The sequence below is a fragment of the Lampetra fluviatilis genome, chromosome 31 (assembly GCF_964198595.1).
Source record: "Lampetra fluviatilis chromosome 31, kcLamFluv1.1, whole genome shotgun sequence".
Taxonomy (NCBI): Eukaryota; Metazoa; Chordata; class Hyperoartia; order Petromyzontiformes; family Petromyzontidae; genus Lampetra; species Lampetra fluviatilis.
In genome coordinates this window covers 3,494,469-3,566,557 of record NC_136305.1, presented here as the reverse complement: position 1 = coordinate 3,566,557, position 72,089 = coordinate 3,494,469, and the positions used below count along the sequence as shown (strand labels likewise).

Below are 72,089 nucleotides of genomic sequence, written 5' to 3'. Positions count from 1 at the left end.
GCCAAAACATTGATTCCCGGAGATACGAAGACATTCACTGTCTCCACAATTACTGTCACATCTCCGTCCATGATAAACGAGTTTGACACTTTTCCTAAGTACGGAATGGGGGGAGGGGGGGAGAGGTCAATCCCTCCCCCCAATCTCTATCTTTTGACCTCCCTGAGGCTGATTGTGTACCTAATTATTTTTCTCTCAAAAGTCTTTCTCGATGGACGACAGCCTCTATTCCCCCCTATGCGTAGAGTCTACGTCCCACTGCACACTGATATCTCGATCCCACTTTGGTGTTTTTTTCTTTTCCTTTATGGCAGAGACATTCCGTGTCGTCAGTTGACTCTCACCTGGTTTAAGTAATGGCGTTCATATCGATCGTCTGCCCGACTAACCTGCTTTACGGCCACGGATGCCTCCCACTGAGCATAATAAAGCCGCGTGGTATTTCCCGGAATCGCAGGCTGCGAAGGCTTCGTTTTGACCCCCCCCCCCCCCTCCGAAGATCTGTTCGTTGGAGCTGATATTTCAACATTCGCGAGACTTGTCCACGGTTCACAACCCACTGTGCGCGTTTTATTTGAAGCAGCGGCGGGAGGGAGGGGGGTGGAATTTTGCACTGGCGCCGTTGCCAATGTCTCACGGCACTTAAAATGCTCGCTCGCTCGCTCGGAAGCCATCTGTAAGCACCGTGATGGAGATAATTGGTCGCTGTGTAATGGCGGCCCGTGGGACTTGAGTGCAACCGGACGCGATTATTTTCCAGGTAAAACTCGGAAAGATCGAGGTGCAGCTCTCCTAGCATGCTGCGGGCTAGGGGGGGGGGGGGCGTGGGTGGTGCTGTAGAGGGCTAAGCCCTCCCTCCCCCCAACTCTGCTAACTGCTTATCCCCTAGATTTGAAGCTTTCGTGATTGCAAGGATTCATATTCTTAGTTCTTTCGGTAAAGTCACGTAGGTAAAAAATGTAATTAAAATTTATAAAAATATAAAATAAATTTTTTGTATTTTTTATAAATTTTTTACCTACGTGACTTTACCGAAAGAATATGCTTATCCCCTGCTTCTAAATTATTATAATCACATCATGTCGTAGCCTCCACCCCAACCCCCCGATGTGATAGGATAGCTCTGGAGTCAGGGCGCTGAGCGGGCTCCACTTGAACCCCAAGTTTCGAATCCACGTTTTAGCCGCTCGTGATTTAACTCGATTCGCTGGTGCAGTGGTGTCTGAATGCTCTCAGCTCAGTCTCTCCAACACTCAATTTGGCAAAATCCCAGCACTGAAAATGTTTTTTTACTCATCCTGTCGTGGAGTGCAGTGACAATGGGTGACCTCTATGGTGTTGTGGACATAATGGCTACTTGGGATAAGCGCCCTTAAACATCTCTTCCACCAGCCATCGTCTTGTCAGACAGAGCACATCTCTCTCCGCGACGTTGATAATCTCGTGGCACGATGCTTTGAGCACGATTGGAATACATCGGTGGTTAAAAAGAAAACTAAACCCAAAGTATAACGTGAAAAGAAAGACCAACGAACACGGCCAGCTCACAATAAATGTTTCTCTGAACTTTAAGTCAGCATTAAGGAGTCATTCGCGCTGCGACCTGACATCACGGGTCACTAATGGGTTCTTTTTTTTTGTTTTGGCCGAGCATCTGTCACAAAAAAAAACACAAAGAAAAAAAAAACCTCCACCTCAGTTTAACCTCTCGGCAAAAAAAATCAATTCATCCTGGGCTGAAGAACGGCTTCTGCCTGTGCTTTACGGCGCAGGAGGGATCGGTAAACTTCAGAACTCCATCCTGGGACACGAGCGCTGGTCCGGTGGCCTCGCAACAGAATGCGTGTGCGTGTGTGCGCGTGCGTGCGTGCGTGTGTGCGTGTGTGCGCGTGCGTGTGCGCGTGCGTGCGTGTGTGCGCGTGCGTGTGTGTGTGCGTGTGTGCGCGTGCGTGCGTGTGCGTGTGTGCGCGTGCGTGCGTGTGTGCGTGTGTGCGCGTGCGTGTGTGCGTGTGTGCCTGGCATCAGCTGGAACGTCAAGCAGGTCGTCCCTGACGGCTGTTTCCCACCGGTAGTGCGGTCTCCTCGTGAGGCGGAGCAAGTTGTCTGCACGCTGAAAATCATTGTTTTACACACATATATATATAAAACAAAGTCGATGAAATTAGCTGGTGTGTAGGTGTCAGGGGGATTATTCAATCGCAGGATCACAAGATGATGAGACCTTCATGTGAGCGGTGAATTGATTGGTGCTAATGACCAAAATAATGATGATGAAAACTAAATCCCATTGGAAATGTACCTGTGTGTGAGTCTAAACGCAGCTACAACATTTAAAGAGGAATTTGGGAATGCAGGACCGCGATGCATTCTTGTGTAAATGTGGCAATAATAGCCCTGTATGGCTGTGTAAGACGTAGGCGTTTTTTTTAATTCAAAACAATGTTTGTATATTAAGCGTTCAACAATAGCGGTAGTATTTTCTACTCATCTCCGTTTTTTTCGCGGTTTGTTTGGATCATTTAGTGACAAGGGAAAGCTTTCCCAACTAATTAAACTCACTAATTGCTGCCGATTACAGAACGCCATTGTCTTAAGGCGCCCGGGTTGGCGTTGGCTTGGCGTGAACACACATTTATCGAGATAACGTCCACCGTGTTCATTCCTTACGCCTACACTTATCTGGCGTGGGAAATTCTCTCTAATATCCTCATTGCAATGGTGACAAAGCGACTGGGTGGTAGAGACAACAGGCCAGACCTCTTGGGTGTGTACATCTTCAGGTCTATGGCTCTGGAAGTCGGTCAACAGGACAGAAAGTGGATGGCAGGGAATGTCCATAACATGGCCCACAGTCCCACCATTGCCAACGGACTCATTCACAGCTCCGATAGCTTTCATATCTCCTTCATATTTGTTACAGCTCTCTTCTGAATACGTATATCTTCTATCTCCCATGTATCATATCTATTGCAGTTCTCTCCTCAATACAAACGTGTTCTGTCCGTTTTATACTGGTAGGAACAACCTGGTTCCACCAGCCCACAGGGGATTATTGTGTCCGTCCGTCCGTCGTGGATCCAAAAGTGGGAGGGGTCGGGATGGGTGGAGAGGGGAGGGTGGGCAGGGGCTGGGTGGGGAGGGTGGGGCTGGGTGGGGGGTGGGAGGGGTGGGGCTGGGTGAGGAGGGGCTGGTCACCCCGTGGTGCCCTTATAAAACTCAACGTTTAACCTACTCACGCCGGCTTGTGCCCGCCCTCACAGTCGGGCATATTTGCGGAATACACCACGCCGCCGTTGACCCTGGCCATTGACCGAGCAACCCAACGTTTTCCTACCAGCTCCCTCCGCAGGAATGTTAATCTATCTCGTACTTTTTTTCAAAGGTCCTCGTTAAAACGGCACTTACCCACACCAGTGTCTGCAGGCCACATGGGGGGGGATCTTTCTCTCTTGGGTATCACACCAGCCTGGGGTTCACCAGCGGAGAGGATTTTGATTCAGAAGCACGAATGAGCGCCTTTACTGATCAGCAACATCGTCTCCGGCTGCGACGTCCGTCAGGGCGTGCCGAGCTAGCGGACTGGTTGTTCTTCTTGGTTCTTTCGGTAAAGTCACGTAGAAGGGAAATAATAAAATAAAAAAAATAAAACATAATAAAATAATTCTCACGACGTTTCGGCCACAACGCAAGCAGCCGTCCTCAGGATGACGGCTGCTTGCGTTGCTTGCGTTGCGGCCGAAAAGTCGTGAGAATGATTTATTATGTTTCATTTATTTTATTTTATTATTTCCCTTCTACGTGACTTTACCGAAAGAACCAAGAAGATGAATCCCTGCAGTCACGAAAGCTTTAAATCGGGACTGGTTGTTGTTGTTGTTGCTGCTCTGCACGTGCTGGAGAATGAGGATGAGGAGGAGGCTGTATCCAGTGGTTCTGTGGCTCCGAGGGGCTGACTTCCACTCACAATATAACATCGGCACACACATGCATTCAGTAACAAAAAAAACATTCGCGATTATAAATGAAAACTGATCAGCAAAGAGAAACTTTGTATCGCGGCACGATCTTAGCTTCGCTTGAGTGCGGCAATCAAGGACTTCTTTGATTTGTGGGACATGACGACATCTCGCTCCAGGGTTGTTAGGTGGAGAGGTGTGGAATTGAAGATGGAGAGACAAGGCTCCCTCGATTGCAGGGCACTAATTACATTTGAATAAACGCGCAGATGCTCTGGGGAGATTTTGGCCGTGCAAGTCGGAAGGAATGAGAATAACTAATGACCAATCGTGACGCTGCCGACCGTCAACCTTCCAAACTCAGTGGTGACCAACTGGTGCCCGTTAATCATTCGCCTTCTGTGGCCATGAACTCCAAATCGTTGATTTCCTCCACCCATGTTGAGGACTCGGCACGCCGGATTGGCCGCTTCGTCTCCCACCCACGCTGTGAATCGGCCACAACCACTACCGCCACCATCATCACCACCACCACCACCACTACCGCCACCATCATCACCACCACCACCACCACTACCGCCACCACCATCACCACGACCGCCACCACCACCACCACGCTGAAGGAAGGCTGCAACGCCTCTCTTTCTGCCTCTTCCCTAAGCACGGCTCCACTTTGGAATTCCCTGCCGTAATCTCTTTTCCCAAAGAAAAATGTTAAATATACTCTTTGGTTCTTTCGGTAAATCCACGTAGGTAGAAAAAAATAATAGATCACGATGTTTCGATCGCAACACAAGCAACCCGCATCAGGTGGGACAACCACAGCAAAAAAAAACTGCTGAAGTAGGATTTTCTTTCATCCTTGATCAATGAAAGAGACATATTCGTTCTCATCCAGTGGCAACTGTAACCGCGTCATACGTTGCTAGCCGCTTGCCATTTCGGGCTTTAGGACCTGTGCCCATGGGCCATTATTTTTTAAAATGTTGATGGGATACCCTCAACCGCAGGCCTCGTGACACCAATCCTGTGGTCCAAGCCTTCAACTTCGGCCAAATTGTCCCCATTTCAAGCGGAATTCGAATGTCCACCGGGCCCCCGTATGATCGTCAGTTATATTTTCTGGCAGGAATTGATTTGGACCGAGATTTGGCACCGGTACCGTGTGGCGGTCTCTTCCTGTACGCTGCAGGGTTGTGGCAGACCTATGCAGTAGCCTGGAAAGAGAAATGTTCACGGGGTTTGATCTGTGGTAAAGGTGGCAAGCCTATGCGGAAACAATTTTTTGTGCTTCAGGCGGGATGATAGACATGTCCAGCGAGTTGTGTCAAGTTTAAGCTGTGAAATGGAAAGGGTAAATTTTCTCTTAATTCCTTACTACGTAAGCGGGCGTGTGTTTACGGGTCTCCTGTATTCACCGCTAAAAGCACTGATGAACGGCTGTCTTGAGTGCAGGGGAGCGATTAATCCACTCGAGGATTCACAAATCACCCACGACGGGTGTGTGCTGTGAATTTAATCTGATCCACAACACGATTCGTTGTCTCTACAAATGGCTCCATTCCGCGTGTGTGTGTGCGCGTGTGTGTGCGTGTGTGTGTGCGCGTGTGTGCGCGTGTGTGCGTGTGTGTGTGCGTGTGTGTGTGCAGTGGGGAGCGGTAGTCTAGCGGTCATCGCGCTGCGCTATGAACCTGGCGACCCGGGTTCGATTCCTGCTCACGGCCAACACCGGTGATGATTATCTGAACCGGTACTGGGCCTCCCCTAGGTCGACTCAGCCTGAAATGAGTACCTGGTGCGGTGTGTAAACATCGCCACTGGGGAGACAAAGTCAGTCGGGCGTGGTGCTGGCCACCCACCCCCTCGTGTACCGTTCCGGCCTTCATAGGTGCTCGCTAACAGCACTTGCCCCTACAGTCTGTTAAGGCTATACGGGGGATCTTTGTCTTGTGTGCATGCAGTGCAGGGAAAATTTGTAACTGTGTGGGCCAGTTTAACACGTAGTAGGGTTTCGCGACCAATGTCATCCATAATAAAGTTTTTTTTAGTTTTGGGTTTGATCGCGTAAATATATGAATGTGTCATTAAATCCGCCACCACCCGTAAGGGTTGTCACGTAAACAGAACATGCCAATTCGTCACGAGTACAGCACACCGCTGTGTTGGAGAGCCAAGCCACAACATTTACAATCCGAGTACGACGTTTCGCCAGGAATTACAACTAGCTTCATCAGGCGACAGCCAGATTTGTGGAGAAGTCCACCGGTTTTGTTCCTTACATAGAGTCGTAGATGTGGTGACCACATCTGGGCAAGTGAACGAATCCATCCGCCCCCATCCACCAACTCTCCTGCACTCTCTCTCTCTTTCTCCCACCCGGATCTCAAGATCCCCACCAGAACCCATCATGACGACAGCAGCCAAAAGGCGCGCGTGCTGCTTTGGTCACGACTCACGGAAATGTTCGCACGTGAATGCGCTGACCTCTGTCTTTGCGAGGAGAGACTCTATTCCCTTCTCTCTCTCTCTCCGTCACATTTTTTTTATCGCGAGCACAAAAGGACATTGTCCACAGTGAGATCGACTCGGCTCGTTGCGATGGGTTTTGGCGTTCGGTGATGCCGAGGATTCTTGGGATAGCGAGGGGAATATTTCTGGCTGGAGGGAATTTCTGTTTGTTGTTATTGAAGCTATAGGTATTTGATTTTTGAAATGTCTAAGGTGTGAGGATATTGCCAAAAAAAGAGCAACCGGTCAACCCTGTCATCTCTGGGTTATCTGAGCGCACGCCACCACGAAAGGTGGCGGAGTTGTTCCCTAGCACATCGCCAAACGTAATGCAGAGTTATGAATTGAGGGAATGCCATTACAGTTTATTGTCGCAGGCGAGAAGCCCGTCGGACTGCAATATATTTTGCGAGGAACACCTCTGTTTCTCGGCGTGTGTATAATTATCGAATATGTCAAGACCAAATGTAAAGTGTAAACCTGGCCTCTATGAGCAGAATCAAGTGTAATGTAACAACACATCTTTCGCCTGTAGAGAAGATAACATCTCTATTTAAACCGTGGGTGCTACAGAGAGGATGTGTGTACATCGTGATTATTGTGAAATGCGGTCTACAGAGGTCATACCTTCAATGATGTTATATTTTAAATGAAAAAAAATTGTATTCCACATCCCTCCTTCACATCGTACATTGCAACATCCTGACGTTCTGGACGGAATCACCAGGGGCTTCGAATGTATCAGGCACAACGGACTCATCAGAGCAAGCGGGGGGGGGGGGGGGGTTTCTTTGGTCATTGCCATTCTGGGCTCAGGTATTTAAGACTGGTCTAAGGTTTAAGGATGGAACCCATGTCTGTGGTGGTGCAGCCTTCACCCTTGTCTCTGCGCTTATAGCTCAGATGCTCCATTGCTGAGATTGGGCCTCACTTGAATGATGTTGTTAAAGAATAACTAAAAATAGATCTTCTCGACAAACTTCTCTCTTCCCTACCCTCTCTCTCTCTCTCGCATGCACACCACACACCCATGAAACACTCACGAAAGAGATGAAAATCAATGTATTTTGCCAAACTATAACAGTTCCTGGAAAAATATATTGCTTTTTTGGTATGGCATTATTATTATTGTTGTTGTGTGTGAGCATGACCACTATTTTGTCATAAATGTTCCCAAAATCAATAGCAGGTCCACGTATAGATACAGTATGTGACCACTGCTATGTTTGTATTGTAGATTGTCTCCATGAGCATTATTATTATTATTTCATAAAAAAAACGATTCGGCAGGACCCAGTATTTTGTATTTTAAACAAGTGCGGTGGCCCATTTCCTGTTGGAACAGGGAGAACATCCGACTGACTTATTCCGCTGAGTCTCAAAACTCATTATCACGAGGGTCCTGCCAAATATGTCTCCGTCAACTCCTCGGCGATGACTTTTACCGGCGTGGAGAAAGCTGGATTGCCAAGAAATAACCCACCCACACAATTCAATGAATTCTATATTTGAAGCTTTCGTGGCTGCAAGGATTCATACTCTTAGGTTTTTCGGTAAAGTCACGTAGGTAAAAAATAAATAATAATAAAGTAATAAAAATAATAATATAAATAGAATAATTATATAATAATAGAAATAAAATAATTATTTTATTTCTATTATTCTTTCTATAATTTTTTTATTTTTTACCTACGTGACTTTACCGAAAAACCTAAGACTATGGTATTCAATTCATTGTGTGTGACCATCTATGAGGAAATTATACAAATTATTATTATTATAAAAAATCAGATTGTAAAAGTAAGTCTCGCGCGAAGCTAGGATGTGGGTTAATCTTAAAACATGAAGTTCATAAAGACAACCCTCAATTGTACCGTTGCATCGCAGCCATGAGCGTGGTTGAGTTTAGCTGGCTGTTCAGCAATGCCTCCCATTATATTTCGTCAAATATGCTTGAATTTTAACCCAAGTTAGTTGATAGGGAGGTTTGGTGTGGTGGGGTAGAGCGCGGGCACTGCAACTTCTTTCCAAGACGACTAGTTAGCGTGGAAGAGTAGACCAAAATACCCTCCCCAGTGGAGCTCTCTGTGGCTCCCGTTAGTGGCGGTCGTCTCCGCTAGCAGCGTCGTGAGCGCGAGCACGAATGTACCACCATCACCACCTCTTTGTACCACATCTCATTGTTTTTTTTATTCCATATATTTGTTCGTTCGGAAACAAATTTAACATTGTATTTATTAATTCATAAAATGTAAAGTAAAATAAACGGACACGTATTTATGATAACGTTTTTGTTCATCGAACGTTCGGAACAATATTCATGATTTCATTTATATATATTTTTAAACAGATAAATATTTATGACAACACGTGGCTTTTTGTTGTTGTTTTTCATCCGACGTTTTCGAGAAGAAATGCCTCGAGGGCATCGTCCTCGTGCACTGCGACCTCTTCGAGAGAGAGAGGGAGGTAAAAAAAAACCCTCTCGAAGCGAAGCAGATGAAAGCGGCTTGGGAATGACGTCGTGTCTGCGCGCAACGGGGCAGCCGCGACGAAGCGCCGAGAGGACGTCAGCGGGCAGCGCCGAGATTCGCGAGGTTTGGCTACGTTACAAAGCGGAAGCTGCAGGAAATAATTAGTCAATCAGTCCTTATCTCACCCAGAGGGCATTGAGTCGTTTGGAGCGTGCGCGAGGTTTGTGATTTGTTATGCAAATGTGCCCTTTGTTTGTCTCTTAATCTTGAACCCATTTAGCATGTACGTGGACTTCTTTCGCACCGTACGTAGCCAACCGTGGAAGTGCCATACCCGTTGGAATTCCTACCTCTTCACCAAATGTAGAGACATTCAATCTGCTGGTTTGCTATACTTATTTAAATCCAGGCCTCCCTTGCGGAACAAACTACTGCCTTCAATTAGCTCTTACAAAGGTACAAGCTTAACCCTGCAATTACTTGCTCATACCAGAGGGAGCGCTACAGAGCCCCTTTCGAGAAAACTTGGCCTACTCTTCCATGCTAGCCATACATCTATTTGTTCCGCTAGTGTATCTGGTTACAAATAGATAATGAACAGAAGTAAAGTCCGTATCGAAAATATGAAGAGTCAAGAAGTTAAATTATTCATCTAAAATAACCTTTGTCTCATATCCTATCAGCACACGTTCCTAATGGACCAGCAATATTTGTTTTACAGCAGTCAAATGCTGGACCGGCTTCTACTCTATTGGTTATCATCGGCAGAGTCTGGCCTTTTGAAACAACTGCTGCTGGGTTGCTAGACGTTAAAGCGAAGTGCACGCCCCAAAGACAATGGAGCCCCGATGTGCCGTTAATTTGAATGCGCAATCATTGACCTCAAACACGAGATGCTGATTTTACATGAATGTATGTTGAACTTCTGTTCGCACCGTGCATAGCCAACCGTGCTAATCGGAGGGGCGAGAAACGCTAGCCACGTTTAATTGAATATCGTTACTATCGTCGTCGTCGTCATCATCGTTAACCTTCACTTCTGAGATCAGTAAAATCAGCACCATCTGGTGGGACAGCAGTGGCAGCAGTGGCTGCGCTATGACCGCTTCCCGCCACTGGAACCAGTCTTAGGTTTGCCAATGGATGTATAAGAGGTGTCACTCCATTCATTAATTGAGCAAAGACTCACTGAGTTTCGAGTCTCTTTTCAGGAGGATCCTGAATCGGGATGTTTGACAAATTCATTTTTCAGTCAGCACTTTGCGAGACGGGCACTGCCCAACATGTCCGTGAGCATGACACGCTCTTCGACTCGATTTTCACCATCGCTAATGTCGCCGTTTCTGATTCCATGTGTCGTAGCAGGCAGCACGCATTGATTTACAACTGCATTACTTAGGCACCACTGGTACGTTGCGTTTCTTTATTAAGTTCAAGCACGGCTTAAAACAAAAGAAAAAACAAACTTCAATCTTGGAAAATCTACCATAGATCACGTTAGCCGTTGACCCTCGAGGGTGCATCAGTGCGCGTCTGATTGCTAGGTGAAGTCACCCCCCCCCCGCAGTACGCCGTCAGTTTAATGCGGCCATTCGCCGGGGCAGCCTCGCCCCGCAGGGCCTGTCGGAGAAAGCCACGGGTCACAGAGGCATATCTTCCGTCAATTACATTGTTTCTTAACGAGCGCATTTAATTATTTACAGGGCTTTTCGGAGGGTTTCCATTAATGAGAAGCTTTCGCGACGCCCCCGTCGTATGAATTGAGAAGCGAGAGCCCCCGCGACTGCGCCCGCGTCAAAAACGTGCTTCTCATATTTTGGCAATTACAGAGCAGCGGTGCCACCCGTAGGGAATGTGCTCACAATAATAATAAAGCAACAACAAGAATTGTATGGGGGTGGGAGGGGGGCGGTAAATGAGATATAATAATGCGTTTAACTCTCCTGGGGATAGATATTCCGGTAAGTGAGCCACCCTTTTTGTGGCCGTTGTTGATGTGCCTTGGACAATCTCACGTTTGTTTATCAATGTATTTCTCAGTGTGCAGTCCTTCAAGGGCGTTTCACGTAACATTAATTGTGGATGCACGAGATGTCCTACGTGAGATGTCCTCAACGAGATGTCCTACACGAGATGTCCTACACGAGATGTCCTACACAAGATGTTCTACGCGAGATGTCCTACACGAGATGTCCTACACGAGATGTCCTACACGAGATGTCCTACGCGAGATGTCCTACGCGAGATGTCCTACACGATATGTCCTACACGTGATGTCCTACGCGAGATGTCCTACGTGAGATGTCCTACACGAGATGTTCTACACAACATGTCCTACGTGAGATGTCCTACACGATATGTCCTACACGAGATGTCCTACGCGAGATGTCCTACACGAGATGTTCTATGCGAGATGTTCTACACGAGATGTTCTACGCGAGATGTCCTACACGAGATGCTCTATGCGAGATGTCCTACACGAGATGTCCTACACGAGATGTCCTACGCGAGATGTCCTACGTGAGATGTCCTACGCGAGATGTTCTACGCGAGATGTTCTACGCGAGATGTCCTACACGAGATGTCCTACACGAGATGTCCTACGTGAGATGTTCTATGCGAGATGTCCTACACAATGTCCTACATGAGATGTCTTACGCGAGATGTCCTACGCGAGATGTCCTACGTGAGATGTCCTACACGAGATGTTCTACACGAGATGTCCTACACGAGATGTCCTACGAGCCTTGAAGTGAATAATTTGACCCTGTGCAACTACAATTACCCACGAACCCCAGGCAAGGGCTAAAATAAATAATTGATCTCAACGGGCTCTCACCTCTTTAATTAATCGATATCAGTGTCAGTGTCTATATTGGTCTCACAACGTATATTATTGATAAACGTTCATTATGAAAACAATGTACATGTTATGCGTACAGCAATGCATATATTCCGAGATAGACGTTCATTCTACACTGTCAAATTTCGTGCTCCGAATCCCGTGTGAGTATTCGTTACTTGTGGATCATGCGAATTACTTGATAATGTTGCATTATGGTTTATGGGATGCGACGAAAAAACTACCAACTGAGCCAGACGAAAATTAGAAACAATACAACGGAGGCAGTGGAAGAGAAACGATAATCGATTCTGGATTTTAAGCATGACCCTCAACGCTAAGCTTATTTCATTAATTCTATATTTGAAGCTTTCGTGACTGCAAGGATTCATATTCTTAGGTTTTTTCGGTAAAGTCACGTAGAAGGAAAATAATAAAAAATAAAAATAAAACATAATAAAATAATATAATATATTAATATATTATGGTTTTTTTCCCTTCTACGTGACTTTACCGAAAGAACCAAGAAGATGAAACAAAATATATTAAAGTTTAGAAAAAAATAAGTTCTAACTTAGCATAGGGGTTGCACAGGTGCGGTGAGGCCCTTGTATGCTGCGCACAGCCCAGCGAGACAGCCACAGCAGCCCGTGGGTAAACCTCGCCGTGCCTGCCGCCTGCCTTGCTATAGAGGGAAAAATCATGAACTGTGCAACGACTCGGTGATTCTGGATGGGGGGTGGGAAAGCCCCGTTACCTGACTGGTACCTGTGTGTGTGAAGAACCGCACGTGTGTGTGTGGGTGTTTGTGAAATTGTCGCGTGTGTATGTGCAGTGTTCGCGCGTGTGTGTGTGCAGTGCTCGTGTGGATGCAGTGTTCGTGTGTGTGTGCAGTGCTCGTGTGTGTGTGTGTGTGCACTGACCATCGACTTGTCATCTGTAAGATGTGCCTGCCATTCTTCCACTCCGGTGGTGGGTGTACACCCAGGACCCCATTCAAACCCATAGTGGCCTGGTCTCAGCTAGCTGATGAAAGTTGCAAGCGCGAATTTCATCATCGCTTGCGGCTGGGGTTGGCATCGTCCCCCACTCCTCCTGACGTCGAGGGGAAATGGGCGAGGTTTAGGATTGTGGCTCATGCAGCTGCAATGGCTGCTTTGGGTACATGGTTCAGACCTCACCAGAGACCATGGCTGACAGAGGTGTTCAGGTTGGCTGAGAAAAAGCGACAGGCCCACTCTCATCGGCTACAGCATCCCACGTCAGATAATGAGGAGGCTTACCGCAGCCTTCGCTCGGAGGTTCGGAGAACCGTGAGGCGCTGCAAGGATGGGTGGTGATTGCGGGTTGCTGATGAGATGGAGTCTGCCTCAATGGCCCGCGATCATAAATCTCTTTTTAACTCCATTAAAAAAGTAACCTGCAGCGCCACACCTATTGGCATCATTAAGGGAAAGAATAGTGATCCATTCTCCGACCCCAAGGAACAGGTTTGCAGATTTGCTGAGCATTTATGTGAGGTCCGGGGGGAGGGGAAATCCCTCAGCCTGGAAAACATCGTGGGACAAAGTGGGGGTTACTCTGCTGAGGCTGCGGTGCCTCAAATAATAGAAGAAGTCACCCCCTGTGAGTGGCTGGCTGAGGTGCCATCTGTTGAGGAAGTACTGAAGGCGATCCAGAGTCTGAGACCAGGAAAGGCACCGGGCAGAGATGATCTCCAAAGCGAAATGCTGAGGGAGGGTGGCGTTTGTGTACAGACTGCCCTACATGACATTATAACAACAGTCTGGACCACTGGACGGGTTCCGCAGAATTGGAAGGATGCCCTGGTCGCCCCCCTCTTTAAGTAGGGGGATTGCACAGACTGTAACAACTACAGGGGCATCTCACTCCTCGCTGAGGAGTGGTTTGCGGAGCCCCAATGCGGTTTCAGGAAAGGGCGGTCCTGCACACATGCCATATTTTCTGTCTGTCTGCTACAGCAGAGGTGTAGGGAATGACCAGGTCAAGGCCTATGATACCATCAGTAGGCCTGGGATCTGGGTTGTTCTTCTGCTTTCGGAGCCCCTGACCTTCTGCTCACGATCATTAAGGACCTTCATGATGGTGACCCAAAGAATATTAATTCCTGCAGTCACGAAAGCTTTAAGTCAAGATCCATGAGTAGCTATTGTGCTATTAAGATACTTTCAGCAATTCTATGGAAATTACCAATGGGAAGTGGTAATGTGTATAATAATCATAATAAGATTGTCTCTAACCTGCTATAACACTTAACACACACATACACCCTGTTATTTCCCATCACACCACGAAGTGTTGTTTTTTTTTGTTCTCCGCACTTTAATGCCCCGTGCTGTTTTGCAGCAAGTGCCTTGATACGTTGCTGTCGATTACTGCCCCGCATACCGCAAACAGCCCACAGCTTCCATTCATATTGGCTAGGGTTGCCACCTCTGAGGTGCAATAAGACGGGACATCTTCTTGGTTCTTTCGGTAAAGTCACGTAAAAGGGAAGTAATAAAATAATAAAAATAAAACATAATAAAATAATTCTCACGACGTTTCGGCCACAACGCAAGAAGATGAATCCCTGCAATCACGAAAGCTTTAAATCGAAATTTAAGACGGGACATGTGCTACGAAGGAAAAGATCTCACAATATCAGGTGGTGGGGTGAGGGGGGGGGCGCATAAAAGTAAATGCATTGTCATAAGTGTTGTATTATTACGAAAATTACGAGAGTCTGAGAAGATTTGATTTGCTACATGGAGTGTCCCCATTTCGCCAGTCTCCTGGCTATTTGACGAGGGCGGTCCGTGAGGCGGGATCGCGGCCACAGCGACGAATGTGATGCAGGTGTGTTCTTTGTGGGTTTGCGGGGCAGCACTCGACAGCAAAGTGTCGAGACACTTGCTGCAAAACAGCACGGGGCATACAAAGTCTGCAGAGAGGTTAGAAAATGTAGAGAACGAAATAAAAACACTTCATGGTGTGATGGGAAATAACAGGGCGCATGTGTGCATTATGTGTTATAGCAGGTTAGAGACAACTTTGTTATGATTATATGTATTACCACTTCCCATTGGTAATTTCCATAGCATTGCTGAAAGTACCTTAATAACACGAAAGCTATTCGTGGGTCATGTAAATATTGATGAGCTTGTAAATATTGCATTGCATTACTACGGCGTAATTACAATATTTAGTTTTTTTTTTTAATACAAAAAAGCAACATACACAAAAGGCAAAAAAAGTCATCAACATTGCGGAGAAAGCAAATACAGGGTCCTCAAGGATATTGAACCGGGACTTGTAATGCCCCAAGAAGATTTCCAGCTTTCCCAGGATGGCTACCTCAACAACAGGGTGCAATCCGGAGGAAAGCAGGACAGTTGGCAATCCTACATATGGCCTGAAGGCTACACGAATCCTACAATTTTAAAATAGCCTGCAAACAATAATGAGTTATCATGGGACCTCCCTTGCCAGTATCAAAATATAAGAATACGTTTTACGCTTTTTGGCAATAAAATAGGCGTTGAGATGTGAAAACACCAAATAGAACCTTTTTCAAGGAATCCTGTCTGCATTAACCAAACGTTCACGTTCAAGTTCATTTATTAGGTATAGCCCTGTGAGCCATTCGGCTCTTGAATCGGGTGCAACCGCAATATGTGACTGAGTGCAAACAGAAAATCCAAGAAACGATAGCAAAATATTTCAGAAAAAACACCGTACACCAACGCTGTGTGCAAAAATCCCGTAATTTTGGTAAATGTGCAAACAAAAAAGATCCTCCGATAATATAGCGCATTGTCTTTGAAACTGATTGGTCCACACCAGAGACAGCTTGCTTTAGAGCCTCGTCTCAAACAGTGTCAAACCAGAGAACGCCAAAAGGTGAACAGCACAAAGACAATGCCACCATCAGGGCATTTATATGTCGGGCTGAGCAGCGACATCATGGGACCTTCCTTGCCAGTATCACAATATAAGAATAGTCTTCTTGGTTCTTTCGGTAAAGTCACGTAGAAGGGAAGTAATAAAATAATAATAAAAAAACATAATAAAATAATTCTCACGACGTTTCGGCCACAACGCAAGCAGCGTTGTGGCCGAAACGTCGTGAGAATTATTTTATTATGTTTTATTTTTATTTATTATTTTATTACTTCCCTTCTACGTGACTTTACCGAAAGAACCAAGAAGATGAATCCCTGCAGTCACGAAAGCTTTAAATCGAAATATAAGAATAGGTTTGACCATTTCTGGCAATAAAACAGGCGTCAAGATGTTAAAACTCCAAACTGAAACCTTTTGCAAAGAATCATGTATGCATTAACCACATATACTCATGGTGAACATGCTAAAAAAACATGCTCTGGTAGTATATGATGCTTCGTCTTTGAAACTGATTGGTCAACACCAGAGACAGCTTTCTTTGGTGCCTGTTTAATTGCCAAAAAAGGTAAAACCTATTCTTAAATAATGATGCAATACATCGTGGCTGCACTAATCAGGTCTTATGGGGGGAATATGTTTGACCTGGCAATGCTGTGTTTTCAGATTTAGGATGCTGAAGCACCTGTTGTATTTAAAGTCGTTCTGAGAACGTAGTCCATCTGTACACTCGATTCATTTTCGGCCCACCAAATGTAAACTCTTAATTAGCCCTTGGTAAATAAAATGTTCCCCCCGTTTGTGATTTAGCAGAGTTAGTGTTGCCAACTGCTCTAGCTTTCCTGGAATCGTCCTCATTTGGGTTCGTTGTCTTGGGAAATCTATCATTCTTCCAAGGACATTTAAAGTCCCAGTGTTTAATAATACACCACTCAAGACAACGTATTTACGCGAAGTTCTCCCTTCCTCCAGTACTGTGAGATATTCTTACTCCCATGATATTTCCCAGTTCGTTTTTGACCTCAGGCAACCCGAAGGGAGCCCTAAGCAAAAGCACACGCCTCTTCCTTCGCCACGTTTATCGCCGACATTTAATGTTCCAAAACCCTCTGCGCGCACTCATACGCTCTTTCATTAAAGCTGGCTTTTATCGCTGCGACCGTGCCTTTTGGTGGCGGTCACACCAAGCTTGAAATAGGCTGCATTCGCGAGTCCGCGTGCGTTATGCGCACGCCGCGTGATCGCATTCGAGAATTTACAACGCACGCTCCCAAATGGCATTCAGCGGCAGCGTTTCGTTACCGCTGTCGCCTTTCAATCCGACGCTTAACGGGGAGCCGAACATTCTGTGGACACGTAACTCAACGGACGTGGGCCCGACCTCTGTTCTCTGCTCGCAAGGTAATTTACGCGACATCATCATCATCATACGTTCAAATTGTTGGTCGGTAGGCATGAAAAGCCGGGCCAAGAATTCAGCTCCTGCAGCCAACCCCGCCGGTGATCTGCACCGACTTATTCGGAGGCGATGGAGGCTTTTAGTGCGCAAGCCGGCGGTCCTTTGGGAAAGCGACGGAAAAAAAAGAGGATTGGCGCCGCAAGGAGGAAAGAAATCAGCCAAACCACGCACGCGCACATTGGCTGCGTCTTAGCCGAGCTTCCATCGACTTTCATGAACTAATAACAGCGAAAATCACGATGTCCTTTTCCTATTTTAATCCCACCGAAGCCTTTTTTTCACGGGAGTCTCGATTTTTTTTTTTCCAGGCGGGTCCTGCACCGTTGCGCTGTTTGGCCAATTCCACAAAACGGCCGTGTCGTTTGTGGAGAACACCCACACCATATGAGAGCAGTAGCGACAACTCAGAGCACCGCATATGTTGATAGATTAAATGATCCATTGTTGTACTGCCATCTCCCGAGCGGGATTAAAGCTCCTATTATACTTTTTATTGAGGGGTTGATCTCAGTGACATCTGTATTGTCATGATTATGCTATTGCAATGCAGGGAACTACGACCTCAGCACTGTGTTGCATTTGTTTTTTTACTGCATCATTTTCATCATCCTCGTCATCATCATCAGCAATGATCTATCCACTGCTGGGTGAAGGCCTCTTCAAAACTGTCGCCATCTTTCACGGTCTCGAGATCCAACAATCCATCGAAGCTCCTTCACGTGAGCGCATTTCATCATTCCATCTCTGTGGCATGTGTCCCCTTGGGTGCAACTCATTCCTCGATTGCCACTCCCACTCCACACGTTAAATCCTTATTTTTAAATCCTTTATATTAAGTTCACTTGCTTGCGCGCTTACGACCGTGCAAATCTTTCGGTCGTTTTTTAACCCACTTCCCGTGATCCAATCGAGCTGACATTTTGCACACAGACTCGTTGTGCGTGACAATTTATTTTCGTGAAAATGTTTTTCCAAAATTTTTTAGGAAAAAAAATTTCACTAACACAATCATATATTTTTCCTAAACACAGAAAATGATTCAAGAAAACAACAAAATGTACAATATAAACAATCATACAAAAACAGAAAACCTTATAATCCTTATATACGACTTTCCTTATATTTAATTTAAAATACCAATGTGATAAAAATGAAACTCTTACTCAAGAAAAACTGAAATGAATAATAAAATAAAACCGATGCCACGCATATAAAGGATTTATAGTGAAAAACTTTGTTTTTACGGGTTAATTTTTTCTTTCCGTGACCTTGAGCCTCCTGCTCGGTGTTCGATGGCAAAGAGGTCACCCCTTCGTTTGTTGTCTATTCTGATGCGAATTGACACCTGCCACCAGAGGCAAGATGCTAAATAAAGAGATAATGGCTATGATGACGATAGGCGACGTTGAATGGCGTGGAGGGAACGCACCTCCTGCGTTGTGTTAGCCACATTCACCCCACGCGAGTTGACAGGTGCGATATTGATACGAGAGTCATTATGTCCTAAGGACCACCGAGGAGATGTAAGATTTGTTGACCTCTCCGGGCTACATTACAGATAAAATATGACTTGTTTTTCGGTCGTATTCTACGAATCTTAGAAAGAATTGTGCACATAATTTTTTTTTAGCCCTTGGAGAAATAAAAAAAATTACCCCAATACTGGCCGGACTTGGCTAGCGAGAGACAGCGTCACCAGATCATCACGGCACCACTCAAATGCGTCACAGCACTAGGCAACAACTAGCACACGCATCACACAACCCAACCTCGCAGCCACCTCTCTGACAATATCCAACATCGCTTAAGTTTCCATGCTCGTGATTAAACGCAACTACATTCCAGCCAAGCGTTAAAGGGTGTCAAACCACCCAGCACAAACATGTCAAGAATCTTGCATTTGCTCGGCAGCATTGTGGCTTTGCAAAAGCAAACGGCAATACAAATGCACCGGGCATGAGACACCAGGGCTCCCTGCCTCTCGTAATGCAAAACAATTCCAACGTTTTATCCATAGCTTTACCTCTCACCCCCCCACCCCCTGCTCAAAATATATGATTGCCACGGTGGCGAGATTTTCACAACCTCGCCTGGTATACAGGAGGTCGTGGGTTCGTTTGTTGCAACAACTGTCTCCGCTTCTTTGATGATAGCCACAGTTATAACATTTCATCCAGGAGCTTCCTTTTAAATGTTCGTGTTGATGCTTGTATATTTGGAGTTTGCATGTGCTCTCTCCCCGTTGTTGCGTGCATTTTTCTCCGGGTCCTCTGGTTTTTCCCTCCACATCTAGAATCAAAATACTCTCAGAGTAATTGGCTGCTATAAATGTCCACGTGATAAGCCACTTCGCTGAGCTATCATCATCTGTGATGGCCAGGTCGCTTCTGAAAAAGAGCTGCATAGCTCAGTGGGCCTTACCTGGTTAAATAAAATATTGTTTAATAGTTTAAATTGATACTCCCTGGTGAATAAACTGATCCACACGCCACTGGCCTCAAAATGTCTATAGATCATCTCCTTAATACATAGCCTGGTGCAGCCAGCTATGTCACGGAACCTCTTGATACAGACAGACGGTTGATCAGAATAATGAGCAAAACATGCAATCTCTGCAGCTCCCCTCGTAACATCAATTAGAATGATGAAGCACACAGGAAGGTTAAAATTACCTTGGACTAAGGGAAGGTCACATCTCCAGGGCTGCGCTGATAGACCGAGCTAACCTCTCAAATAGCCGTCCGCATTAAATATTAATTTGCTTTTACATTAAATCGGAGTGCATGCTCGGAACATGTGCGCATGTGCGGCCAGGATGTGAATCTGCATCACCATTAATTAAGGCGGAAAAAAAATAAAGGAAATATAATTATGTTCACTGCCAATGTCATTGAGCAATGTCAATGCACATGCACCATGTGCAGTAGCTCTTGTCTGTGATTCGCGTGCCCACGACTCCTGCTGCCTGCGGAAGCTGTGGCAGCCCCATTCTTTCCATTTTTCGAAAATAGATGCAATTTATTGCTATCCTGCGTTGCGGAAAGGATTTCTATGATTCGAAATGTTTGTTCAAGGAAAACAGAGGTTGTGCCGAAAATGTATCCTAATGTCCGTGATGTTTGTACGCGTATGTGGAATACATTTGCGAAGAGCATTGTGGATATCATGGGACAGTATCAAAATATAAGAATTGGTTTTACCCTTTCTTACTCTTAGTTCTTTCGGTAAAGTCACGTAGGTAAAAAATTAAATTAAAATTAATAAAAAATAAAAACAATAAAATCACGAAGTGTCGGAGGCAACACAAGCTTCTGTCTTCAGGTGAAACTGTCACAGCAAAAAATCAGTTTCACCTGAAGACAGAAGCTTGTGTTGCCTCCGACACTTCGTGATTTTATTGTTTTTATTTTTTATTAATTTTAATTTCATTTTTTACCTACGTGACTTTACCGAAAGAACTAAGAGTATGAATCCTTGCAGTCACGAAAGCTTCAAATCTAGAATTTACCCTTTCTGCCAGTAAAACAGGTATTAAGATGTTAAAACTCCAAACAGAAACCTTTTACAAGGAATCATGTCTGCATTAACCACACACACGTGTGGCAAACATGCAAACAAAAATATGCTCTGATAGTACACGATGCATTGTCTTTGAAACTGATTGGTCTACACCAGAGACAGCTTTCTTTAGAGCCGAGTCTCAAACAGCGTTAGACCAAAGGACGCCAAAAGGCGAATAGCACAAAGACAATGCCACTATCAGGACATTTATAGCTCGGATTGAGCAGCTACATCATGGGAATATACTACAAGAGCATGTTTTTGTTTGCATATTCACCACAAGTATGTGTGATTAATGCAGAAGTGATTCCTTGTAAAATGTTTCTGTTTGTTGTTTTAATATCTTAACACAGCTGTTTTATTGCCAGAAAGGGTAAAACCTATTGTTATAACATCACGGATAATAGGATCTGGAATGTTTATCGCTTGCATCGCTCCGAATAAAAGGTCTACTATTTACAAGTAATGTTGCGGGTTAAAAAAAAATACTTTCACAAAACATGTTATAGATTTAGGAAAACTTATGAATATTAATAGGAATCACAATAATGTTAGCGGGACCTCAATGTGCTTGCAAATTGTCATCGGCAGTGCAGGGGAATAAAACGGCCTGCGTATACTACAGTGTGCATAGAAAAGATAACTTACATTTGTAATGGTCGTTTAAGGACACATTAAGTAAATGATCAGTGAACGATGACTGGGGCACAGTCATGCGGGAGAAATCATGGGATTTGGCTAAGGACTTGGAGAGAGCGAGCGATTTGGTGGGAAAGGGAAATAAGGGAGATGGCAATGAGTGAGAGGCGGTGAAATAGACCAAAGGACACTGTTTCGGCTTTGCTGTTCACTGCATTGCACCGCTATCCGAGTAGTAAACCTCGCATTCAATAAACGTTCAGAGCCAGGGTGAACATCCGACTCCAACGTATTTAATGAATAGAACGAGGTAAAACTGATGGTAAAACACAGCACAAAATACAGCATCTGTTAATACTTGCAATATCAATGCAATGAATGAACATTGCAGCATCATAACATTGTCTTAGATTACATGAATCTCAATAATAGGTCCTGGATGGACCAGGCACCTACATTACCACTGAATAGTTATACAACAAGAGAATAGGATACTGTGTTAAATAAGGTGACTTTGTGTAATCACCATACTGCAGCCCAAATGTACAGCACTGCACATAACACTGAACTGTGGATGAGATACTTCTTCATCCTTGCTCTCAGAACGCATTAAAGTTACATGGGCACAAGTCTGGCTTGACTTATCCAACTACAAATAACATTCACAATAATGCAAGTGGCAGGCTTCGTTGTTAACTAGGCCTCATATTGATCATAATTTAACAGCATTATAAAGACATTTACAGCATTATAACGGCAATCCTAACATTATAACAGCATTCCAAGTATTATAAGAACATAAACGAACTTACAGACAATGCTTCTTAAAGTCCCACAATGAACAGATGCACCGGTCTTCACTGAGATGCTAACTGTGCCTCCATTTTGTACTCTGTGTAATGGCTGACACCCCTGCCTCGTGGCTTAGAGAGCCTTACATCGTAACTTCCTGGTCACGTGAGGAGAGGTATATTGAGGTCAGTGCAACGTGAGCACGGAGCTTGGCTGAGGAGAGCGCTTCCTCCCAAAGAGTGCGTTGTGTTGCTCGATCAATAAAGTTGCCTTGCCAGGACGACTCGTGTGGACATCCTTTCACGTTTATTAATATATTTCGTCCCTTAAGACTCATGCCAAACCGAGCATGTCACTGTGACATTAACCCATACCAAGCTGGAGAGAAACAATCGCATTGCAAGCATGCGCTGATGCACGCCTGTAACACAGTGCTTTGGAGGTGGGGGTTTGTCGGTCATCGCAGGACACTCCACAGTGCTTGTGACACCTGCTTCCAGGGCAATGGGGTTGTCCTGTGAATTGCAGAAAAACATGTGGTCGTTTCACTCAATAGGGAATAAAAGTGAATACAATTTGAAGGTAAAAGAGTTGGAACAAATATCATGAGAGATAATTTTAAAAGGTTGTCTCTTGATTTGAAAATAAAAATGCGCTTATACATTTTCAATTGGGGAATATAAAGGAGCGCTGGAACAATTAGTTAATTTGGTTGATTCATAGACAACATTAAAATAAAAACAATAATTTATCCGTGTTTGACTATGTGGGCTCCTTTTATACATGGCGGCCACCCAGACATCGAGCTCGCGAAGGTGGGAAACCCCCTCACGAGCAACGCCCAGTGTGACACAACTGATGATGCAGATGATGTCACCAAGCCCCACTCATCACCTCCCGTCCAGCGCCATACATGGGAACAAAGTTGATGTGTTGTTTCCAAATTATTTCCATGTTACCTGATTGGTAAAGCAGTTGAACCGAAAAATGGTGGAAGCAATCGGATACTTAAATCTAACACTGGTCGACATTTTTTTAGACGTCGTCTGTTTCAGAGATTAAATGTGTAATGATCTTGTATGGAGACGGAGTCGTCGTAGAGACAACACGGTTTATTTATAATATAACAGGATACACTCAATCCCTAACACAAAGGGGTAGTGGCCCCTTTCACCCACAACCTGGGGAGGTACAGCCTCCGGGCTATTGTACCTAGTCACTTTGGATACTCTGACTTCTCTAGCCCTCCGACTGGCTAGACCTAGGGGAGGCTGACCCACCGCTGGTCCGTACCGGTAAGCACCCTGGTTCTGGCGCGCGTGTGTGTCAACATGACCACCACAAATGTGCTGTTTATCATGCATTTTGATGTTTCATGTTGTCATATGTTTCCTTCATATGGACTGCATGACCAACTGGAATTGATGGCAAAACATTTCCATTATGCAGCAACACAGCTTTAAGACTCATCTTCGATGAATCAATGAACAGTCTCCACTCATCTGGATCATGAACGATGTTGAGGGCTGCCATCACACCATCGATGTTGTTGCAGGCTACAAGATCGTCTTCAATGAAGAAGAATGGGACAATATCCTTTTGACGGTCACGGAACACGGAAACCCAAACATCATCTGCTAGGAGATTCCACTGCTGCAGTCTGCAGCCCAACAGCTCTGCCTTACTCTTGGGTACTTCCAAATCTCTGACAAGGTCTTTCAGTTCACCTTGTGTTATGAGGTGTGGTTCAGAGGAGGAGGATGGGAGAAAATCTGGGTCATGAGACCTTGATGGTTCAGGACCAGAAGTTTCATCCTCTTTCTCGTCTGACTCAAGTGAGAATGATTCTGGTGCATCAGGAACCGGCAGTCCATCTCCGTGGGGTACTGGGCGTAAAGCTGATGGAATGTTTGGATAAGGCACAGTCCACTTTTTCTTTTTTGACACACCATTCCCAACTGGAGGCGCCATGCAGAAGTAACAATTGCTGATATTATCTGTTGGCTCTCTCCAAATCATTGGCACTGCAAAAGGCATATATTTCCTTTTCCTGTTCAACCACTGGCGAAGATTTGTTGCACAAGTGTTCCAGCATATATGTGTGGCCCACGTCTTGTCCTGATCTCCAAATTTTCCAGCCAAAATAAAGGTGATAGGCTTTCTTAACCATAGTGGTTATACTGCGCTTTTGTGATGCACTACGAACATAGCAGAAGTTATCTGCTTTATTCACACAAGTACGAGGCATCTCTGCTCACTTTGGCTAAACAGAAATGTGTCCCTTTGCAAAGTCAAACACTGACAAATAAGACAGCACAACACTGTTATGATTTCTAGAGCTGATATAGGGATTTTTATTCAGCCGAGGGATGTAAGCCTAGTTATGATTGCATCATCCATGACTTCTAGGAATAACGTGATGCAATTAATATCATGCATGACGCAATACCAGGTTCAGATTGCATCATTCATTGTTTTGCTCAAAAAGCAAGTACTGTCCAAACCCAGTCATAGATTTAGTCATAGATCCAGTCAAAGATGTATTTTAGTCATTTCTGGTTTAAATTGAGATCCCTTCCCTTTATAACTCACGTATCCTCCACCATTCCCAAGTCAAGGGTCATATATACTGACCCAGTGGCATATCTTGAAAACTAGAGCAAATCTACAATTTTAAGCATAATTTTTATTGTCAGTGACCCAGAATTTGTAAAGTTTGCCTACATTGATTTCGGAAACATTTTGTCTATAGACCAGTGTACTTGGAGAGCCGAGCTTGAAACAACGTCCAACGAGTTTGCTACATTCTTAGGAGAAGCGAGGAGACAGCGTGACAAAAATAATCCACAACAGTTGCCACGATGATCGTGATATTTGGATATAAAGAAATACCAATCTGGTTCTTTCTGCAGTCACATAGCTCCAATTCACCTACCCAGTCCCTGAAGCCCCCCTCCTCCACCTCCCTCCCGCACGACCTGTCTGTCAGCCCAACAACGTGAAGGCTCGAAACCGACAGTAGAGGCCCGTCGACAGGTAGCGCAAAGGGCACAAAAAAGAGTCGCGCACAAATCAGTTGTGCCACTGACGGCGTGACAAGTCACGTGGTGACAGAGCAGCGAGCGTGAAGAATTCACCGCAGGACGTTCGTGCAAATAGCACCATCGATTAATTCGGCCATCAGCGTCCCGAACGCTGACTGTGAACGTTAGCGAGATGCGAGGGCACACAATGTCCCACCATAGAAGAGCCAAAGATGGACTTGGGTGTGGAGACTGTTAATCACTGTATATCAGAGGTCGCAAACGGGTTTTGATTCCTTACCCGTACCCGTACCCGGCCGCACCAGGGTCGCAAATGGGTACCCGTACGTAGCCGTTCCCTACCCGTACCCGTACCCTACCCGAAATGAGTGACAAACGGTTACTCACCAGTGACTCACGGCCTACCCGTCCCCGTACCCGGCCGCACCAGGGTCGCAAACGGCTACCCGTATCCGTACCCGGCCGGGTACGGGTAGCCGGGTATCGGGTAGGGTACGGGTATCGGGTACCCGGTTGCGACCTCTGCTGTATATAGATGTTGAACTTCTTTTACACCGTACGTAGCCAACCGTGCTCATCGGAGGTGCATAGGAAGGCCAAAAAAACTAAACACGAAAAGTTATTCTAAATGAATTACTTTTCAATTTAAATCTAAAAGCGCATAGCCCCAAGTGGCTTCCTAATATCAGAAGGAAGAGCGTTCCAGGCCGTCACAGAAGCACATCTGAAAGCGCACGATCGAGTGACCGTCTTTGATGCAGTAACCGTATTTTACAATGAGCTGGCAGCGTGAAATTTTCACCTTTTGGTTCGGCACTGCAGATGGAGATGTGAAAGCAGCGGTGCAGTGATTAATTATCGCTCTGCTATTTGATACCCGGGGACCTGAGTTTAATTCCTTGTCACGGATAACATCAGTGGGGTGTTATCTCTGAACTGGCCACGGGGCCCTCGCCTTCAATCCGGAAGGACCAGCGTGATGAAGGCACGGTCAAATTAATACCAATGACCGACACCAATCTGCGGAGGCTTTTTTCTCCAGCGCTGGATCGACAAAGGGCTGCGCATTGTCATCACGATTGATTCATGATTCAAATCAACATGTCCTTGTTGTCGCTAAACTAAGTTGAGCCAATTAAAATATTCCAAAACGGAATTGTTTCCCTTTACTGGCCACCACTTGGCATCGAGTCATGTGATCTATGCTGGTTTTACAGTCAGGTCCCAATTATAATTGTTTCCAATTGGATGGGCTCCAATTGGATACTCTTAAACCAAAACATCTCACTGCATTCAAAATTAATTTATTTTTAAATATATGAAGGGAATTTTAATCACGTTCGTGTGAGTAAGATGTTTTTTTTAGGAATGACAAATACATTTAATCCTCCCAATCAATTTACCAAAATAACTTTATTAATATAAACAGCGCCACATAATATAAAGTGAATTTGAAACCATAAAAATTGTAACTTATCAGCAATATTATCATCCCATAACACATGGGCTTTACTTTAATCAGGGCATTACTCAATTCAATTTAATTATTTACAAAGAATATTAATTCCTGCAGTCACGAAAGCTTGAAGTCAAGATTTATTTCCATCCTTTTCTATTTTGGCGGTTGAGAATTCAGGTGAATCGATGAAACCAGGAAAAATTAATTCCAGCAGATGTTGTATAAAAAAAAGTACAAAATATTATATATTTCACTGGTTTTAAAACTACAAAGCCAAATTTTGTACAATTCTCACAAATTGACGGAACTTTATAATAACTTGAAAAGACATTGAACTTCACGGTCAAATGTCCAAGGGTAAACTTAAAAGTAATACAATATTTACATTGAAAATCCTCACTCAGTCTCAAGGCACTTTCAGCAAGGCTCCCACTTTAAATGTTTTTTTTGCTCAATCCCTGCTGAGAATGTTTTGCATACGAAGAGAAGAGCTGAGCACTCGGAGAGAACCTGCGCACAAATGAGGACGAGGGGGGGGGGTGCGGTCTAACATTTTAAAATCTCCGCAAAGAGGTCAGCCAAAACCGCCTGCAGTACAACCTGCTGAAGGCATCTGATTACAGCTCTACAGGTGAGCGCCTCTTACGCGACGCAATCTCAGCACGGTCCATCAAACCCCGTCTCTGCAGGTCCACCGCTGGGGGTGCATGGGCCGGAGGGCCGCGCGCGCACACAACAAACGGTTAACGGCTCCACTCCGGAGAGTGTCGCGGAAAGTTAATCCGCAGCGAAATAGTAAAAATAAATAAATAAAAAGAAAAAATCCAACTCGCCGTGCACCGGGGGATGAAAGCTGCATTGAGATGGCTTCTGCGAGACATGGCGAGCATGAAGCTGCGAAAAAATTGACGACGATACCGCCAGCATCAACAGGCAAGTTTGAAAGCCCCTTTATTTGTGTGGTTGTTGTTCCCAGCTTCTATACCAGGCAAAACACTGCCCTGCTCACGGTAATGTCTATGCTTGTTATACAAGGTCTGCCTACATTTCTCAGTCTGAGGGTAATTCGTGTGTTTTTGTTGTTAAGGTTTGGGATTTTGCACTCGATTTTCATCCGTGTACTGGCAGAATTGAGAGAATGCAAAAAAATATATATCTTCAAATTATGACGGCGATGGCTATTTTAATATTTTAATTGGGTCACCGCAGAAGACAGCGGACAATGTGGTCGCAGTAATTCACAAGCTTCTTTGCCAATTCCACTGCTCGATCGCCCATGATGTGTCAGGCTTGGAGGGTGTTTGAGCGTAGCCTGAGGCTGCTGGTCAACAAGAGTTGGTCAAATTAGGGCCCCTGGGACAGGTCCGGAGGTCACTCGCCAATAATGTTAAAAAATTATATGTTTTCATTTGAACTCAACACGAGCCCGTACACGGCACTGATCACGGAACGAAAAGGGGATTGGACAACAGCAACAAAATGTGCAAGCAAAAGCCGCGAGATCGACGTGGCATGGCTTGGTGACCGGCGGCGGATTTTGCGCACTGCCCCATCCAGGTGGAGGAGCCTCTAGCAGACGGGAAAGAGGGGGGCGGTAGGGGGGGGGGGTGCCAATGATGGCTATCCATGGCCGGGAATCAAACCGAGGTCGCCGGGTTCATAACGCAGCACGCGAACCGCACTCCCATAGCTGCAGGCAAACGAGACCACGTAAATTGGATTTTCACGGCGTCCAAATGTGACTGCATCTCAAGACGCCGTGCGAGTAAGGTAGTGGTGGGTGGAGGGAGGTCAAACGTTTCAACATCAGTTGTAGTACGGGGGATTTTTTTTTTAATTCTCCTTTTTCAAAGAGGAGGAAATGAGGGGTAACAGGCTAAATATATTAGAAGGGGAAAGGAGACAATGTTCTGGAAAGGTTCAAATGCAGCTGGCACTGGATTAGCCTTGGCTGGCATTCGTGCTGTGGTTGTGTCAGCAGAGATGCATCCGTGGGTCAAAAAGGGGGCATCCGCTCCTGTGCCCTGACATTTTCAGAGGGCTGTTGCATGTCACAGTTGTAAAACAAAATAAATCAGCAATTGCTGAGGCTTATTTAAGTTGATTAAACGAATGCATTCGGTCAGTAATTGGCATTCCAACTGAAATAAAAACAGTGGGAGAAAAACTGATATCGAACATCGAAATCGAGGAGGACAAGAAGGACAAGAATACATTTTTTGACCTCCTCTAAAATGTTTAGCTTGAGTGCACCACTGCACGTCCGTGTGTGTTTTCGATTTGTTCATCATCGCAATGTGAAAACAACAGAGGCCATTCAATCAAGCGAAATCAGCCCAACTTTGTGGCCATATGCTTTACCTGTAAATTGATATCGGAACATAGGTGTTGGTATTCCCTAGGACAAATTCAGCCTGGACGCAAATTGTGACCCAGTGCGGTGTCGTGAACATCACCACCCGGGAGACGGGAGGTGGCCAGGTATGTTTGGCGCTGGCCTGACGCCCATTCAAATGCCATCACGATAAGTGTAGCGATGCATCAATTGTTCAGCAGTGATTCTTTAAGCTCGGAATACGTGCATCATATCAGATGTTTAAGAATTAATGTACTGTCGTTGAATCCATATGCATCTTATTAATGAGTTCACATAACCCCCACCCGAGGATGGAGTGGTGGCGCAGTGGTTAGCGAATCGCACTATCCGCTTGAGCTCAATTCCAGACCATGACTAACATCAGTGTCGAGTGATATCAGAAATGATTCTGAGAGTCAAACAACCTCCATTATTGACAAAAATGTGGAGGCCTTCGTTCAACAGTGGCTTGACAAAGGGCTGTGAACTTTAAATATATTTTTAATTATCAGTGTAACCACTAGTGGCTTCTACGTTAAACCTCAATATAAAATAAATAGATGATTAATCAATTAACTTTCGTGAAACGTAACAATTCATCAAATCTCCCAGTGTGGCTGAACCATTTTGCCTCAATTTGCCAAAAATATGTATCTGCCAACAGCACTCCCTAGCCAATTGCGGCAACGCTAATAAGGATAATGTTTGTGTTGCTATGTGTGCTGGTTGATTTTGTAAACATTTTCGGCATCAGACACTTTGAACTTGGCACAATGATTTATATTTAACGATGGGTGATAATGGCACACAGATGAGCTTTGAAAATAGTTTTTTTAAATGTTTTAGATGTTTTGCACGCAGCTTTGCACTTGTGTGTGTGTTTCAGCGTGGGGAGCAGTAGCGTAGCAGTTAGCGCGCTACACGATAAACCCTTGCGACCCGAGTTCGATTCCTGTTCTCGGCCAACACCAGTGATGAACATCTAAACCGGTGCTGGCCCTCCCCCTAGGTCGACTCAACCTTAAATGAGCGCCTGCTGCGATGTGTAAACATGTGTAAACATCGCAACGAGGGAGACAAAGGCGAACGGGCGTGGTGCTGGTCACCCACCACCTTGTGTGCCATGCCGGCCGTCATAGGTGCTACTCGCAAGCAGCACTTGATCCTACCGCCTGTGAAGCTATAAGCGAAGTCTGTGGCGTGTTTGTACGCGTAGGTGAGTGTCAGTGTGTAAGTGTGGACCTGTGCGCCTTGCAGTGAGCATTTATTGCGGCAAAAAATTTGCCGCTCGGTCTTCGTTGGCGAGCTTAATTGATTCCACCATGAGATAATTATATTTTTGTAAACAAAAAATAAATGAAGTCGTTAATTAATTTGGGTGAGCGTTTGCTCGTATTTCAGTTGCTAATTGCGAGAACATAAACATTCATTATTTGTGTGCGAGCTGCCAACTGATTGGAGGATATTTTATATCCAAACAGTGTTGCCGCAATCCCTATGAGAATGAATACATTAACTGACCCGGTGTAAGATTAATTGAAATGGCTACCAAATCAAATATTGGACTCTTACCGCGTAAAAATGTACAAGAGAGCCGCCAGACAATTTTGGGAAAAACGCATTCCTACTTTTGTAATATAGTCAATCACATTAATATACGTGTCCATTAAATTAATTGGATTCTATTCTATCCTCACACGTGACGATATGTTCAGGAGCCAAATGCCAAGCGATGTCGAGGTCTGCTCGCCACGAGAGGACTTCGGAACAGAGAGTTCGTGTCGTTTTTGCAATGTCCCCCCCCCCCCCCCCATTGAAGGGACGCACGCTACAGCAGTCTACGATATGGTCCACAGTTTGGGTCGCATAGCCACAGTCACGCACCTGTGGCGTGTCCTTAATTGTCCATGCTGTTGATGATCTCATGCGGTTCATTGGTTACACCAAACGTGCGTTCTTAAGAAATGGCAAAGCCACAAGGTGCCATGGATTTCGATTTAAAGCTTTCGTGACTGCAGGGATTCATCTTCTTGGTTCTTTCGGTAAAGTCACGTAGAATGGAAATAATAAAATAATAAAAATAAAACATAATAAAATAATTCTCACGACGTTTCGGCCACAACGCAAGCAGCCGTCCTCAGGTGAAGAATAGGTATGTCGAGAAGACAGAGTCATTCATTCATTCATTCAGTCGAGAAGACAGAGTCTGAATGAATGAATGAATGACTCTGTCTTCTCGACAGACCTATTCTTCACCTGAGGACGGCTGCTTGCGTTGTGAGAATTATTTTATTATGTTTTATTTTTTATTGTTTTATTATTTCCCTTCTACGGGACTTTACCGAAAGAACCAAGAAGAAGGTGCCATGGTTGAATGACGTGTTCATTCTGGACGTCTGCGTTGTTTCCACTCAGTTAGCCAGCGGTCTTCGCGGATTTCAGTGAGATTTTCGGATGTGGGAAGCCAAAGCCATTCGTTGTGGTGTTTTGGGCCGTCGGTGCTTTGTTGGCTTTGAGGCACCATGTGGTTGGAGGAACTGCCATGCTTTACGGATGGAGTAAGTGAAGTCCAAGTTTTGCAGTGACGTCTTCCCAACATTTTCTTCGAGTAGAAGGCAGAAGTTCCAGCAGTGTAGTGCCCTTATATTAAATGAATAATACATTTAATAATACAGGGCTAATTGACAGGCCTCTGTCATTCTACTGCTGGATGACGGCCTCCCCACACTGTGTTCATATGGGGGTGTTATGGTGGCGAGATGTTAACTACCTCACCTGGTATACAGAAGATCGTGGATTTGATCCCGACCCTGACGCCTGCTGTATATTTGGAGTTTGCATGTCTTTTCCCCCGTGTTCGCGTGGATTTTTCTCCGGGTCCACCGTTTTTTCCCTCCACACTTAGAATCAGTGTGCGTTGAGAATATGTGGCAGCCATAAATGTCCACGTGATAAGCCACTTCGTTGAGCTATCATGTGTGACCAAGTCGCTTCTGAAAAAAGAGCTATACAGCTCAGTGGGCCTTACCTGGTCAATTAAAAATAGTTGTTTGACCATACTTCACCATGCTGGTCAGTGTGGTTTTGTGAAGAGCGGGAACCCAGGGTCAGTTTCGCAATCACTTGCCACTGTTAACCACGGCTGGGATTTGAACGAAGGTCGCCGGGTTTATAGCACATTTAAATATTAGCATCACGTGATGTGGCTTTTAAATTGCTTTAAACATGCAATAGGGCTAACCTTTTTCAGCGAAAATAGTTTTCAGAACCATTTTGTTCACTGCCTGTCATGCACTTGTAACATTACGTCAAATGCACTCTTCATGCATTCACTTATTCAGTACATTGCCGCGGCTGTTTGGAATGCACAAGGGAAGATGTGTGGAGAAAAAAAAGCGGAAGACATTACTCCTTTGGTTCTACAAATATTTTGATAGCAATTATCACATCTTGAAAGATTACTGAGCTATTTGAATTGATGGTGAACACACCATCAACAAAATCTGTCGCAACGGAGATTTATTTTATTTCTGCACGCACAGCAGTGTCACGTCTACTTACCGATATGATCCTTTTAATTCTTCTTTTAAATATTTATTCATTTCATGATCGAGTGTGACATCTGCATAATCCTTCTCAGAAATAGTAAATTGTTCTGAGGTGAACGATCCTGTAGTTTTAAGAGGTGTTTGTTTTATCTTACCTGAAGGTCGTTTCAATTATGCTAATCTCTAATAATGCTCAATCATATTTGGCTCGTTGTGCCTTTGTAAAGATGGATTATTTTCACACCTGGATTTGTCGCGTTGTAAATAATATACCCTTAGTTAATGTTCAGCCTCGTCCAGAATAGCGCTCAGCCTTATCCAGACCACCAGCATCGAGAGAACTGAATGTGTGGCCATTGTGTTATATTTTTTTTCTATATAGAAACACCAACTCAAAGAGAGGTGGTCTGAAAAAAAACCGACGAAAAAATAGTCTAAAATTGACAATGTGTGTGTTGTTAAATCTATGAATTTTTGCAGCCTGCTGTGTGACATATTTGAAATGCAGTGCAGTGTGCCAAAACCCATGTTATGCAACTCCACCATGTTTTAGAAATACATAAACTGACCGTGATTATTTTCACGTGTTGATTAGTACATTATGTAACGAGGGCAGAGTAAGAACCATAGAGATATATATATATATTCTTGGTTCTTTCGGTAAAGTCACGTCGAAGGGAAATAATAAAATAATAATAATAAAACAATTAAATTCTCACGACGTTTCGACTGCAACACAAGCAATCATCATCGGGTGTGAAAATTTGAAAAAAACGCCACTTTTTTCAAATTTTCTTGCTGTGGCTTTCACACCTGATGATGATTGCTTGTGATGCAATCGAAAAGTCGTGAGAATTGCATTGTTTATTTTTATTATTTTATTATTTCCCCTTCTACGTGACTTTACAGAAAGAACCAATAATATGAATCCATGCAGTCACGAACGCTTGAAATCGAAACCATAGAGATTTTGGTATTATTACATAATATTATTACATAAAATTATTACATAATATTTACATGGCAGTGCCTTTTTATTTTTCTCACACAAGAGACCAGGGTGAATGTAGAGCAGTTATTTACGAACAATTACTATCACAATTTAGTTCTAATCCACATTCGCAATTGCATAGCGGGCAGGTAAAAAGCCTATTCATTTGGTACGTTGAAGTACAACGCATTTTTGTGACCAAATCGTGTGGAATGCGCCTGATATCGTCATACCTCAGAAGCTAAGTAGGTTCTGGGCCTGGATGAGTGACCCCAGGGCACACTTAAGAGGCTGTCTTGAGGGCTCAAAAGGCAGTGCAGCAAAATCCACGGTTGTTCTCTCCTTCCCCCATCGTCGTAAACCCACACCGACCGGCGTGGTGAAGTATGACCGGTGGATTTAGATTTAGAAAAATCCACCAGCGGGGCTGTACATGTTCGCGTTACACAAAATGCAGCGTGCTTCAAAAGAATGTTAACACTTCTGAGATTTTTTTCAACAACACAACAATAAATGTGCCTCCGGGCTCTGGAGACCACCTGGAGAAGATTCCAGGCAAGCGTTGACAATGATGGCGAACATGTGGAAACTCTTTTTATTTTTGAAGCTATTAACATCTATTTGTTATCATGTTACAGAGCATCATCCGTAAACGATAGTCCCATTAAAGTGGTAAAACATTTTTCAAACACCCTATATAACACGGAAACCACATTGGTCAATTCCATTATAAAAGTAGCAATAAGCCACCTGCCTTAAATGTATTTCTACCGCAATGGGCCCGCGATGGGAGTCAACAACGGTCAGGCAAAGAGACCCCCCCCCTCCAAATAGCAACGCAATCAGTGCCAAAGCACTCCCGCTGTATCACGGAGCTCCATGCTGCAGCACAATCCTGAGACAATACCGTGTTGGTGACTGTGGGTCACTGCACCAGATGGCATTTTGTGTACGGAATGCACACAATAAATGAAAAATTGTGCCCATGAAGATAAAGAAAATTGATTATGATGACGACGTTGCTGGAGCTGGTGAGGATTTGAACGTGGTTATATTTTAAATGAACATTAATCGAGCGTGTAGTACATTTCTGCACCCCCCCCCCAACCCACACCGAACTCTCTATGCCAAGTCGACAATTTCCATATTTATCTTCCAAGTCGACAACAAATTCACGGTTTTGATTTGATTCAATCATTGATTATTTTGGGGAAAGTCGCACATGTAAGTACATATGTATGTTGAACTTTTTTTTGGACCGTACGTAGCCAACCGTGCTCATCGGAGGTGCGATTCATCGAGTGGCCGGACTATTTCTATGAACAAATAAAAAATGTACAAGTCCGAAATCACCGATGCTCACACCCGTTCCCTTCACGCGTGTATCACGGCACGAGAATAAATTCTATGAATCATTGATTATCATCATCATCATCATCAGCCACGATCAATCAAGCTGTCTCAAGCCTTCATGGTCCCCACTATGCAACAATAAATCTTGCTCATGTACGTGATCCGATTACATTTCTCCATCTCTGCAGTGGCCGTATTCTCGTGCATGTTTCTCCTTTGTGTGCCACTCCGACCCACCTTCCATCAACCCTTGTAAGCCACGTGTCATGCCCAAGTCCACTTTATTTAGAGTACGATTATGAGCCACTTCGTTATCATTTGTGGCCCCGTCGCGTCTGAAAAAGAGCGATATGGCTCAGTGGGCCTGACATCTGGTCAAATAAAAAAAAATAGTTTTATTTTATTTTGTTAACAGTCAATATAATGTATCTAACTCTGTGTATGTTCTCTATTCCAAATGCGTCCTCTTTCCCTCTCTTAGTTTCATTCCAAGCACGAACTTCGCCGTGCTTGCCTGTGTACTTTTCACCCTTTGTTCCAATGCTTTTTTTTCTTTTGTCAATTTCCACTGAAATATATATCGTTACATGCCCACCGTACAAACATTGCACAGCTGTTGCCGGAGGAGCGTCAAGCAAGTGGCTCTTTTTGAAGAAAAAATAAATCCTGGAGCCGCTGCACACTACGCTTGGCATACATGCCCCCGTTTGGCTGTACTCAACGAGTCGGGGGTGGTGGGGGCGGGGCAGGCGTTGTGGGACATTATCGCGACCCCCAGCTTTCAGGCGGATATCTTGCCTCGGAAATTAATCTCGAGTCCTCAGGCAGGGTGGGTGGGGTGTGTGGGGGGGTTGGGTGGCTCAAGAGTGCACAGACGACGTCGCGGATGGCCACGCGCCCGGCGCCCGCCAAAGATGCTCGGTCGATTTTTGAGACCGTCCGTCAACCCGTCTCTGAAATTGCACTTGGGTTTTTAAAACAAGTGTTTATAGCGCGAGACGAGGGTCCGCCAAGTATGTATCTCTCTCCCGTTGAGTTGCACCAAGAACCGCAAAGAGGGACGCGAATGAGCTGAGAACGCAATTCAGATGATCTGTAATAGTTTTGTTTTTTTTAAATATGATAAGCGAAGCAATTGCACACACGCAGTTGTGATTCCCGCCACCTTGGATGAAACAAATTAAGTGCTTATTGAATATTACATTTTACGTTCAAAACAAATCAAAACGCTGTTGGATTGCAGTAAGCAATATGTGGCAAATATATTTTTTCTATTGCAGCGAGTGAAGGAGTTAGAAAAATATATTTGCCACTCTGAATTGCAGTTAAAAAGATAATTTTAGGATCTTAGCGTCGGATAGCCAAGAAAACAAAACCTGAGAAAATCTCAATCCTCGTTTAATTGAGTGCCTGTTCTTGCAGGTTGAAATATAACTGACGGCTCAGGGTAACTTTGGAATGGTTAAACTTCACACACAGAGTTCTTTCAAAGATCGTTTCGCACGTTTATTTTAGCACGGATTGTTTACGAATCGCAGCCAAAAAATGCAGAGTAATTATATAGCTAAAACAATGAATTGGATAATGATTATTTATTAAATTGCTTACTCCTCTGTTGGAAATTAATTACAGGAACACTGATCCTCTGTAAACAGCACAGTGATGGATTTTAATTCCCAACGTAAAAACAAATATTAATTGCATATATTTTAACATTGATTTCCATGTTATATGCAAATGCGTCATTAAATTGCATCGGTTTGGGAGGCATGAGGCATTTAAATGAATAAAAAAAATTCCGAGCCACATCAATGTACGTCATTTAAATATTGCACATTTAATATGCTTCCTAACCTTGAAAAATTACCGATTGTTTCATTATTACACAAGTATTCATTAAACCCATTTTCTCACCTCACGTTCAGCATCTCCTTTAACAACATTGAATCCTGTTTGACTATTATAATCTCTGCGAAATATTTGTTTTGAATGTTGAAAATTTCGAGGTAAAACACAGCAGAAAAGAGGTTGTTGTCATTCTATTCTCCCCACCGCGGTTTGAAGGATAAACTATCGGCACAGTTTGTGAAAACAATGGGGGGAATTTCGAGAGAATTCTACAAAAAAAACCCCAATGTTTTTATTGCCGTCATGCTGTTTCTTTTAGCATATAGTAATTCAATTATTTCCCATTAAAATGCGGCAATTACCGTCCAGCGGTTTGATTAGTGACTGCAAGGGAGTGATCTGGGCCATTCATTACGATGCCAAAGAAGCTCTGCAATTACGGGCACCTAATTTATAACGAACGCACAATAAATTAACCGGCAGAAAAAAGAGCAACAACACAACACACGCTACACTCGTGTAAATATTGCAGTGCAGTAGAAAGGGGGGGATTTTTGTTTGTGCGAATGCAATGTTATTAGAGCAATACTTTTAATATCATTGTCTTTTTTTTTCTTCTTGGTTCTTTCGGTAAAGTCACGTAGAAGGGAAATAATAAAATAAAATAAATAAAACATAATAAAATAATTCTCACGACGTTTCGGCCACAACGCAAGCAGCCGTCCTCAGGTGAAGAACAGGTCTGTCGGGAAGACAGCGTCTGAATGAAACACCCCCAGGCTTGGAGCGTATATTTAAGCTGGGTTGGAGGGGGAAGAGCGCCTTGACAAAATAATTTGCATATCAATAGGAATTTAGCATATTTATGGGAAATGCAGATATGGGATTAGTCATTGTCTTTATTGTCATGGTTACGTGGAGCGGTGGTACAGTGGTTAGCGTACTGGGCTACATACCGGGAAAACCAAAGTTCAATATTCCCGGCCCTGGCTAATATCAGTAGCGAGTGATATCTGGACCGGTCCTGAGCCCCTGCCGGCTTCATCGACCCATACTGACGGAAAGTGGTGAAGTATGGTCATCTGACCCCCTTAACTGACACGCCATGGTGAGGCTTTCATTCACTAATGGGTTGATGAAGGGTTGTAAATGATTATTATTTTTACCACAATTTGTGTATATTTAATTTCCATTGTTTATTGCCACAATGAATCTTTGCTTCGCGACTACTCTTGCAATTAAAGGACTTCATATTGAATTTGCATCATTATTTTTCATAGCCACAATTTTACCGGTACATCAGGCGCTCTTATTACTGCTATGTGTCATCATTTCCATCGTGGCTTGTTGTGGCTAAGCCCAGCACTCGTCTGGTAAGAATAGTACAGCAATTCTAGATTTGAAGCTTGCGTGACTGCAAGGATTCATATTCTTAGGTTTTTTCGGTAAAGTCACGTAGGTAAAAAAACATTAAAAAGTAAAATAAAATGAAATAAAAATCACGACGTTTCGGAGGCAACACAAGCTTCCGTCTTCAGGTGGTACCGTCACAGCCACGAAAGCTGTATCAAGTAAATGAGAGATTGCAGGAGCTACCATTCCAACCATTATATAAACGGAGTGGTAGCTCTTGCAATCTCTCATTTACTTGATACAGCTTTCGTGGCTGTGACGGTTCCACCTGAAGACGGAAGCTTGTGTTGCGTCCGAAACGTCGTGATTTTTATTTCATTTTATTTAACTTTTTAATGTTTTTTACCTACGTGACTTTACCGAAAAAACCTAAGAATATAGTACAGCAAGTACGTCTATCGCCCATCAATCCAGGCTCCCCCCCCCCCCCCAACATGCTAAATGCTCAATACACATTCGTGACCAAATTTGAAAAGAAGTCTTTAGACTCGGTGAAACTTTCTTGGGGAGCATCATTGCCACTATCATTATGATCGACTTGATCGAAGCAGGTTCGTCGCCTGGCAAAACATGTGTTGTCGCGATTCCTGGTTGCATTTCATGTCAAGAATACTTAGTGGCCTCTTAGTCGCTCGGGGTTTGTGGTTCAAGCTCCATCTATTCCATCTGGCCCTTCACTCCCTTTCACCTTGCAGCACTGCACTCCCTGTAAGAGATCTTGAGCAGTGAATAAGGGATGGATAGTCGAGGTTGTTTCACCCTGCCTTCCTAGCAGTATTTATTTTACGTGACGACATATTTGTAGGTGCATATAAATAAGGGGCATTATGTAGAATTGATTACACCTACGGGATCGACAGCATTGATGTAAGGAAGCATGATGACATCAACATCAGCCTTGGTCGAGATGTCCTCCCGACCTTGACAAACAACTTGTGAGAATAAATGACCGTTTCCTGCAGGGTGAAACGTAAATTCACTGGACATCTGTGTTAAAGAGCTTCACAGCTCATCGGATTCCTCCCGTATAAATACAGATTCTGATTCAGAAGCGGGGTCTAGTTGTGAGCACGCGTACAGCCCTGTTTCCAATCCACTGCTGGACGAGGGCCTGTCTATGCCGTACGGCTTTGTGAGGGGTTAACATTCGATCACACTAATCAATGCGGGTTCGTAAAGGCTTGGAGAGTGAGACACTGGATCATAGCACGGTGGACAACGGCGAATTCTACTGCATTGCATTTGCTGATAACGCAGCCTCGCTGCCGCCTCTAACATCTGATTAATGCCTGGCTGTTGCCCATTCAAGAGCCATTCAGGCTCCAACCTGCTTAGCATCTGACATTTAATGTGCATGGGCGCATTTCCTGGTTGGTGTGATCCTAGGCTGCTGTGGGAACACTGCGTGGGATCTCAGTGCACGGGGAACTTCCCTCTGCAATTTACCTCGCACAAAGTGGCATGCAGCACTGTAACTTTGGCACTGACACGACCACGCGTAGGCTAATTAGTGATAATTGCTGCGCCTAAACCCTGATTCGTACATAGAGAGCCTGTGCTAGGCAGAAAGCAAACTCTGAAAGTGAGACTCTCACTTAACAAATGATTATTAATTGAGCTAACAAAGCCATCTCGCGCATCCCATTAAGACAATTATTTGGGAATGCATTGCATCACATCATACAATTACCAACAACATAGATTTGCTACAATATATTAATATAAATGGCATATACATCACATATATACGTGTCATACATATTTACATGTCTTCGTGGCCTAATTAGGGCAATCGTGCACCACTTGAGCTCTCACCCTCCTCCCGGAGCGATGTGGCCTCACAGACCATCGCTGCGGACTTATTGCGGAGGAATCGAGCAACAGCAATTAAAAACCAAAACCGCATTCATGATGATCGTGCATCTCGACAAAAAAAAAACGGGCAGACAACGTCGAACGAGTCAACGAAGCCACGCAGAGGTATGTCAGCGATATCCCGTTTCCCAGCACAACGATACACAATGTGCACGAGATGCACTCGTGTTGTTTTCCGCGGGAGTGGAATGCAAACATCAAAACATTGTCAAATACACCTACCGAGTAAATGAAGACGAAAACAAATGAACAAAAACACACGGTCAAGGGGCATCTTGCAAATTGCTTGTCACTGCCGGCATAAGAAGGTGCTCTAAGTCACCCGAGATGATATTATGGTCTACTCTGCCCAGATGCGTTTGGTAGGAGTGAGAGTAGTCGCGCATTCACCCGCTGCGTGCGATCTGCCGATACGTTGACTGCGGCGGTATCCATTTGTACTGCTCGGTGGGCAGAGACGGTGGGAAAGGATTTAACCAAAAATTGCCGCAGCATTTCGACTGCCACGCCGAATCAAACCAGGGACCCTTTAGATTGCAAGTCCAGCCAGCGAACCATTACAACGCGGCGGCATCCCACCTAAGTAGAGTCCCCCCTTGAAAATAAATAAGAACTGGAAAACTCCGCCGGACTATTCTCTGTGAAAGTTTAAAACTGTTGTTATCAGTCATCTAAGTGCTTGCAAGACACTGACCTTATTTTCTACCCCCCCCCCCCCCTTGAACACAACATTTTGCACGCTCTTAGGAAATCTTTTCACATCTTGTATCGTCTCCTTGGCCAGCGACCACGCTCCTGATCCATACGTCGCAAATGTAATTGAGGGCATCTGCTGTCAAATACAAAAGGGGATTTTTTTTTGTGTAAAAAAAAATTTTTGTGTAAAAAAAAAAATCCCTTTTGAATTGCACTCTTTCTGAGAGTTTCACTCTTTCTGTCAAAACGGCAAGGAGGAGCCAAGGTTGTTCACCATTCCATTGTGAAGCACTATTGAGGGAGAAGATTATTTCTCGAACAATATCCATTGAAGGAAAGAAAGCTAAATCATATTTTGAGCCGTCTTACAAATCCATCGCCAAACCTTGACTTCCCCTTCCACTTGGGGAAGCTTTCTCAACGCTTTTGTTCGGGGGTGCATGCACTGGAGTTTATTATTTGCGCTTTCTTCAAGGATTTTACGGTGCTGTTGTACAAGCAGCCATTCTGAGAGCGAGGACTATTGGGATTGCAATGCAGTTTTATTCGATCAAAATTCCCCCTCCCCCCGTCTCAACCAAAGTGCGTATCTCAATTTACCTCCATTAATGTTTTGGTTAATTTCCAAGCACTCCAAACTGCTCTCGTCTGCCTCTTTATCTAATGATTTTGAGTCCATTCGGCCGTCAATAACTGCCCAAGGTATGCAACACGGATGCGTTTCCTAATTGCGACCCTCCAACATATCTCTCCAATTGTTTAATAACCGTGTTACACATTCGTTGTTTTTTGCTCGTAATTATCTTGTTCCCAACTTTGCGGCCCTCTTTATGAAGTCCGTCAATCATTTACTGTAATTCATTTCTATTGGTTGCTATAATGACGGTCATAAAACAAATTAGATTGTTAATATTTTCTCTATTTATTTTTAAGTATTTACGTGTCAATCCATTGTGGTTTTTTTCATCTTCTCATATCCCTAAGAATAATTTATTACTTCAGGCAATCTCAGTGTGGCGGTTCCAATTTTGTATATGTAATTTTTTCCTACACTTCTTTCTTTTAGGTCTTGATTTGTGAGCGAGCGAGTGAGCGAATGCGTACATTTTTTACGTAAATGCATTTTCATAATCTACAAAGGCTAAGCATAATAATATTTGACATTCATTAGTCTTTGCCAAAATATGATTTATAGTTGAGCCAGTAAATACGAGTGTGTCTTCCGAGTTTGTTCCAACATCTGTCTCCGCTTATTTGATGATAACTACAGTTAATAACATTTAATCCAGGAGCTTCCTTTTAATGTTAGTGTTGACGCCTGGATATTTGGAGTTTGCATGTGCTCTCTCTCCCCGTGGTCGCGTGGATTTTTCTTCGGGTCCTCTGGTTTTTCCCTCCACATTTAGAATCAAAATGCGTGTAAAGGATTAGTCTGCTATACATTTCCACACGATAAGCCATTTCGTTGAGCTCTCATTTGTGGCCACGTCGCTTCTGAACAATAGCTACATAGCTCAGTGGGGCCTTAGCTGGTAAAATAACAAAAATAGTTCGTAGTTTTATAGTTTATAAAAGTTCTGTAGTTGTCGTTCTCTACGCACAACTTTTCCAAGACAAGGTCGTCCCTTACAAGTGGCAATTACAGGGCCGGGACTTCCTTGGGGCCGTTCAGGAGTTATGATTTGATGATTGTTTTTTTACCCTTTTAACTGGCAACAAAACTGACACCTTTTATTACAAGGAGTCATGTTTGCATAGACCACAATACCTGCAGTCATAATGCAAACAAAAAACATAACTCTGATAATGTATGCACTGTCCTTGAAGTTGATTGGTCCACACCCGAGACAGATTTCCTTAGAGCCTAGTCTCACATGGTGTTGGACCAAATGACGCCAAAAGGCGCACAACTCAAAGACAATGCACCATCAGAGTATCAGAGCTCGGGGTAAGCATTTACACCATTGGAACCTCATTTGCCAGTAAAAAATATGATAATTGTTTTTTTACCCTTTTATCTGGCAAGCAAACTGACACCGTTTTTACAAGGAGTCATGTTTGCATAGACCACAATACCTGCAGTCATAATGCAAATAAAAAACATAACTTTTTGTTTGCATTATGACTGCAGGTATTGTGGTCTATGCAAACGTGACTCCTTGTAAAAAAAAGGTGTCAGTTTTGTTGCCATATTAAAGGGTAAAAAAACAATTATCATATTTTTTACTGGCAAATGAGGTTCCAATGGTGAGTTATGATATGTTCAGCCATCAGGTCCCATCAGGACAGGCCTTTTAGGAAGTACCTGGTCGCTTCTGAAAAATAGCTCTGTAGCTCAGTGGGCCTGACCTGGTAAAATAAAATTAGTAATAAGAGTTCAAATGTGTTCTGCGGTCACACACGGAAGAAAAAACATGCATACGCATGGACTATTTAACACTTTCCAATATTTCGATTTAAAGCTTTCGTGACTGCATGGATTCATATTCTTGGTTCTTTCGGTAAAGTCACGTCGAAGGGAAATAATAAAATTATAAAAATAAAACATCATAAGATAAAATTCTCACGACGTTTCGGCCACAACATAAGCAGCCGTCCTCAGGTGAAAAACATTAGGACGCTGTCTTTCTGACAGCTCTGTTTTTCACCTGAGGACGGCTGCTTGCGTTGTGGCCGAAACGTCGTGACAATTTTATCTTATTATGTTTTATTTTTTATATTTTATATTTCCCTTCTACGTGACTTTACCGAAAAAAACCAAGAATATACTTTCCAACATATTTTGCTTCTCGGAACAATTTAATTCGCGACAAAAACGTTACCTTCCGAGACGCAGAACCAGATGAAGTCACACGGCGCACACTTTTAACCAATTTGGCCGGTTTTTTATCGAGGGCGAGTCCCTAAACGTGCTCCAACTTTCCACTAAAAAAAATGAAATAAAAAGTAATAAAAAGAAATAATAAAATTATTAATTAAAGTATTCATTTAAATTTCATTTTTTTTACGTACGTGACTTTACCGAAAAAATTAAGAGTATGGATCCTTGCAGTCACGAAAGCTTCAAATCTAGAATTTCCACTCAAAATTGAATAAAATTGTACCATGTGTATGAGTCACTGTGACCCCCCCCCCCCCGTTAGAGACAGACAGACGAATCGGCAGACTGACAGACAGTGATAATGCATTAACGCCTTCAACCTGAGTTGCAAACCACTTGTTTGCGTGCAGTCGCTGTCTGGCAGACTCAATCAACAATCAATCATTCCCTTGGTGTATAGCCAGGTAAGAGTCGAGTGGGATTTGCTACTCATTTGGAAAGGGGGACTGTGACAAAAAACAATCTTGGGATCATTAATCACAATTGTCAACATGAACAAAGCCACGAATGGTAACACAAACTTCTGAAATCCTCGTGTACGTGGGTGGCGACATTACAGGCACGATGGAAAGATTCTGAGTTTTCTTCTCAACGTCGGCTTGCGACGGCTTGTTCTGGCGCTACGGCTACAGCAGCCGTGGTGAGCACAGCATCCAGCCAAAATGGAGCGTGATCATGCCACCCTGCAATGAAATGATTCCCTCCGTAATAACCCGACGTGTTCTCAGGTTGTACCACGTGTTGACCGCACATTGTCCGACGTTTCGTTCTAATGTGCTGGAGCGAATGCCTTGGGTCTTGAACCGTACAACTACCCGTGAACTTGTGATTTGACGGTCTCCGCCTGGTCACCGCTGACTGTACACACTTGTTTGATTTAGTTGGCACTTAATTCTGATTTAGTTCGCACTTAATTCTGCATATTTACAGCATTCTTTCGCTCCACGTGCTGGGAGCTTTAGTTCCTTAAGAAGCTCCCAGCACATGGAGCGGCACATGACACATCGTTCCAAACAACACGTGGTATGTGGGCCGGAACGTCGGACAACCTGTCAGATAACGTGCGGCACACGTATGACGTCGTGCCGAATAGGAGGCGCACAACTTGAAAACACATTGCATAACAGTGCGTCCATAAATGACGTCACGCGATTTTGGACGATTTTTGACCCCCCCCTCGTCACATGGCGTCACATAATGTCAGAACCCCCCTCAAATATGACGTCACAAAGCTCTGCCCCCCCCCCCCCAAAATATAACATGCTTCAAATCGCTTTAAACTACAGTATTGTCATTTTAGTGCGTATTTAATGTGTCGCTGCACTCTGATGTTGTAGGAGAAAACATTTATATAAAAAAAGTCTATTTAATTAAGCAGAACGTGTTGTCTATATTTATTTAAAATTGCGCATTTTGATGTGACGTCACATTTCTCCAACACCCCCCCCCCCCCTCGTCACACATCGTCACAAATGTCTGACCCCCCCCCCCCCCAGGTGCGTGACGTCATTTATAGACGGCCCCTAACCATGTGGCATAATCGCGACAACCCACGGAGAAGTGTTGGCTCTCTCCGCGAGTAACGGGCATCTCTTCTGCTCCGAGTCACATAGGTTGAGCTCAAGGAGCATAAACCATCACGTGAACTCCGGCCGTGCTCGCAGCGGCTTTTGGCTGGCCGTCGAACAAAGACGGCCACTGCATCGCTCCTGCGTTTTCAGACGCGCTTCTGCGGCCGTCTGGAATGCTCTTCCTTCCGATATTAGGAAGCCACTGGAGCTGTGGCACTTTTAAATCATTTGAGTTGAAAACTCGTCACTTTGGTTTGTTGTCATTAACCCCGCACCTCCGATTTGCACGGTTTGCTACGTACGGTGCAAAAGAAGTTCAACATACAAAGACAAGAACAAATCCCCCCGGATAGCCTTAACAGAATGTCAGGGGCAATTGCTGTTTGCGAGCACCTATGAAGGCCGGCAGGGCACACGAGGGGGTGGGTGGCTAGCACCACACCCGGCCGCCTTTGTCTCCCCAGTGGCGATGTTTACCACACACCGCACCAGGTACTCATTTGAGGCAGTCGACTTCTCATTACATACCTACAAGGAGCCGTATACTTACACTGGCCCCGTCTCTTTGCATATCTAACGCAGCGATTGCAAAGGGCGGCTGCCCCCCCCGCCCCCAGTATTGCCTATTAGAAGTTGCACACGTGGTGAGACCTCACTGATTTAATGAATACCAGGGCGTCGGATTGAGGATTAAGCGTCGCTCCTACGCCTGCGAGAGACTACATGAAGCAGAACTCTATTCTGTTTCCACATATGAATAAAATATATTTAAATCCCATCGGCCGATTGGCTTTGCAGACCAACAATATCCGGAAGGTAAACAGCGGTCCTGAGTTTGTTAGCTCAAACAAATTCCCACTGTGGACTGGTGGAGGGGGGCTCTTAGGAGCAGCGCAGATATCACTCACATCTGAAGTTATTAGGGCCGGGAATGAAATGCAGGCCACTTGGTTTATAGCGGTGAGTGCTAAGCATGCTTCATTTTTATTTATAACATTGGAAAAGCTTCAGTGAGTCTCAATACTTTATCAGGAGGGTCCTGCATTGCACACTGCTGAGGAGGTAACAATTAAAACTCTGCACAGAGAGATTCATAAATCCACTGCGTTACCACCATCTCCTGGCCAGACACGATCAAGGAGTTTTCCGCGCTGCCAACGGGGATGAACATTGCTCACATCTCATTGGAAAACGATGACATTTTGAATCCATATCGATCGGCTTGGGTTGGTCACGCAAGTTTATCTCACTAAACCTGTAGAAATATAAGACTCGGTGGTTTAAAATGCCGGTTGCACACGTTTGATGAGATTGATTGTATGGCAGATTTTATGCGTTTTTAATGACGTAACCAGAAAACCCTCCTGATTTAGCTAGTGGTGTCCCAGGATCATAATTTAGCAATATATACCGTCTGGCTGTTAAAATAAAATGATGCATAGAAGGTAAAGCTGAAATAACTCCAGACGGAAAGTAATGAAAAGTACAGATTTTATATATGTTTTTTTTATTTCACCATTAAGCCAAATGCCAAATGTGTCACCTTCAAAGTCCCTGGGGCCGGAGCAACTTTAACTCACTTTGACGACGGGACACTGAGACGCAAAGAGCCTCATTTCTGATCACCAACAGCCTACGACAAAATCACCCCCGAATAAAACCAATCTCTTCAAATCTCTTCGTCAGAGGCTAAGCGGGATTTAGGCTTGGTTGTCACCCGAATGGGCGACCACCAGGGCTGTCAGTATGAGGCTTCGATGCGTGCCAGAAGCTGGCAGTACCAAACGTCGCCTCCGCGTAATGTGTGGTGGCTTTTCTGCGGCAACCCTGGCTTTCTCCCACGCGAAGTCAAAAGCTCATTAATGGAATTGGCCAAACATCCCGAGGAAAGATCCTCTTGAAACCGTGTCACGGGTGCTCAGTGAGCATTTCCTGCACCGTTCGCATGATTACGACTGCCATGATTAGCTCGGGGTGTTACGAATTACTCCACCTTGGCATTCAACGAAGGAGTCATCTGATCCCATTACATACATGCGATCTTCCTTAAGGTTGACAACTCAGGTCCCACGTGCCTTGACATACAAACCTCGCTATTAACTTCGCAACACAACGACCAGAGGGAAAAACATTGCCTTCCCTTCCTCGACTGTTTTTTTTGTTGTGACATCTTCACCAGATGCAGCTTTAACAACAGCATACCCAGGGCGTAAAGCATATGCAACATAAGCGAATCAAAACGGTTTTTTTGCGTGCACAATTTCAATGCATGTATCGTGAGCTTAAGAATCAATATTATTCGATTAATGCAATGCAATCACCTATTATTTTATGTTTTCCTTTTCCTACAAATTCATCCAAATTGTGTTGCTGTTATTATTATTTGTAAATTTTAGTGTTCATCTACTGTGTACAAACCTGAGATAGTAGCAATGGAAAGTGTACTTTCCTGTTGCAGGCTTGACTCTTTCCACAGTACAACCACTCTGGCCTTTTCTAGAAATTGGTATTCATTTTATCGATCCTTGAGTCTAACCATGACCGGGATTTGAACTCACAACCTTCCGTTCATGAGCCGCGTCCTCTACTGCTGCGACCACGCATCCGGACGACCGAAAGCTCTCGGGTGCCAAACTTACACGCATTGAACAATGGGCACCTCTGTTTACTTAACACTTATGTATGACCTAACCCTTACTCTTAACACTCGAGTAATCCAGCCCTAAACCCTCATCTATATCAATCGGTTACAATTGGCGTATCACTACATCTAGCCAGAGGAGCCTCATTCTTTTTTTTCACTATGCTCGTCTTTGGGATGTTTGTCGATTTATTTCATTACTTTGTTTGCACTCAGAAGGAAGACGCAGTGACCCAGGTACACGGGGCAAATACTCAAACCGTGGGTCAGCAACCCGCTTGCTGCGCTGCCCGCCGGCAGCTTGTCCCTCCGTTCGCGCCCGACACCCATCGAACCACGCGGCTTATCAGCCGGTGGCAGCCGCTGACACCTCTTTCAAGGTCAGTGTCCAAAGCCGAGGCACCGGATTTGAGCTGCGCTTGTGGGCGAGCGTTCTACGGGAAAGGATAAAAAAACATAAACATCATATTCCACGTTCGGCGCCCTTTTGAGACCTCAACGGTACGGGCGCACGGCCGAGGACTCGTTGGTCAATCGTGTACACGGCTCTCGCCGTGAAACATTCACGAGCAGCGCGCTCGAAAGACCCGGCGGGAGAGAATTAATGTCAAAAGGGCTGAGCCGGCGGCCACCCGATGTCCTGGGCCGTGAGCCCCGGGGCGATCAAGGGAATGTATTCACGTGGCCCATCTTGATCTGGCAAGGTTGTGACGTGTCGCGAATTTGCCCGCCTCTCAGCCTGAGTGGCAGGTGACCATGGAAAGTGGGACGAGGTGGTCGGGGGGGGGTGAAATATAAACGTCCGTTGCAAATAAAAAACAGAAGTGTTTTGCCAATTCGTTTGGGCGTAAATGCTGGCACAGCATTAAACAACTATGATTCTTGTTTTTTTTAACCGAGATGTGTTTCCCTCCGTGCACGTTAAATTTTTTTCACATCGTACGTAGCCAAGCGTGCTAATCGGAGGTGCTGCGGTTGCTTTAACCACTGCCGCACAGCTCTCCCCCAATTATTTATATTTTGATACATTTATTACATTTGATATCATTTGTGTTTTGGCTTGAGCGAATACTCTTTTAGCGCAGTGGTGCAGTGGTTCATGTACTGTGCAACAAGTCTTGACACCCCGAGTTTGACTCCAGGCCATGGCTAACATCCGTGGTGATTGACATATGAGCCGGTTCTGAGCTCCTCATTCATCAATTGACCACCGCGATGAAGTATGGTGCAAGCGACCTCCATGATCGACAAAGCGTGAGAAGACCTTCAATCAGCGATAGATTGACAAGAGACTGCAGATACTAATAACACGAATTCATATATTTAGGAAATTTGTGAATATGTGTGTCTGTTCGAAATGTTTAGCATACTTCCCAACATGCTGCAAGCTTTACATTTCGCATGTGGGTAGCTTCCACATTGTACACAATGTAAAAAGTATACAAATAGATTTTTGCATTTTTTATTATTAATCTATTGCACGGTAAGTGAGCGGTGACGTCACATCTGTGATGGGCTAAACTATTAATTTCCGTGCGAAGAACGAGTACACCTGCTAGTTCATATATATATTATTAACAAACCACAAACGTGTACAGTAGCTCTTCCAGATTTTTTTCTGACAACATATTTTTTAAATCTCTCTCTGACAACTGCGCTGACCTGGTCGGCATTGTCCCTGGCTGCCGACGAGAGCACTTGGGCACCCTGCCGACTTCACCCCCCCCCACCGCCCCAACCCCACATGCACCTCCGCCGTGCCACCAGTGTTCACAGTGATGCAGGTGCGTGGCTCGTGGCCACGACGCAAGACGTGGGCATTTGCTCACGCTGCGTCTCCAGCTGTTGCCCGGTTCCTCCCGGAACATCCCCTTTTTTTTAAAAAATTGTGGCATCCGTGGAAGCCGTTTTTTGTATTTATTTTTGTTCTCCGTTGGCCATAGGCTGGAGCCCGTCCAACTGAAGCCCTGCCGAAGTGCTGGTGATTGATGGCGAAGCGCACCGAACTCCTGCCAAAATCGATATGCCGGTGGCCCTCTCGTTTTCGTGGGTCAGCAAAACGCGAAATAAAAATGAAGCGTGCAGCGATGTTGAAGCTTTACTCAAATTTTCAAAAGGGGTGGCCGATGCCCCCTGCTCCTCGAGAAATGGATCACTCCGTCCCTCCGTTCCCACAACATAAGATCTGTGCAGCAGCCTAGGGGCGGTATCGTGGACGAGCAGTAGGGGCATTTTACTGCTCTTTGCAGAGGTTCGCAGTTCGGAGCCCAGCAGTCACCCTGGTTAATACCGTGCGTCCAGTAACTGTAAGTACGCGCCGTCCGCTTCAAAGTGGACGTTAAAATCCGAACGATGTTCGTAGCAAAAGGAGTAGGCAATGCCTGTCACGGTCAAAATTTCCAAAATTTGATCGATGATTTACAAAGTACTTAATTGAGAAAACCAATTAACAACATTGCCCGCCTACTGGTGGACTAATGCCCACCCACAAGCCGGTGCTACGTTCCCTTTGTTGCCAGACAGGGGATAGCTGGCAATGGGTGTTCCCCGGCTCGCCTACAGGCTGGGCATTGGAATGGTTGAGATGAGATGCGATGTAGGCGCTCTGAGTTGCTGATGCGAACAAGCAGGTGCTTGAAAATCCATAACCTTTAATGCATAACAAATTAACCCAACGAATTTGGCCGAGGTATAATGAGACACGTGTAAAATAGAGACTTGGAGACAAAGTGGGTCGTGCATGAAATGCCAACGTGCAAGGGGACTAAGGTACAGCAAGTAGGTCGTGGCCAGTGTGACTCAAGTTCAGCTTAACCCTCTTCTCCTTGTAGACATGGGTTTTCTCCAGGTACCCTGATTGCTTCTGTAATTTTAAATTACTCATAAAAAAATGTTTGGCCAAATGTCCCGAGAAGGAGTCTCCAGGTAAATGGGCATGAGCTTCACAGAAGAGAACAGCTGGAAGGTAGGATTAATACGTACGACTATTAGACGAGTGAAAACATTGATTTGCCTGCCCGTCTTTAACCTTGGAATTCGAGAAAAAAAAATCACAATGATTAGAAAAATACCAAGATAAAAAAAATGTCTCCTTTGCCAAATAGACTATTGTTTTTGAAAGCATGTCACCTGACCTGGCGAGCGGGCCAAAAACTGTGTATTGGAGAGAACCCACGGTCATATCACATCATGTAGACACATTGTAATATAAGACATTGGTCAAACTGCATTGTCTTGCAGACATTGTATTTTTAAGACTATGTTGCATTGTCTTCCCTTGTAGACGTTGAATCGCAAGACACTTTAGTGCCGTTTTTGCCTTGTAGACACTGCATTGTAATGCATCGGTCACATGGCATTGTCTTGCTGACGAACCGCTCTCAGACGCTGTTGCCATGTATGGCCTTGCAGTCGTCGCGTCTCGAGACACGGCCGCCACTCCGTTGCATCGCGTCGCACTCAATCATCGCGGACTGGCGCGGTCTCTCCGCGGGGCGGACTCCGCTTGTGACAAATGAGCGGTCGCCCCCAAATTAAAAACTGGAGACGAGCAGACAGCCGTGTCGGAGAGGAGAGGTGACAGCGACCCGGAACCCGCCGGTCGGCGTGCAAGTTGAGATGAACTGCGAGTGAAGGATGCCGCTTTGCCCGAAAGACGAGCACAGGACGGGTCGGCGGTCGGCTGACAAACGGCAAAGGCGGGCTGGAGCGGAGGGTTGTTTTTTTTTTCTTCTAGATTTGAAGCTTTCGTGACTGCAATGATTCATACTCTTAGTTTTTTCGGTAAAGTCACGTAGGTAAAAATTTTTTAAATTAAAATTAATAAAATAAAATAATAAAAATCACGACGTTTCGGAGGCAACACAAGTCTCCGTCATCAGGTGGGACCGTCACAGCCAGATTTGCTGTATCAAGTGAGGCGCAATTGCCCAACAACTGAATTTTAAAATCACAGATACTTCCGGTTGAGACTGTGCGAACGTGAGACGCATTTGTTGGTTTGTTTATTGTCGGGTGTCGTGTGGTGGCGATGCGAGCCGGCGGGTTTGAGACAGAGATTGGTGGATCAACAGGGATGGAGCCAGGAGGCAGGTTCTCATTATGAAGTAAGAGATGTCACTCAATTTATTTCAATCAAAATTGTCCCCGTTTTAATCCAAGTAAGTTGAGTAACTTTGAACATTTTATGGAATGGATGTGTTTCTATTCAACAGCCATTACGAGTACTGCATACACAATCTTTACAGTAATGCCCCGATTATGAATGTGATTGGATGGAATCTATCACATGCAGCTTATTTTGACTTTAAAAAATAACCACTACATCTTCAATGTTTTAATCGACAAAATATAGAGAACGTATACATTTTTATCCTGTATGCAAATACATAAACCATTTTGGAAGAGTGTATACATTTTATGAATAATATTGATTTTTTATTAAAAAGTCAATTGACAAATCAATTAGTATACACGAGTAACCCATTTTGTTGTCCTTCTCCGCACCTCCGATTAGCACGGTTGGCTACGTACGGTGCCAAAGAAGTTCAACATACAAAGACAAAAAAAAATTCCTCCGTATACAGGTAGTCCTCTACTTACGACGGAGATGCGTTACGACGACCCCATCGTAAGTCGAAAATATCGTAAGTCGAAGATGGCCTAGCCTATCCAGGAGTCTTAAATAATGGTGATAATTTAGCAAAACAGAGCAATTTACAGTTGCGTACAGTATAAACTCTATACTGTATGTATTTATTAATTTCAATACTGTATTGCACAGTAAAATGTAAAATATAAAAACAAGGTGAATTCTTAGCCGACCTATATGAACTGCAATTTAATAGAAAGTTTTTTCAGGAAACAATCCTATCTGCTATGAAAACTTTTAACATGCATTGAACGTATCTTATCGTGGTAACCTTAAAATGAAATCGCTAAAGCTACGTATCATACATGCATTGAACGTATCGTAACGTATCATATTGTACTGTACTCACCAACATTCTGTCCGTCGTCTGCATACTTGAACGATGTTAAGTTTCGATTTAAAGCTTTCGTGACTGCAGGGATCTTCTTGATTCTTTCGGTAAAGTCACGTAGAAGGGAAATAATAAAATAATAAAAATAAAGCATAATAATAGATAATATTATTATGTTTAATTATTATTATTTTATTATTAAAGTCACGTTGAAGGGAAATAATAAAATAATAAAAATATAACATAATCATATTACACATTATTATGCTTTATTTGTTTTATTTTATTATTTTCCTTCTACGTGACTATAATAATATATAAAATTATAATGTTTTACTTTTATTATTTTATTATTTCCCTTCTACGTGACTTTACCGAAAGAACCAAGAAGACGATGTTAGGTTGTTGATGGCAATTTTGTCGTGTTGCTGTTGCCATCGTAAGATCGAAATATCGTAAGTCGGACCATCATAACTCGAGGACTACCTGTATACATTTTCAGGTGTTCAACAAGGTACACGGGCAGACTTTGTGTGATTGTGTGCTTCTTTTTGTCGTTCAGGTGCCCTGGTGTTGTTCCACAACATGCAAACATACGAAATTGACTTACGCATGAAATTACCAAACATTCCAAAGCATCACCATTACAGTTGTGGGCGGCGGGATGGACGGTGGGGGTTGGGGAGAGAGTGGTGGTGCGCTGGTTTGCACAACTGCACTCACCGGGTTGAGTTCCCGGTCGCAGACAACCTCAGGGGTGAGTGCTATCTGAACCCATAACCGCAACGTCGCCTAGCTTGATGAAATACGGTCGAAAAACCCTCATGGCCAACATGACATCGGCAGGCTTTCATGCATTCGTGGGTTGACAAATTATATTTGTTAGGTTACGTATGAAAATTTTCAGTGTCATTCGTGCAATCACTTCTGTCAATGATGACCAATCTCAGCTTATTCAGCAATAATACCCCAATGTTACAACATTTGCAATTGTGTGAATGCTGATTGAGACGTCGCAGTATATTACCGAATTGTGAGTCTTAAAAGAAGAAAATCCCACAATGCTAGTCATGGCTAAGGGACATTTTAAACACACACCGTGGAACTCTAGCTCGGTATAATGTGTCAACCTTTTAAATATTTTATTCATGTTGCATTGATAAGATGTATTATAAAAACGATGACAAATGAATGGCAATGCATTGTCAGCTCTACAGATTTGCTTCAGGTAAATTTCTGAGCCACAGACCCTAAGGCTTTCCTGAAAACTTAATTTCAAAAAGAAGAAAATATGTAAGTCCTGAGGGAAATTACCGGCTGCGATGAAGATAATTACAAAAAAACCCCACCTTAATCCTTATCGGACTTAAGAATGGTAGATGGTGAAGATTTTAAAACAATATATGGGGTAGGTCAAATGAGACATCACTTGAATCAACATCAACGCAAGCTCCGCCCAAGCTGCAAAAATTATTGTTATCGATTTGTTTGCTTCTCTTTGCCCCCCCCCTGCTCCCCCCTATTCCACCCTCCCCTCATTTTTCCACTCTCACAAAAGTCAATTGTAATTAAGGTGAGAATTGAACCTCGCGATCACAGGGAAGAAATAGCCGGAAGACAAAAATGAAAAAAAAAATGTGCCAAACGACAGCTTTGGTGCAGAAAAATGCTCAGTGCAATAAAACACAAACACACATAATAACACAATAACACAGACACAAGACAAATACAAAGATCCCCGTACAGCCTTAAATACTTTTTGGGGCAAGTGCTGTTGGCGAGCAGCACCTATGAAGGCCGCCACGGCACATGAGGAGGTGGGTGACCTCACCACCGATTGGTGGTGTGTCAGGAGGAGGAAGGTGTACAACACACATTTACTTATGCGATCCAACCCAATAATCTATTCAGAATCATAATATTGGCCGCGAAAGCTTACGTGTTCAATTCAGAATTGAAATATCACTAAATGGCCAAAAATGTATGCAATATAAATAAAAGCCAAAGGGACTTTCCATTCAACCAGGTAAGGCGTTAATCTGCCGTTTAAATCCCTCAGCAGCTGGTGCAAGATCCATATTTCTATGGCGGGGCCCAGCAAGCTCAGTCAATATCCAGCGTTGCTGCTCTGTCGAGGCTCCAGCCGTCGGGAATGGACTTCCCTTCCTCCGCTGGGGCCGCCCATTGGCGCCGGGGCCGTCCTGACGGAATACGACGACTTTCTTCTTTTTCTCGAGCGCCTCCAAGAATGTCCTCTTAAAATTCAAATTGCGTGCGTTATGAATGTATTCATGGATGAATGACTTATTCACAAAGTGGTACTTATTTTATCAACCCCGAGAGAGACGAACGGCCGAATCAATCCCTGGAACAGATTTGACGTCCCGTTATGATAATATTTTTAGAAGCGCGTGCATATATCCGTAAGTGCTTTCAGCTGATGCGCCGTTTAGGCAAGAATGCCTCTTCTATTAACCCTTCCATGCAAGCCAACACGGCCAGCTGTTTAAGGCCTATTGCTGTATTTACATCTGACATTCTGCCCTCCTATGAATGCAGAGCTTTTAGAAATGCTTACGTGCAGAGCTTAGAGCCTTCCCGTCACTATCACCCCAAGTACACCAAGGATAGATGTTAAGGGCTCGCTGCAATGCATCTTTGTGTTTAGTTTTGTTGTCATTCCCCGCACCTCCGATTGACGCGGTTGGCTGCGTGCGGTGCAAAAGAAGTTCAGCATACACGTGTACATCTTGAGATATTCTCAACATTTATGGAGCAAATCCGAGAGCATACCTGGTGTCTTTACAGAGTACGAAAGATTGTTTTTTTTTCCCCTCCCCGCACTGGCGTTCAGCATACGGCGGGTTAAATCCTCAAAGCGTCTCTTTGCAGTGTGACGGAAAGAGGCCGGCCACTGCTTGTAATGAAAGTGCGAGCGACGGCTCTTGTCGGCCCAGACACTGACGAGACGTCATCCCGTGGTGAATTGAGCTACAAATGCAGGACGCAATCACGAGTGTGGCAGGAATGCGGCCCACAAATCCCACATTGCGCGCACGGCCCGCATACATTGCTGGAGACGACGCGGGGAAAGGATAAACAAAGACGGTGAAAGGCCCCAGCTAACGTCCAGGACCCTTCTTGTAGTTTTTGAGCCTTCGTAGTTTTCTTGCCTCTCGCCGTAAACATCATTATCATCGTGGACACATTATGTGCTCTCTGTACTCTAAGAGATGGTTGATGTTTGGGGGGGGGGGGCGGGGGCGAAAGTAATGTTTAAATCATACCGCCTTTATCTCCCCAGGGCAGAAATGCACAACGCTATATGTATATATGGAATCAAGCGACTGATTTTAGGTCAAGTTGACCTCGGGGATGCCTCTGCAAAACGCACATCCCCATTGCCGTTGGCGTTGTGTACAAGCGGGATTGGAACCCGGGTTGCCTGGAATGTCGTGCAAGGCAGGGCACCGCGGTGGCTAGGAGATGTTAACTCCCTCGCCTGGTCTGCAGGAGGTCGTGGTTTCAATCCCGACCCTGACGCCTGGCTGCATATTTGGAGTTTTCATGTTCGAGTATTTGGCTGCTATAAATGTTCACGTGGTAAGCCACTTCATTGAGATACCATTTGTGACTAAAGCTGCTTCTGCAAAAGAGCTATATATCTCAGTGTGTTTAATAGTTCAGTTTTAAACAGTAAAGGGACAACCTTGAGAGTGCTTGCTCACACCACTGTTGTCAGCTAGGGGCTCCCCTCTGTAATGGCCAGGAATCTTGAAAGATGTGGGAGAACTCACAATTGACCCCGCCAGATTCGGCCGACTCATTGACCCACATAACCCATTCATATTGGTGGGTTGGACAGAGTCAGCAGGTATCTATGAGACCTTTATTTGCCACTATCAAAATAATCACATCGAACCGGTGACCTCTGGCTCGCAAGTCCAGTGTGCTGGCCACCATCCCACAGCGCAGTACACCAACCAATACGACATCGCTGCACGTGCACACGAACAGACACAGACGCTAAATACACAATCAAAAGATCCCCGTATAGACTGAACAGATTGGAGGTAGAAGCAACTGTCAGCGAGCACCTATGAAGGTGGGGAAGGCCACACGAGGGGGCAGGGGGCCAGCACCACGCCCGGCCGCCTTTGTCTCCCCAGTGGCGATGTTTACATACCGCACCAGGTACTTATTCAAAATCATCGTCACTGTTGTTGGCCGTGAGCGGGAATCGAACTCGGGTCTCCAGGTTCGTAGCGCAGCGGGCTAACCGCTACACGACGGCTCCCCATAAACACACGCACCCACACGTTTACAAATTCGCAATTGCATGCGCAGTGGAGTTTGCGCGGCAATTCAATAGAGCCAGCTGCCTAATGAAAGAGACCAGACACATTGACAGCTCGCTTTCGGATTTTTTTCCGCAACCAAAGAGCGCCAGCCAAAGAGAAATGCAATGTCAGGCGGATAAATCATTTTTTCAAAGCACAATTTGACGCCTGCACTTTTGAACGTCCTTTTTTTCACGACGCCTCTCTCCTCCATTTAAACGCATCACATTCACCCAATTGCCGGGATCGGAATGCGTGTCATAGCTGCAGTTGTCCCCATCCTTGATGTACAAAAGAAGAACATCTCACAATACCATGAGAGGAAAACCGCATGGAAATTGATTATCTTGAGTGGTGTATTATCATTATCATCATCATCATCATCATCCATTCTTCTTATACGAGTGACAAAGAAAACTTAACTTTTGATGTCCTGGAAAGATTTAGAGATTTTCCAGGGCACGTGCCTCAAACGGATGACAATCCTGAGAAAACCAGGACGGGTGGCATCTGTAGCTGTAACAGGAACGGGAGCCGGAGAAGGTTTCTTATAAAGGCACGCACGTGTGCGATGGCGGGAAACTTTAATCCCGCGTTATCTCAGCGGAAGGATTGCAATTGCTGAGTTTGGTTGCTCCGCAGCGCAATCCCATCCCATCCCTCACAACCCGATCCCCGTGCCCTTGAAAACCACCGTGATTGAACCGGAAAATAAAATCACCTTCCCGCCGAACGATACGTCCCAATTGGGCGGCATCGCCGGGGCCGAAAGACGCGTTAAATGCAGTAAGAGGTAAATAAAGGCGCGACTCTGCGACTTCTTGATCGCGACGCTGGCAGCCGAGGGGACTTCCACCAGCGGGAGCTCTAGAGGGTATTTTGCCAACTAGATTTGAAGCTTTCGTGACTGCAAGGATTTCTACTCTTAGGTTTTTTCGGTAAAGTCACGTAGGTAAAAATAAAAATAAGTAATAAAAATGATAAAAATGGTAATAGAAATAAAATAATAAATCACGACGTTTCGGAGGCAACACAAGTTTCCGTCATCAGGTGGGACCGTCACAGCTAAATTTACTGTATCAAGTGTGACGGTCCCACCTGATGACGGAGACTTGTGTTGCCTCCGAAACGTCGTGATTTATTATTTAATTTCTATTATCTTTTTATTATTTATTTATATTTTTCCCTACGTGACTTTACCGAAACAACCTAAGAGTATTTTGCCAACTCTTCCAATGCTGGCCAGACGTCGTGGGAGAGATGGGAGTACCGACACTTTATACCCCCCCCCCAGCCACACACGACCTGCCGATCGAGCTGTCTGCAGTGTGCCCATATAAACAACTGGGTGGTAGGGCTGAACGATGAATCGATTTCAAATCGAAATCGCAATTTGAAACAATGAGATTAGCAGATCGCAAAGGCTGTGATTTTTTGCGATTTGAAAAGTCCAATTACTTTCTCTTTATTTTATTATTATAACTTTAGTTATTTAACCCAACAATTGTTCTGCTTGATTGTTCTATTGCAATTTTTTTTTTAAATAAATACATGTTGGAAGAAATTAATATATTTTAAGTTCTCATCCTTGCATTAGAATATATAGAGCAGTTCATAGTTTGATGGCATCATGTGGTAACGCTCTATCACATGTTGTAAATCTATAACACAGTGAATATTGAACTGAAGCTTGACTTAAAAAATAATTAATCGCAAATCAAATCGCAATCGTAATATCTGTCAGAAAAAGAGCAATTTGATATTTCCCCCAAATCGTTCAAGCCCTACTGGGTAGGACCTGAGGTGGGGTGGGGGGGACACGTTAAGAAACATGCGCTCCATTGCTGCAACTGCTGAACACAGAGTAGACTGAGTTGAAAGCCGGTGGCCGCTCGATCACAAGTCCAGCGAACTAACTTGGTTAGCAATTCTAGATTTGAAGCTTTCGTGACTGCACGGATTCATACTGTTAGGTTTTTTTCGGTAAAGTCACGTAGGTAAAAAATAAAATTAAAAGTTAATAAAAGTAATAATGGAAATAAAATAAAATAATACATCACGACGTTTCGGAGGCAACACAAGTCTCCGTCATCAGGTGGGACCATCACAACTAAAATTACTGCATACTTGATGCATCAAGTGATGCAGTAATTTTAGCTGTGACGGTCCCACCTGATGACGGAGACTTGTGTTGCCTCCGAAACGTCGTGATTTATTATTTTATTTCCATTATTACTTTTATTAATTTTTTATTTTATTTTTTACCTACGTGACTTTACCGAAACAACCTAACAGTTTGGTTAGCAATTCCGGGAAAAGGCCCCCTTCAAATACATCGGCTGGAATCGCACCACTCTATTCACAGGCACGGCTACGTCTAACGGCACCGAGCATGCCGTGCCCTCCTTCCCTGCGCCCAGACAACGTCTGTACAGGAGACCACACGTCATCAAATGAGGCACAGTCTGGCGTTCGCGCAACGAGGTTGAGGTTCGATGGCTGCCGCCCCGTGCGTTACCCGCGTTGCATCTCAATTATGCCGGCTCGATTTCTTCCCATGTGACTGGGAGTGAACATTGGCGATGTCGACCACCCCCCCCGCCACTCCCGCCGTCTGTCTTCCAAAGTTCGTGTAGCCCTGCAAACGTCAAGTGCATTGTTAATTCCAATCTGCTGTGCTATCAATAATTGCTCCCCGTTACTGGCTTTGGCCCTCCCTCCCCCATCATCTCGTTTTAAGTTCTGATAACTGTCCTCAATGCAAGAAGTTCGCTTTTTTATCTGCTATGCTTGTCGTCAGTGCTCTATGTTGCTAGCCATGTGGTTTATAGGCCTTTTTGCGTGTGATAAAAAAAATTAACCCGTAAAAACAAAGTTTTTCATAATAAATCCTTTATATGCATGGCGGCTAGAGTCCTCTCGTCCTCTGGCTTGAGATGGCTGCCACCTATGGGTCAGATGATTGCCTGCCACCATTAAGCAATTGGTAATTAAATATAATTTATTTTTTCCTAAAAAGTGTAAAATTTTGGAAAACATTTTCACGAAAATAAATTGTCACGCATAACGAGTCTGTGTGCAAAATGCCAGCTCGATTGGATCACGAGAAGTGGGTTAAAAAACGACCGAAAGATTTGCACGGTCGTAAGCGTGCAAGCAAGCAAGTGAACTTAATTTAAAGGATTTTAAAAAGGGTTGATACATCATACTGTATAGCAAAAGTGACTGTTGTCACTGCAAGACAAAGCCAGGTCATAATGTCTTGCTAATGCGACGACGACGACCAACACACGTTCTTGCTTTAGCAAAAGCCTTCATTGGTGAAGACACAAACACTGTTCTTTAAGCCCCTTTTACATCCCCCGAGTCCCACTTTTCTCGAAGGTTCGCTCACCCCTCATTTCCCTCAGCCAATCCCCGTCCTCCTTCTCCAACGGTCGTCACCCCCCCCGCTACCCCGACAGTCCCACCCTGATGACGATTGCTTGTGTTGCAATCGAAACGTCGTGAGAATTTTATTGTTTTATTTTTGTTATTTTATTATTCCCTTCCACGTGACTTGTCCCAAAGAACCAAGCGTCCCACCCTCGTCTCCCGCCTTTTACGTTTGAATTTTTCTACCCAATCGGTTTAATTCTCTGGCTCTAACAAATCTTCATTGAGGCCTCCCTGCATCTATCAGAGGCTTTGAATACAACTTCCCGACCGCCCGTTTCGGGTAAGTAAGTGTAAGGTCTGTCGCTTTCGGCCTTTACACGAATAATTCATCCAGTGTGCAAAGTTACTCATCGCACGCTGGGCTGACACAGGCAAGGGTCGCCAACTTGTCCTGGGGTTCAGAGGACCGTCGTCTCATTGAGGTAGCTGCATTGGAAAATATGTAAGTCTTGCAGGGACATCAAAATATGTAAGTCTTGCAGGGACATCAAAATATGTAAGTCTTGCAGGGACATCAAAATATGTAAGTCTTGCAGGGACATTAAAGGGCCCTGTTGTTGTCACACGTGGTTCTAGCCTCCTCTGCGAGATATCCTCCATCAGCAGGATATGTACATCAGAAGTGGCAGCCATAACGTAGCTTCAACCCACACATTGTCTTATGGTTGTTATTGTTTGACTTGCATCCCACTGGGATGTTTGCACACAGCATTGATATACGGTGCTTTTTCTGGAAGACTTTGCTCTTTTTTTCCTGGATTTTTCTGTTTTCCGCGGAGTCACTTTAAGATGTTTTCTTGTTCGTGTTTTTGTTTGTTGCGGTTGCACCCGATTCAAGAGCCCAATGGCTCACAGAGCTATACCAAATAAATTAAACTGAAACATAGATCGCGGTGTCCCATTGCCTGGATTTTGACCTGGGTCGCTGGGATCCCGAGCGCAGTGCCCTAGCGACTGAAACACCGCCACTCACGAAGAGAAAGATCCCCCGTACAACATTGCCATGCTGTCGGGACAAGCGCTATTAACGAGCACCTCTAAAGGGGGTGGTGTCATGGGTGGAGTTTCGGGGAGGGGGGCAATGCACCGCCCAAACTGGATATCTTTATTAATTTATTGCCAGTCGTTTACAATTTATGATAAAATAATCAGGGGCCGTCCATAAATGACGTCACGCACTTGGGGGGGGGGTCAGACATTTTTGACGATGTGTGACGAGGCAGGGGGGTGATAAATGTGACGTCACATCAAAATGCGCAACTTTAAATAAATATAGACAACACGTTCTACTTAATTAAATAGACTTTTTAATAAATGTTTTTCTCCTACAACTTCAGAGTGCAGCGCCACATTAAATACGCACTACAAGGACAATAGTTATTTCGGTAAAGTCACGTAGAATGGAAATAATAAAATAATAAAATAAACATAATAAAATAATTCTCACGACGTGAGAATTATTTATTATGTTTCCTTTCTACGTGACTTTACCGAAAGAACCAACAAGATGAATCCCTGCAGTCACGAAAGCTTTAAATCGAAATTTAAGGACAATAGTTTAAAGCGAAAAGCATGTTTTTTTCTTTTGAGGGGGGGGGGGGGCAGAGCTTTGTGACGTCATATTTGAGGGGGGGTCTGAATTTTTGTGACGCCGCGTCACGACGGGGGGGGGGGGGTCTAAATCGTCAAAAATCGCGTGACGTCATTTAAAAAAATCTATTTAATTAAGTAGAACGTGTTGTCGACACAGTAGTTATTTAAAGTTGCGCATTTTGATGTGACGTCACATTTCTCAACCCCCCCCCCTCGTCACACATCGTCACAAATGTCTGACCCCCCCCCCCCTAGGTGCGTGACGTCATATATGGACGGCCCCTTAGCACGACGAGCAGCAACCCTGTGTGGCACACGCACCGCGGGGAATTGCACAACAGGAGGCTCGCTCGCTCGCTCGCTAGCACCCTGCCACATGCTAGCGATGAGTAAACGGCTGTTCGCCCCAGCAGCACGGACAGCTTTCCAGCGTTATCGACGCAACACACGTTCACGTTTCATCTGTTACCCTGACACTTTTTTTTATCTATCCCCCTACCCCCCTGGGCCGCACCCCCCCCCCCCTCTCCAGTTGCAGAAGAATCAAACAAATTGCTTGTCGCGTGCCCACTCTCCATCCCAAACGTCTCCTTGTCACAGCTCCGAAAGCCTCGTTGGCATTTCGACTTTCGAGCACGGTTTGATTGAGCTGATACTAAATTAAAGCATGAAAACGAGCGCGAACATAACTCTGCCCTGAAAAGAGGTGTCTTCACAAGGAACAACCAGCAATCACCGTGGAACATCAATGACCCATTCCATCCTCGTTCATAATGCATTCACCATCCGCAGCATTTTCGTTCAGTATGCAAGTGTAGTGGCATAGGGGCGTCCATAAATGACGTCACGCACGATGAGGGGGGGGGGGGTTAGAAATGTGACGTGACATCAAAATGCGCAACTTTAAATAAATATAGACAACACGTTCTACTTAATTAAATAAACGTTTTAATAAATGTTTTCTCCTACAACATCAGAGTGCAGCGCCACATTAAATACGCACTACAATGACAATAGTTTAAAGCCATTTGAAGCATGCTATATTTTTTTGGGGGGGTGGGGCAGAGCTTTGTGACGTCATATTTGAGGGGGGGGGTCTGACTTTTTGTGACGCCGTGTGACGAAGGGGGGGGGGGGTCAAAAATCGTCCAAAATCGCGTGACGTCATTTATGGACGGCATAGCGCTGGCTGCGGGCAAAGAAGGGGATCTGCGGCTTCCGGCAGCCCTGACGTCAGCAGGCCACGTGATACACCAGAAGGGGGATCTCGGGGGGAAAGGTCACAGAAGGGGCACACCAAGAACCCGCTGGTAGGTTCCAGAAAGGGGGCGTGTCCGGGGGCGGAGCCAGGCCAAGCTGACAGTATATAAGAGGGGCCCCTGTGGGGGACCTCTGGGCTGTTGTGTGGAGTGGGATCCACGCGGTGCTGCTCAAGTCTTTGTCACCACTCTCGTCGTCATCACCATTCTTCTAATCGTCGTCTCTGCCTTCACCATCTCTGACTGAGTAACGTCGCCGACAATAGACGGACTAGTTATGAGAGTGTAAACCCCGATGGCGCTTGTTAATAAAGAAGTCCCTCCAAGTCTTATCGTCTCCGAGTTGGTCACTACATAAGGATGCATGTTGAACTTCTTTCGCACCGTACGTAGCCAACCGCGCTCATCGGAGGTGCAGTAATATCCCTCCGATGTGGTTTCCGGTTGTTCGACGCGTTGTTCGGCACGAAGTCTGACGTTTCGCCAAACCCGCTATAGAGCTTATCCAGTTCGGCACGATCGCGACAATTTACGCAGCAGTACATTGTCAAAGGCCGCCTGCAACTTACATGTCAACTGACTGAGCGCGTCGATGAAACCTTGCTCAGAGCCGCCGATTAGATCAAGGATTGAATATAATCCGGGTCCAAGGCTACAAATGCAGTTGCGCCACGCGTGGGTTTACAGAACCATTACCATATGGACAGCCAGGATTAAATGTCAGCACACGGGAGCCTCATGATGACTCACCTGCCTTCCACTTGGCCTTTCTGTACAACCGCAGGCTGTTCACTCATTCAAATTTTTGCAGCCACATATGCGAGCTTTACATTTTTGGTCCCAGTGAGCTTGGTCAGTGGTTTACCAGCGTCAGAGCGAAGGCTGGCGCCAACAGGTGGGTTGCACGCTTGAAACACAGCGCACGTAACCCAACACAATTGTGCCTTCACCCGCGAAACCTTGTCTTTCTGAGACGACGACTGGCTCCGGAGCATTGATGAAGGTGCGCACTGCCCAGTGCTCTACAGAGGTTGGGGACAATTTGACGTTTGAGGTGTAGTTAAAGCGGAACGATGGCAGCTATTGTCCGAATTTACAGGCAATGGGAAGCGTGGCCTCAGAGTGATGGCAGCCTGATCTTATCATGCAAGTTTTAATGAACATGACTTTGGCACCGGATGCTGTAAGGGTGGATGGCGATCAATGTGGTCAGTCGTGCTTGTCACAAATTGCGTTGTTTCCATGACCAATGAGACCCGGTCTGTACAATTCCACTGCCCCAAGAACAGCCATAGGGCCCGGGTCTATCCATGTCTCCATGCTCCGTGAGTCATGAAGAGGCTTGCTGGGTTTGGCTCTACCCACTCAATCCATTCGCCCCCACCCATCCTTCCCCTCTATAGCCAGGGTGGGTGTAACGAATTAAGTTTTCTCTTAAATAAAGTTTAACTGACTCAGCCTTTAGACATGCCCAGAGGATGGAACACAAAAAGTATCCACTCTGGGGACAGAACAATGAGATTGGCGCGTGTATAGGATGCTACATGCATTGTTGCACCACAGGACCACGAAATATGGCATTGTGGGGAGGCCTTCATCCAGTACTGGATAGATCATGGCCGAGGATGATAATTCATCTATTGAGCATTTAACACCCATCATCTATAGTGGAATATATGTCTTAATTGTACCATATGTGTTTTGTTACGAAGTTGTCTGTGTCCATGGATGCCACCACTTGACATTGCGCACTCCAATGGGTTCTCATTGACCATGGGAAGCTTGCATAAGGCAGCTTGAACAGGAGCCAAAGCGTAAATCCCCACAGCACACGGATATGACTACTGTCTTTGCAAGCTGACCATTAAAGATCTTGCAATATGAAATGAGTTTTCACAACTAAGTTAGAAAATAAGCATATATAATGGGTTCCTTGAGATCTCCTAATGGGTATCCAGCTGCTACTAAATAAAGGGAATAGAATGTAATTGAATGTTATCCGGAAAAACGATACCACTGTTGCAAAATTTAAAATCCTGGCCAGGGTCGAATCAGCCAGTCATCCTTCCGGGGGTTGGTTAAAGGAATACCATGTAGGTGGTATGGTAACAGTGGTTACTATTTGGAAACTAATAACTATATTTTTTAATATTATAATTTTACCGGGTAAAGCCAACTGAACTATTTGCTCTTTTTAAGATGCGACATTGCCACAAAAGATAGCCCAACGAATTTGCTTATCATGTGCAAATGAATAGCAGCAAACTACTCTAAACGCACGTTGATTCTAAATGTGGAAAGAAAAGCCAAGGACCATGCTAGTAAATTGACTATTATTAATTTATTGTTATTGCTGAAACGGGAAAGCCTCACTGAGTATAACGATTCTAATTCATAGTAAGGGGTCGATTATTTTCAAGTTATTTTTCAAATTTAGACCATGACCCCAGCACACAATGGCCTACTCCTGCGCATTATGTCATGGGATCTTTAACGTCCACTGCGAAGCAGACGGTGTGTAGTATTATGGTTATTACACCCGCAGTATTAACCAGGGTGGCCGCTGAAATTCGAACCTCCACATCAAGCCGGCAAACAAACTCTCGCTAGGCCATGCCAACTCTAACCCCTAATGGTGTCAATTAATATTAAGCGTTTTGCATGATTATCACCACGGTGAAATGAAACTATTAGCGAGCAATCTGTTAGCCACACGTATAAAAAATACCACCATAGGCTACATTTAGAAACATGCATTAAGATTAGATTATTTTGGTGCTATAAGTGTCAAAATGATGGGCCACTTTGTTGAGCTATCATTTGTGGCTTCTGAAAAATAAGTTAATACCTCAGTGGGCCATTCATGGTAGAATGGGGATGGTTGAGTTGTATTTGTATGCGTTTGGGTGATTTGTTTACCTTTCTTCGACTTTGCACTACAATCGTGTGTTTTACTGTTTGTTGTTGTAACGTTTTGACCCGCCACTATTGGACATCTGTGAAAAAAAGAGCTTCATGGCTCATCGGATTCCTCCTCCAGTGTAAATAAATATTCCGATTAAAAAATATAGATATGACTAGCTTTACTACCCGGCTTCGCCCGGGACTTGGATTCACCACGCCCGGCCGCCTTTGTCTCCCCAGTGGCGATGTTCACACACCACACCTTTGTCTTCCCAGTGGCGATGTTCACACACCACAGCAGTTACTTGTTTGAGGCTGAGTCGACCTAGGGGAGGCCCAGGACCGGTTAAAATAATCGTCACCGGTGGTGGCCGTGAGCGGGAATCGAACTCGGGTGGCCGGGTTCATAGCGCAGCGCACAAAGCACTACACTACAATGCGTTACGCTTCCACGTGCGCGGGTCACGTGACAGATTTGACGTCGCAGGTCACTTGCCGTGCAAAACATATATGCGTTATTGAGCTCCCCTCCCAAAAAAAAAGTGTATTTTTATAATTTTTGCATGGTGTACAGTCTGGAAAGTACCCACATGGCAAATTTCAAGTTTGTTGCATGTCGGAAAGTACTTTAAACATGTTGAACAGACACACATAATCACAACTTTGTCTTTTATATATATGTAGATAATGGCTGCGTTCGAGTTGGTGCGAGGACACGTGAGGATTGAGTGTGGGAGTCACGCAAGGGACAATAGACCACGCCCAGAGAAATAAATAAATAAGGGCGCTAGAACACAATCAATTAAGACCCGAAATGGTTTATCAAATCCTTCATTTCGGGTCTTAATTGATTGTGTTCACGCTTACGGTGACTTTCAGACCGCATTCCATTCTAATCCTCTCCCCTCTCCTCTTTTCCGAACATAGATGGACTCGTCCATCTGACCAACTGCCAAATCGCTGTCCGTGGTGCTGACGTTATGAAAAAAACCGCCACTTTTTTCAAATTTTCTTGCTGTGAACTTCACACCTGATGATGATTGCTTGTGTTGCAGTCAAAACGTCGTGATAATTGTATTGCTTGACATTTTTATTATTTAATTATTTCCCTTCTACGTGACTTTACAGAAAGAACCAAGAATATGAATCCCTGCAGTCACGAAAGCTTTAAATCAAAATTTAAGGGCGCTAGAGTCGGCGTCTCAGTTTGACTCACTACACAAGGAAGGCGGGGCAAAAGGGGTTATGAGATTGGGGGGGGGGCGGACCCCCAAAGAGCTACAGATTGGCGGGAAAGAGGGGAGGGGGTATGGGGGGTCTATAAGGGGGTGAGAGACAGGTGAAGAGATGGCTCGTCGTCATCAACAGCATCCGTGCCTGTAACGGGATCGAAATATCGTTTCAGAATCAAAATATGTATTTATACTGGAGGAATCCGATGAGGTACAACGCTCTTTCCCACAGATTTTCCGATATTTTGCACGATAGGAGTGCAAAGCATAGGAAGGGTAAACAATCACTTTAAACAATAGACACAAATAAAACTAAACTATTGTTTATCTTACTAGATAAAGCCCACTGAGCGATGCGCTTCTTTTTCGGAAGCGACCTGGCCACAAATGATAGCTCAACAAAGTGGCTCATTATGTCGACATTTATAGCTGCAAAATTATTTGAAATGTAGAGGGAAACACCGGAGGACTCGGACAAAAAGAGAGAGAGAGACGTAAACCCACATATGCAGGAGGGGTGGGGTGGAGCGGTCCCCCGTGCAAGGGAATAACCCATCATGCGTAACATATCGTTTTAAACTCTTGACTCTTCTTGGTTCTTTCGGTAAAGTCACGTAGAAGGGAAGTAATAAAATAATAAAAATAAAACATAATAAAATAATTCTCACGACGTTTCGGCCACAACGCAAGCAGCCGTCCTGCTTGCGTGACTTTACCGAAAGAACCAAGAACATGAATCCCTGCAGTCACGAAAGCTTAAAATCGAAAAATCTTGACTCTTTATGACAGATTGTTGCACGTGCGGTATTCACTGAGTCGCATCTTTGTACCTTCGCAGCTTTCAACAACAAGCGATGAGTATAAACATTCCCGCAAAAGGTCCCCTTCAACTCACACGCCCCATAGCAGACACACGGCACCGAGATGCACTGCATCTTACAGTCGTTTGTCACAGTTCTAGATTTGAAGCTTTCGTGACTGCAAGGATTCATATTCTTAGGTTTTTTCGATAAAGTCACGTAGGTAAAACATTTACATTAATAAAAGTAAAATAAAAAATAAAATAAAAATCACGACGTTTCGGAGGCAACACAAGCTTCCGTCTTCAGGTGGAACAGTCACAGCACGATAGCTGTATATAGCTTGTGTTGCCTCCGAAACGTCGTGATTTTTATTTTATTTTAATTTTACTTTTATTAATAAAAACATTTTACCTACGTGACTTTACCGAAAAAACCTAAGAATATGTTTGTCACAGTGCTTAGAGCTCTCACACGAGTGGACGAGGATCTCCTGGCCCCTCAGTGTGTTTACAATAGAGAGAGGAGCATTCGCCCCTTTCGGTGTTGGATTTGATGGAATAATAAGGTCGCATTGTCTGGGCGACTCACATGGACTCCCTTTCCAATGTATGAACATTACGTTCAAACGGAAGTGGCAGTGTTTGGGTTCAAAGACGCTCACAGTAAACCATGTCACAAGCACGAAAAGCACCTCCAGTGGCTAAACAAAGACAGTCACATCTCAACCACCACACAAATTCAAACGTAATAAATAATGCAAAACGATTCAGTTGTAATTTTTTTTCAAAGATAAATAAGTGTGCCGTTTATTCACGATTTGTGTGATGAACGTCCCAGACACGGTAATTATGAGCACGATAAAGCTTGAACACGCATAACGTAGCAGGAATTACAAACCCCGGGCGCAACAAACAAACAAAAGGACCGTTCGCATGGAGGATTCGGAGCCGCAGCCCTCCTGTCATTAAATTACTGTTAGTGGTCGCAATTGCATTTTATATGAAGCCAAGAGGCCAGCGCCAGTACAAGATTAAAAACAATAAATTTCACTGTAATGCCCCCCCCACCCCCTATCTTTCACACAAGCCACAACACTGCGCATTAACACTGCTGCGGGATATACATATATTTAAATCCCGACACAGATATTGCATTAAGTCAAATAAACTGCGACGTTACAACTAATGGTTGATCTGAAAGTGAGTCTTGTTTTTTTCAAGTACAATGTCTAAACGATTTACATATATAAACTTGCAACGAACAGGAATTCGAGTTCATTTCAATCAAGGGTTTTGTAGTGTAACCGCGAATGTAGCAAAGATTATCCACTTAGCACTGATGGTGAAAGAGACGCTGAAGCTGGTGCTGACAGTGGTCAAGTTCGCTGTGCTAATCACGCTCTCTCATCCTGCTCGACGGTAACTGCCGACAAAGCCAAATGGCACGACACGTGTAAGGTGAAATGCAAAGGAGCAAGAGAGGTCCCAAACCTTTAACCGTGACAAAATGATGTATAGGCAGACACTTGCACAAACGCCTCGCTCTCCTTCGGCGTGATGAATGGTTTGTTTGTGGCTCTGTCTGTGGGCTCCCTTGTGCCATATCCCTGGAAACGGCAGCTACTCAATTGGCAAAAAATGTAAGAGAGATGATCCAAATGATTTGGTGAAAACAAATGTCACTTACGGTGCAAGTGCATCTTGAAACACAACAGCATGTTTGTTTTGAGTGCAAGCTTTTTTTTTTCTGGGTTAAATATTTGCTCAGATTTTTTTCAATAGATTGTCCCAAAAGAAATCACCACCATGCCACAGGAAAACAATTCTAAGGATACTACTGCAATCCATATGTATTACGGTACTTCTGAAATACTATTGCAATCCTAATGCAATTTCCTCGGCGATACTAATGCAATTATACTGCAATCCATCTGCAATCCCATAGCAATATGACTGTGATACAAGGGCAATACCAATGCGTATGTTTCCGTGGCTATTTTCGGGTTGTACCACGTGTTGATCGCATGCCGCCCGATGTTATGCTCATCATTCTGAGAGTTTCTTCAGCAATTAAATTAAATTGGATTCGATATTCCGTTCCATGAAAATCTCCCCAGCACACGCAACGAAAAGTTAAGACGTTGTACCGAACAACACATGGTACAACCCGAACACACATCGGAGATCATTTAATTGCAACTTCACGGAAAACAAGAGGGAAAACAATACGCTCATGAATAGATATGTATGCACAAAGACAAACATCCCCAATAGACTATGAGACCTCCTTTACCAGTGGCAAAATATAGTAGTAGGTTTTTACCCTTTAAACTGGTACAAAACTGACAATTTTATACAAGGCATCATGTTTTTGAGTTGTACGCCTTTTGGCGTCATCTGGTCCAACACCAATGGAGACTAGGCTCTAAGGAAAGCTGTCTCGGGTGTGGACCAATCAACTTCAAGGACAGTGCATATCATTACCATTATCAGAGTTGTTTCCTTTTATTTGCATTTTGACTGCTTGTGTTGCGGTTATTGCAAACATGATGCCTTATATAAAGGTGTCAGTTTTGTACCAGTTTAAAGGGTAAAACCCTACTACTATATCCCCAATATAGTCTTCAACAGACTGGTAGGGCAAGTGTTGTTAGCGAGCACTTATGAAGGCCGGAATGGCGCACGAGGGAGGTGGGTGGCCACCACCACGCCCAGCGGCCTTTGTCTCCCAAGTTGCGATGTGTACACACCGCACCAGGTGCTCATTTGAGGCTGAGCCGACCTAGGGGAAGCCCAAGATCGGTTCAGATATTGCGTTCGTAGCGCCCACAAACAAACGTACACACACACACCGACACCGACGCATACAACTATAATTACCCCCCTTGTTTCCCTGACTCGCTGGGCGAGACGCATACAGCAACACGCGCGCACGAACACAAGAAAGAGCACGCGAAAATGAGCCACCGCTTTATTTATGACGGTAATATCCGCCGAAAAATATAGCGGGAATCACGAGCGCTTATTGAAGCGTGCGTACCGTGCGCATCGCCCGCGTATATTATCCCCGCGGTGTGAGACACGGACCAACTCCCGGAGAGAGGACCACCCGCTTGCGCATGATTCCAATTATTTGCTCCCGGACCTGCGACACGCCGAGTAACCAGGTTTACTCGGGCAGGCCGGTGGGCAGGCCCGGCCGACAGGCCAGCCAGCGGCACGCAAACACAAACCCAATTAGAGGGGGGAGATTAAAGAGCTTTAGCAACAAATAAAAATGGTGTTACACCGCACCGCAACATTTGGCATTTTAGGTGCCGGAGCATCGCTCTGCTGTTGCGCTTCGCTCTCCGTAAAAGCTCTCTTGGGAGCCACGAGAGTCAAAATGCAGGTGGATGAGTGGATGAGTGGCCGAGAGGTCGAGAGGCAAGGCGTCATTCAGCCCCGTAAGCCGAAGGCTTGTTGCTCAAGACCTTCACGCCGGACTCCCCCACGGCTGCGCCCAGTGCAAGAACAAGTACACTCCACCCTTTTGAAAGAACATGAAGTGCAATGTCGTCTCTGGTTTATTGTGCTTGTTAAAAGCTGGCTTCTCTACCTGAGGGTGCTCACTTTACAACAGCAGGCTTCAGTGCAACCGGCCAGAATTATCTGCCCATGATGTAAGACCCTTTTTGTGTTGTGTTCGCCGATTTGTGTTCGCATTCTTTTCACCAAATAGTTTTACAG

At 44.6% G+C, this 72,089-nt stretch overlaps 1 long non-coding RNA gene across 1 annotated transcript; it reads left to right on the top strand.

Annotated features, from left to right (window-relative positions):
* The first annotated feature begins 27,484 nt into the window (after nt 1-27,484).
* On the top strand, nt 27,485-48,041 carry LOC144943571 (uncharacterized). Its single transcript, XR_013639508.1, has 3 exons — nt 27,485-27,570; nt 40,769-40,836; nt 48,027-48,041. It is a non-coding gene; the product is annotated as an uncharacterized LOC144943571 (long non-coding RNA).
* Nucleotides 48,042-72,089: the final 24,048 nt, after the last annotated feature.